This window comes from Ursus maritimus, unplaced genomic scaffold (assembly GCF_017311325.1).
Source record: "Ursus maritimus isolate PB19 unplaced genomic scaffold, ASM1731132v1 scaffold_32, whole genome shotgun sequence".
NCBI classification, from domain to species: domain Eukaryota; kingdom Metazoa; phylum Chordata; class Mammalia; order Carnivora; family Ursidae; genus Ursus; species Ursus maritimus.
The window spans coordinates 23,856,116-23,926,793 of NW_024425786.1; the positions used below are offsets into that span (position 1 = coordinate 23,856,116).

At 45.2% G+C, this 70,678-nt stretch overlaps 2 protein-coding genes and 1 non-coding gene across 4 annotated transcripts in view; 2 read left to right on the plus strand and 1 right to left on the minus strand.

Moving 5' to 3' along the window:
• The first annotated feature begins 15,863 nt into the window (after positions 1-15,863).
• On the plus strand, positions 15,864-53,858 carry KHDRBS1 (KH RNA binding domain containing, signal transduction associated 1). 2 transcript variants are annotated; one of them, XR_005831538.1, is made up of 11 exons: positions 15,864-16,380; positions 28,997-29,121; positions 29,944-30,060; positions 31,728-31,874; positions 34,519-34,652; positions 35,301-35,502; positions 36,045-36,112; positions 36,895-36,953; positions 39,629-39,821; positions 42,423-42,482; positions 53,171-53,858. XR_005831538.1 is itself a non-coding variant. In XM_040619172.1 (9 exons), exons 1-9 carry the CDS (start codon positions 15,999-16,001, stop codon positions 39,724-39,726), a joined length of 1,332 nt encoding a protein of 443 aa, XP_040475106.1. In that variant the 5' UTR covers positions 15,864-15,998; the 3' UTR covers positions 39,727-40,972. The 2 variants fall into 2 exon arrangements, 1 of the variants encoding a protein (XP_040475106.1); XM_040619172.1 differs by lacking the exons at positions 42,423-42,482; positions 53,171-53,858 and having other exon boundaries at positions 39,629-40,972.
• Positions 53,859-61,638: 7,780 nt separating this feature from the next.
• TMEM39B (transmembrane protein 39B) overlaps positions 61,639-70,678 on the plus strand; it is an 18,426-nt gene continuing 9,386 nt past the window's right edge. The window contains exons 1-5 of the mRNA XM_040619337.1: positions 61,639-61,791; positions 63,461-63,587; positions 64,109-64,354; positions 64,883-64,961; positions 65,266-65,420. Coding sequence (XP_040475271.1) covers positions 61,788-61,791; positions 63,461-63,587; positions 64,109-64,354; positions 64,883-64,961; positions 65,266-65,420 — 611 coding nt within the window. The 5' untranslated portion in view covers positions 61,639-61,787. The remainder of the gene's footprint in view (positions 61,792-63,460; positions 63,588-64,108; positions 64,355-64,882; positions 64,962-65,265; positions 65,421-70,678) is intronic.
• Positions 67,046-67,147, minus strand: LOC121099848. The gene has a single exon (XR_005831589.1). It is a non-coding gene; the product is annotated as a U6 spliceosomal RNA (small nuclear RNA).

The window sequence follows — 70,678 nt, forward strand, 5'->3', positions numbered from 1 at the left end:
GCTATGCCGGGAGTTGGCCACCAGCTCGGCATTCCAGCCACTGAAAATCACCCAGGAAGGAAGATACCAGCTTCGTACGAGTAATGACTTCTAGAGCTTCGGAACACTCGCTGGTCACCTATTGGGGACCAAGAAGAAATTTCCTTTAAGAAATTCTTGAGGGGCGCCTGGGTGGCGCAGTCGTTAAGCGTCTGCCTTCGGCTCAGTGCATGATCCTGGTGTTCTGGGATCGAGCCCCGCATGGGGCTCCTCCACTGGGAGCCTGCTTCTTCCTCTCCCACTCCCCCTGCTTCTGTTCCCTCTCTCACTGGCTGTCTCTCTCTCTGTCAAATAAATAAATAAAATCTAAAAAAAAAAAAAAAAGAAATTCTTAAAAGGCAAGAGAAGCCCACAGCTTCATTCATAGCGTACTTCAACTACTTTCTAGCTGTGTGACATTGGTCATGTCACTTAACGTCTCTGAACTTCATTTTCCCCATCTGTAAAATAGAATTAATTATACCTACTTCAAAAGGTGTCGTAAAATAAAGTGAATATATATAAACTACTTAGCACAGTACTCGGTGCCCAGGAAGTGCTCATGCAATGGTACACGTCCGTCTTATTAGCAGGCTGCCATCAGTGCACACTCCAGCACAGACGTGGTGATGAGGTGGAAATGGTGTGGCCTTTAGGACCATGCAGACCTGGTTCGAAATCCTAGTTCCATTACTGCCATTATGGGGCCTTGGGAGAGTTAATTGACTTCTGTGAGCTTCAGTCTCCCTCTCTAAGAAGACACTGATAACACTGGCCTTGTCAACAGGATTGAGTCGAGTCATCACCGAAGCCTGAGCGCATCCAAGGTGTGCAGGAAATTTTAGCTACATTGGTATAGACCCATCACTCTCTTTCCAGCAGCCTTCACCTTGTTGGGTAGTTTTTACTGGGAGACGAAAGCCTGCCAGTACTTCGGATAGCGTATTGATTTTCTCAAAGCCAGCGGTCTCTTTCCTGCTGTCATTCTTCTTGCCATCTGCCCTACTTGACCCTGGTGGTCACCTCTGACTTTTTTTTACTTCTTTAAGACCTCCTCCCTCTCCTTGATGGTTTTCTTGACTCTTTGATCCCCTGATATTTCTCTCTCTCTCTCTCTCTCTCTCTCCCTCCCTCTCTCTCAACCCTGCCTTCCCTCCCTCCCTCTCTCCCTCCTGCTTCCCAGGCTCTTCATCTCCCTAGGATTATTCCTGTCCTTTGCTCTCCACATTCTTCCTGCTCTGCCCTAGAGAAAGGCCACAACACTGTCACCAAAAGCGAGCTCAGTCTGTTCTTGCTTCTGATCTCAAAGTTATCATTATTCTCCTGGCCACCCACACATCCAATTCTAGATTCTGGTCTGTTTCCTTCCCTCTCTTTCTGAATCCAATCAATTGCCAAGCATGTCTATTTTTTTCTTCAAAACATTTCTCACATCCACCTCCTTCCTTCCCATCTCTCCTCATGTCACTCTAGACCAATATCAACCCAGGTTTGATCCAGGGTTGGCTAATTCCAATCCATCCTGAATATTGCAGTCGATGTAAAAAGATCGCTTTTTAAGCATGCCAGATATGATCCTTCCATCCCCTCCCATCTCCTTCAAAACCCTATTAAGGCTTATTCCTTGATAGATTTGAGGGCATTCAAGTCCTTCCATATCTGATTTTCTAGATTTGACTTTCCATTAGCCCCAATCCAGACTTTCCATCTCATGAATGCCTCACCCATGTCCAACCCCTCTTCTTTGCCCAAGTCTCCTGCCTGGAAAGTCGTTCTCTCCATTCCCTCCTCTATTCAAATTCAATCCGTCCTTTAAGGTCTGGCTCAAAACTCAACTCCTTCCTGAGGCCACCCCTGCGCACTCCTGCCCACAGTTATCACTTCTTTCCGGTTTCCTCTGCTAATGATCCGGCGGTGGGCACGGAGAGCCCCCTGTCTGAGGAGCTGGTCAAAGCCTGCTGGCACACGTGCCACCGTCTCCTTCACCTTGTTCCTGCGGGCAGAGTTGGGGTCTTCTACATCCTCCTGAACGACACAGCATAGTGTCACCGTGTCACAGTGATTTGGATCAGGACAGACTTGTGTTCCAATCCCAATCTGTTACTTTCCCACTGGTTGCTGGGCCTTAGCAGGCGACCTAACCTCTCTCCAAGTCTCACGTTCCTCAGCTGAAAAGCAGGTCAGAGTGGCCTCAGAGAGCTGTTGTGCGGATTAAATGATAATGTGTGCAAATGGCTTTGCACAGGGCCTGCCATCCCGTCTACATTCAATAAAAGGTAGAGATTATTCTAGTCCCTGGCACCCTGCGGTCCCAACATTACTTAGGCAGCCCTGCGCGTTTACACAGCCAAACAGTAATTCCACAGACTGCGGTATTTGACTTTAGGTAGATCTGCTTTCAAAACAGCTCTTTTCCAACTTTCCATTTTTATAAATTGCACCACTCTTCCAAGGCTCCGAGACTCAAATGTTGGCAGTGGACTCAGCTTTTCCTGCTCTTTCGTGGGCCAAACCTGTTGGCACTTAACCGCGGGCTGTCTCTAACTGTTCTGTCTTCACTCCCCATTGGGACTGTAAATGCTTTGAGAGCAGGAATTCTCTTATACTGCCTTGGTATCTACCATACCGGCGAAGCGCAGGGACCCAATATATATTTGTTTTCCGACAAGATGCTATCAATGAATGAATTTACAGAGACAGTTATGAAGGAGGTACTAAGACCATCTGAAACTAGGATAAGATATTCTGTGATTATGTCTTATTCTCTCCCCTTTCTCTACTCCATGAATTCCTCCTACTCATTCCTTTTTTTTTTTTTAAGATTTTGTTTTTTTAAGTAATCTCTATAGACAATGTGGGGCTCGAACCTACAACCCTGAGATCAAAAGTCACACGAGCTTCCTGCTGAGCCAGCTGGGTGCCCCCCTCCTACTTATACCTTAAGGTCCAAATCAATATCCTCCTCTCCGAGATCTGCCATAAGCGTTATTTCCTTTCTTTCTTTCACTTATGCTGCATATTTAATTGCATAGAGTTTTTACCAATTTTTTAATTTAATATTTAATTGAAAAAAATTAAAATGACATAGAAAGGTATTAAGTGATGATGAAATTTTTTCTCATATTCCCTCTTCCCAAAGGTAACAACTGGGAACACTTTGTTGGGTATCCCTCCAGGTCTTTTCCTATTGCGTTAAGAATTAATATCCTAGGGGCGCCTGGGTGGCACAGCGGTTAAGCGTCTGCCTTCGGCTCAGGGTGTGATCCCGGGCAGACGCTTAACCGCTGTGCCACCCAGGCGCCCCTAGAATTAATATCCTATCCTAAGACAGAATATGAAAATAATCTTTTTAAAACAATTGTGCTTCGGGCTCCTGGGTGGCTCAGTCAGTTAAGCGTCCAACTCTTGATTTCAGCTCAGGTCATGATCTTGGAGTAGTGGGGTTGGGCCCATATTGGGCTCTGGCTCAGTGGGGAGTCTGCTCCAGAGTCTCTCTTTCCTTCTACCCCTCCTTCCCCCCAAATAAAAATATAAATCTTTTAAAATAATTGTGTTTCTCTAAGATTTTGCATGCCCCCCAAATGGCCACTTTATGAGCCGGATAGGAGGGAGATTAAATTCAAGTTGTGAAATAAATCAGTAAACGTCCCATTTGTCCCCCAGCACTTTGACAACTCTATTCCAGTGTGCACCCAGCACACTTCACGGTCTGTGTGTGCCTCTGCGTCCCAGCTAGCTTGTACACTGGGGCAGCAACTGACATCAATTTTGATATTCCCAACACCTAATTTGCACATAGTAAGTACTCAATAAACATTTAGTGAAGAATGACTTAACTTTCATCTCCCATCGTTCTCAATGTTTTTTGGCTTGAGTTCTTTTTTTTAATAATAGATAACAGATTTACTTTGAAAATTTTGCATCTCACCTTTAAATGATTGATCTATCAGTCAGAGTCTCAGCAGGAAATGGAAATTCAGTTTCAGAGGATTCAAGAAACCTTAATGAAGGGACTATTCACGAGATGTGGGCACAGTTGAGGGAAACGAAAAAGGAGCTCAAGGGAACCAGAAGCTGGTAACAGCAGCAAGTTATTATCATGCTTGCTCAAAAAGACAAGGGGAAGGAAATGGAGTTTTGTGAACCCAGTGAGACCCTGAATCATGGAAGAGGGGCTGCTGACAGGAGCTGTTGCCTCAGAAGGAAGCAGTCACCGTCAGAAAATAAGAAAATGAAGCACAGAGCAGAGGGAAATCCCAAACTCTCTCTCGTCCTGCATGTCAATCTCTTGCCAATACCTCCCATTGGTAGAACCCAAGTGAGCAATGAGTCCAGCTGATACAGTCCATGGAGCTTAGCTTCCTGGGTCACAGGGCAAACGAGGACAGGGAATGGATCAGGGTGGGCAACACAGGAGAGGGACCAAGTCCATCAGTTACCAACTACCCAGTAATCAAGCGATGTCACCTCGGTTATTCCTCCATCAGAACCTAGATTGTAAAGTTAGCCACCACCAGTGTTCATCGTGCCAGATAGTAAGAAAGTGGGGGAGGAGGAGAAACAGGAGCTACAGATCCTGCCTCCGCAGGTGGCCAGGAGGCTAAGCAGTACTCACAGCTACCTCCTTCTATCATCTTTTCCCTGTTCCTTACTTCTGCAAGCATGTTGCCTGGGGGGGGGATCCTTTGCTTGGTGGAATGACATAAACCTCCCTTTCTACAGAATTCAAGCCCTTCATGTTCCTGTCTTTACTGCTTTGCTACAATTTTACATTGATGGTTATTAGGTATGGAAGAACTAGGAGGCACGCTAGTGAATCCCCTGGGAAAGGACAGAGTTCTCCTTGCCCCTGTTGGTAGCAGCAACTTAATTTCCATTTGATAATCAGGATCAATCACCCTAGCCAATATCGTAAAGCCATTGGTTGAAGAGCATGAGGAGCCCAAAATGACCAGAGGGAGAGTCTCAGCTTCCAATGTAATGGAACCATGTTAACGTCCCCGATGGAAGCATTCTTTGGGAAATAGGACCTCCAAACTCATTGAATCCAGAGTAGCAGGGACAAAGAGCAAAAGTTCTGTGGGTGAGTTATTAAGTATAAATGTGAGAAAACTCCCTCCCACTTCCACTCTGGACCCTTGGATTTTGGCCATGAGGAAGACGGCACCTTATACTGGTTGCTTGTTTAAGGCATATACCACTTCCTTTGACATCACCCTAACTTTGCACCTTGCTGTCTCCTAGATGGCACTCCCAGAAGTCACCTGGCTGTGATTTACTAAGCTATTTCTACACCATCCAGAATTTGTCTTACGGTATGACACCTGAATTGGAAGTTTTTGCTGGTGCCTTACCATCTCTGAATGAAAGGGATATTTTGGTTATATGAGAACACCTTGTATTTTTATCATCCAAACAAACAAAACCAAGAAAATAAAAAAACACTCTTGTTTATAATGATCTTAGATTCTATAGGCAGATCCCAGATAAGATACTTGGCCTCTGCCATGCTATTCGATTCCTAATTGTCACTCATATCTCAACTTCCATTGCCTCACCCCATCTACTGGAGAACGAGTCCACTGTACCTATATCAGCCATTTCACAGAGATGTTTTGTTTTTAAAGATTTTGTATATTGGGGGGCGCCTGGGTGGCGCAGTCGTTAGGCGTCTGCCTTCGGCTCAGGGCGTGATCTGGCGTTCTGGGATCGAGTCCCACGTGGGGCTCCCCGCTCAGCAGGAAGCCTGCTTCTCCCTCTCCCTCTGCCTGCTGCTCCCCCTGCTTGTGCTCTCTTTCTTGCTCGCTCTCTCTAATCTAAAGGGCATCCCAGGCACTGAGAGGCTTAGAGGGGAGTGAGAATTTAGTGAATTTGAGGACCCACAAGGAGTGCCACATGGCTGGATCTTAAAGGTATGTGTCCTGTAAAAAAGAAATCAGTCTTAAGGTTTGTTTTCTTTTTTTTTAAATATAAGCTTTTTGAATTTGTGTGGGAAAGGTATTTAAGATTTTTCAGCACAGAATGACATAGTTCAGGGGCCTGCCCAACTCTCAACTGCCTCTCCCTAATCTCCTCGGATCAGTCTTAATAATAATCTGTTGAGCTGTAACTTTGGACCTGATATTATGCCCAGTGTCGAAAAGCACAAAGTATACTGATTGAACACCTGTGTTCTCCCCTAATTAGGTGAGAAGGAGCAGTGGAGGGAAAAATCACTACTCTCTGAGTAATGGGAGCGACCTACTTGGGAAACTGCTCGAGACAACTTAGATCCTACAATCCGTGAGCCTACAGCCCTGGGGGACAGTGTGGTAAAGAGGCTTGAGGCCTGCTTTAAGCTTTTTTCTTTCTTTCTTTCTTTCTTTCTTTCTTTTTTTTTAACTAGGCTCCATGCCCAGTGTGGGGCTTGAACTCACAACCCCGAGATCAAGAGTCACATGCTCCACTGACTGAGCCAGCCAGGCGCCCCTGGTTTCATTGTCTTTCTAAAACTTATTCCAACCCTGTTAGTTTACTCGGTGATTATTGGCCTCCCCACTTTACAAAGTACCACAAAAGCAGGGACCTGTCTATCTTGTTCACCACTTACCTCAACACCCAGAACAATGCTTGGCAGCTATTAGGTAGGTATTTAATAAATATTTATTGAACAGATGAATGCATGCGTGCATAAAAGAAACAAGTGCTGTCCTTGAAGGAGCTGCTTCAACAAGGGTGCGTCTACCCTTGTTCTGACAGCCATCACTGCTCAAAAGTATTGGGGATGTCATCTTTTAGAACTGACTTCAGGATCACTTTAAAAGTTACCCAAGAAAATCAGATACACTACTCTGTCCTCACACCTAATTGTTTCTTTAAAAAATATTCCTCCCCGGGCACCTGGGTGGCTCAGTCTGTTGAACTTCTGCCTTTGGTTCAGGTCATGATCCCAGGGTCCTGGGATCAAGTCCCGCATCTGGCTCCTTGCTCAGTGGGGAGTCTGCTTCTCCCTCTGTCCCCTCCCCCTGGCTCATGCTCTCTCTCGAAAAATAAATAAAATCTTTTAAAAATATTTCTCCCCAACTTGACTTCTTTTCTTTTTTATTTTTTTTTTAAGATTTTATTTATTTATTTGACAGAGACAGCCAGCGAGAGAGGGAACACAAGCAGGGGAAGTGGGAGAGGAAGAAGCAGGCTCCCAGCAGAAGAGCCTGATGTGGGGCTCGATCCCAGAACCTGGGATCACGCCCTGAGCCGAAAGCAGACGCTTAACGACTGCACCATCCAGGCGCCCCTCTTTTCTTTTTTTAAGTAGGCTCCACTCCCAATGTGGGGCTTGAACTCATGACCCTGAGATCAACCTGAGAAACATGCTCTACTGACTGAGCCAGCCAGGTGCCCTTCCCCAACTCGATTTCTATCTTATTCACTGATTTTCGCTCTGAATTACTCGTTTCCCCAAATTAAATTCACCCTCAAGAATAAAAAGTTGTCACCTTTGATAACAGTCTGAAGAATGGACTTTAGGCTCTGAAGACAAATTTGAAAAGAGGAATTCACAACCTCTCATTTCAACGTGTAAGTTCTGGAATGCTGTGTTGATTTCAAACAATGCCCTTATTTTACAGTGAAACTCTTTACACTGGGACAATAGTATTTTCACCCCTGGATTGGATTTTCATTTTAGTTATTTGTGAAACAGTTCCATTTTAAAGATTTATTTATTATTTGAGAGAAAGAGAGAGCGCACTCAGCAGGAGCAAGTTGGGGAGGGGCAGGGGGAGAGGGAGAGAGTGAATTTCAAGCAGACTCCCCACTGAGCGAAGAGCACTATACGGGGCTCGACCCCAGGACCCTGAGACCACGACCTGAGCCAAAATCAAGAGTCACACAGTCAACCAACTCAGCCACTTAGACACCCCAAAACAGTTCCTTTTTAAAGAATTTATTTCTAGAAAAAAATCCAATGGTTTTTAGATTAAAAGGCAACCTAGGGTCTAAACAATTCGCTTTCTTTTCTTCTACAAAAATCACTCCAACCCAGTACTTCCCTATTCCTCAAACATCTCACACACCCCGGCCGATCCTTCCTGTTCTTTCTTCTGACTGGAATGGACCTTCCATGCTCCTACCCAAGCCCTAGCAAATTTGTATTCTTCTTCTTGGACCCAACTCAAAGGATTGCCTGTCAGAAATAATTCCATCATCCTCGGATCTCCCAAACCACCGAGGTATAAGCTCTGAGTCAGACGCCATGTCTCTCTTCTTCAAAATTATATCTCAGCACCTCGCACAGTATCTGGCACACGGTAGAGATTCATGCTGAAATATATTTATTGACTGAATGAGTGCTTCTCTAGTCCATTATCTAGCACATTAATATTTAGTTATTTATCTCTCTCCCCCCAAGACTGTTCTTTCTTCAATAGTAAGGACCATAGTCTTATTCATCTTTTATCTCTCTGTGACATGGACAGGGCAAAGGTGAGCCCAGAAGAAGTTAGCGTTTATCTTGCTAAAATTCCAAAGTTTTCATTCATTTACTCTCAGATCAGGTAGGATCGAAGTAGATTTCCTGTTTTGTTTTTGTCTTCTCTTTAGTCCAATAAAAGCTGCTGAGGGTGGAAGAGAGTCTCTAGGTTCTGAAGCTTATTCCCCTCCCCCACCCCAAGCCTGGGCCAGGTTGCCTGGGTCCAGATGTAGTGTCGCTTAGGCCTAGGTGTCTCCAACTCCCATGTGAACTCCCTTCTTTCCCTTGCTTCCTCAGTCCTTGGCCCTTCTCCACTCACTCCAGTCCATGGTTCCCTCTAGAAGTGGGTCACTAACTCAGTCTGGCTGGGCGCAAAAATGCCTGGGGAGTTAGAGGCAGTGCCCTCTAAAGGCAGAAACTAATTATTGCTTGAAGGAATAGGAACCAGGGTTCCTTGAACGTCTGGGGTTTCAAGAAAAACTAGAAATCCAGAAATTGTTTTTAAATGTGAACTCTCCCCAAGTTTAAGTACCAGCAACTCTTTCATTTTTTAAAAAACAAGGCAAGCCAATTAAAACATATGCACAGGTCAAATCTGGCCTGTGAGCCCCTGGTCTCCTTCTCTACTCTAGATCTGTGGCCAGGTCACCTCGCTGCTCCCCATGGGCATTCTATTCCCTTACTTGTGCTTAGACACAGGCTACCGCTGGGCCTCATCTCCTGCCATTTTCCGTGCACACTTCCCCTCCCCCAGTCTAGGTCATATGACATGACTTGACAAACCAGGGACCCATGCCAAAGTTTGTAATGCTTTAATGTACTCTGTGTGTGCTGTTCCTATTTCGATTAACTGAGCCAACAAATCTTTATTGATCAGATAATCCAGCCCAGCACTCTACTGGGTGCTGGAGACATAATCTTAAACACCACAGGCAAAGTTCCTGCCCTCATGGGGCTTACATTCAAGTGGCAGAGGTCGATGTTACTCAAACAATAATACAAAGTAAATTGAAAATGTGATAGGTTTCAGGAATAAGCCATGGAAACATATAACAACAAGAGCTAATCTCACCTCCTCTGGGGATCTGGGAAGGCTTCCCTGAAGAAGTGAAATTTTCAGGGCACCTGGCTGGCTCAGTCAGGAGGGCATGTGACTCTTGATGTTGGGGGTTGTGAGTTCGAGCCCCACATTGGGTGTAGAGATCACTTAAAAATAAACTCTTAGGGGCGCCTGCATGGCTCAGTCATTAAGCGTCTGCCTTTGGCTCAGGGCGTGATCCCGGAGTCCTGGGATCGAGCCCCACATCGGGCTCCTCCACTGGGAGCCTGCTTCTTCCTCTCCCACTCCCCCTGCTCCTGTTCCCTCTCTCACTGGCTGGCTGTCTCTCTCTGTCAATTAAATAAAAACAAAATCTTTTAAAAAAATAAAATAAATAAACTCTTAAAAAAGAAGTGACATTTTCATTTATCTGAAATTACAGTATACAGTGTCCAAGGAAAAGAGGCGGTGGGGAAGGGAGGGCCTGAGTTGGGAGTGGGAGAGCAGTGATCAGAATTTTAGGGTAAGGAACCAGAAAAGTATGCAGTCTGGAGGAGGCAGGAATCTGGCTTCTTTGAGGAACTGAAAAAGGCCAGGGCCGCTGCATACAGGAACTGAGGAGGAGAAAGTCCTGAGCTGGGGCAAGAAAGTCAGGCGGGGCTGGCCATGCAGGCAGGGCGAAGTCAGGCATGTTAAGAGTTCTGGTCTTTAATCCTGAGGGCAATGGGAAGTCACTGTAAAGGTTTTACAAGGTGTGTGTGTGTGAGAGAGAGAGAGAGAGAGAGCAAGAGAGAGAGAGAGACAGAGAGACAGAGAAAGAGAGACAGACAGGCAGGCAGACACAATCAAATCTGCCTTTTGAAAATATTATTCTGGCTTTTGGGTAGAGAATAGAGAAAGGATGCAGGAGTAGGAATAGAAGTAGGGGACGACGAAGATGAAGATGAAGATGAAGATGAAGATGAAGATAGAAGAAGAAGGAGGAGGAGGAGGAGGAGGAGGAGGAGGGGGAGGAGGGGGAGGAGAAGAAGGAAAGAAGAAGAAGTAGTAGTAGTAGGGGACCAGTCCAGAGGTGGCAGAAGTTCAAGTGAGTCATTCAGCACCTCAGATGGAGTCAGAGGTGGTGGAGATAGAGAAACATGGGCTTTACAACATTCATGCAGGGAACGGCAGGACTTAGTCATGGATTGTGTATGGTGAGGGTGAAGCAGTGGAGAGCAGTTAAAAATGACTCCCAGATTTCCAGCTGTGCAGTGAGTTAGGGGAGCTGTTCCCTAAGACAGGGAACACTGGAGGAGGAGCAGGTTGGTGGTGAAGGCAATGGAGAGAATGGGAGTTTATTTTGCAGATATTTACTTGGTCAACATACATTTATCGAATGCCTGCTCTGTTCCAGCCTCTGTCTTTACATACAAAGACAGAAATGTTTCCTGCCCATAAGCTGCTCACCTTCTGGTTGGGGGGAGACAGGCAGGGAAAAAAAAAAAAAGATGATTATAACCCAAGTATCATGTAGACCTCGTAAGCCTATGGACTCAAACAAAACCACATGAACACTAATCACCCTGAGTTCCTGTTGTTGGCCCGACAAAGTCCCCTTTAAGTATTTTGGGGACACCTCTAGGGACTTTTCACAAACGGCTGTCAGACAAAGCAGTGGGTTAAGTCACTGGGCGCACCAACACTGCTCTGACCCCCGCTATCACTACCAAAGGCACTTTCTGTGGGAATGCTAAGACCACCTTGGGACTAGAGTGAGGCAAGCAAGGAGCATGGCCTTGAGAGGGAATGCCTCCTTAAATTTTGTTGGCCCTTAAATTTTGCTCGAGGTGCTGGAGAAGGCCTGGGTCCTGGAAAAGGAGCTTCTCCCAAGCCCCAAGCTATGTTAAATCATCTGGGCCCCAAAGCAGCGCTGCTAGGGGCAGAAGTTTGAATTCTATCGGGGACACATGGAGTTACACAGCCAGACGGGGATGTAACAGGGGTGCAATTGGTTATCTAGATTTGGAACTCAGAAGTTTGGGCTAGAGATCTATATTCGAGAACATGGAAAATAGAGAATAGGCACAGGAACCAAGCTCTGCTGAACAACTAACATTCATTCATTCATTCATTCATTCATTCATTCATTCATTTTGAACAACATTTAAATGCCTTGCCCCCACTCCACCTGGCAACTTCTCAAAGATCCACCTTCCGTAACGCATGTCCCTGGTTGGCCGGGCCTCTTTCCCGCGCGTTCCTACAGCTCTTTGTAGTCCTCTACTATAGCACTTTCCAGTCTACACGGTAACTCTTGGTTTGTATATTTGTCTCCTCCACTCAGCCGAGAGCTCCTTGAGGCCATGGACTCCCTTATTCAATGTTCAAGCTCATGCTAAGACTAAAATTATGGGAGGATGGTACCCAGAATTGAGTGAGGAGAAGGGAGAAGAGACTGCCCCCTCCCCTGCTGCATGGCCCAGTCTTTCTGTACCATTTCTAGAATGACCCTGTAGATATGTGGATATTAGTGCACAAAAATGTTGTTCAGTGATGCTCATTGCATTGTGATTTGCCACACTGAAAAGGTGAATTGACCCTTACACATTTCCAAATATAGGCACCAGACCTACATCTCTATCAGAAGTGCACTGGTTAGAGGTAGCTGATGGAATGCTAGGCAGCCATGAAAAAATGAAGTAGATTCCCTGAGAAGGAAAAATGACCAGAATATTTCATTTAAAAACAGGTCCCAAACTGTTCGTATAGAATGCTGCAATTTGTGTTTAAAACAAAAAAGATAGATTTGCATATAGATGTATTAAAATGTCTAGAAAGCTACACAAGTAACCATAGTAACCATTGAGTAATGCTTTAGAGAGGGGCAGTCTAGTGCATGGGCAAGGTTTGGGGAGAATTTCACTTTATGCCTATCTTATCGTTGGATTTTTCTTAAAACTAGAAATATATATATATATAAAATATACACATACACATACATATATACACATATGATTTTATTTTTAAGTAACCTCTACACCCAACGTGGGGCTCGAACTCAACCCTGAGATCAAGAGTCACGTGCCCTAACGAGCCAACCAGGCGCCCCAAAAGTATATATTTTTATAGTAAAACAAAAGTCTCAGAAAAGAATTTAAAACATTGAATCTTGGTCTCCCTTTCTCCTTCTCCACCCTCCACATATTTGGCACCAAGTAAGTGTTTAAGACTGAACAGATGAATTACACTCTTGGAAGAGAAACTCTCCTGTTCAGAGCCGGAGCCCTTCTTCTCCCAGGAACTGGCCTCAAAGCACGAGAGGTAGACGAGGCTTGCGGATCCCCCCATTGGTAAGGTCACACAGGTCAGGCAGCTACAGGCAAACTTTCATCTTTCCCAGTCCACCCATTAGGGACTCACAGGAAAGCGAAAGTCTGCAATAAGGTACTCGATAAATGTGTGTAATAATAATAACAATGGTCGCCATCGCCTCTCAAGCACCTACTAATTACCAGCCCGGTGCGGAGTGCTTTAATCCTCACAGCCCAGAGGTAGGCATTGTTTCCTGATTTTATCAAAGAGGAGGAAGGAGAGGCTGAGTATGGGTAAGGAATGTGCTCAAGCATCCAGCAGGTAAGCAGAGCCAACTCCGTCTGAATCACTATGCTCTCAATTGTTCCTACATCCTACACCATAGTAACTGGATTATGGGAGGAAATAGGGTAAAAGTTACTTGTGTTTTTGGAAACTCCCCCGCCAAAACAAAGTCTAGTTATAATCAGTGAAAATGAGACAGATTAGAGAGCAGGCCTTTCAGATCCACAAGCAAGACGAAGTACCCCGAACTCTTCATTGGGCACCAGATGGCGTGATAATAATTTTGCTTATAAGTTCTACCATCAGGAGATTTACACTGATATTTGTTCACACCAATTCTGCAAGGTAAATGTCGTTACCTCCACTTTATAGAGGAGGAAACTAAGGCTCAGACAGGTTGTGCTTTTGCTAATGACATACGGCGAGGACAAGGCATTGCTGGGTTTGAATCTGTCTGCCTCACGCCAAAGCCAGTGCTTTCACAAGGCTTGTATACTGTTAATAATTTCTTCAGGTGAACCTGGAGCAGCAGGTGATACCGTGGTCAACACAAAATGAGCTCCAGACCTCTGGGCTTTCAGGACAGGAATTACTCTTCTAACCCCCAGGGAATTTCCCAGGGCCAGGCCCACCTCCACCCCAATGGAAGGCTGCCGCATCACTTATTTGGTAAGGACACCAGAGCGTCACAACCTGTTGCCTCAGAGATTACCTTTTGTGTGTCTCATCAGGAAGAAGAGCTCAAATCTCCCTTCAACCCCACCCTTGTCAAGTAAGTAAAGGTTTGGCAGCCATCCGGAAGGACTGGTGATTCTAGTCTAGAAACCCACAGCTCCTCCTCAGACACTTCTTTATCAAAGTTTTATTAGCCTCAGCTCAAGGTACCTCCATCTGGGCATCTCATTACAGAGCAAGGACACTTCAGCCATTTGTAACACCACTCCCACCCAAACAAGGTTTTCAAGGACAGCACAGAAAGGAGTTGCAAGAGAGCTATAAATCCACCTTGCCCCCTTTCCCCTCCTCCATGCATTTGCTCTCTCAACCCACCTATTTCTTCACACTCTCCAACTGGATTACTCTCGTTCCTTAAACGCATCTCTGACATTCTCATCTTGAATGCTCATTTATTCACACTTCCCTTTGCCTGGAACTCATTCTCCCCTGGCCGAAAACTATCTCCTGCCTTGAACTCCAATTGCACTTAATAGTCACCTATCTTTTGGCACTGGTCACATTACATTCTTCATTACGATTACTCAAAAAACATTTTTCCTCCTACTTATAAACTATCTATGTGACTTCAAAGTCAAGTACTGACAGTGGATATACGTGTGTGTGTATTATGTGATAATTTATGGAGATATTTGTGTTTATTCTCATTTCTGTGGGTAATTTCTTCCCCCCATCCCCAAGAAGGTAGCCAGGCCTTAAATGTTCCCTAGTTTGAAGGCTTCTACGTTTCGGATTCAAAAATCAACAGTTTCCAGCCACAGAGAAGACAATGTCCAGAAATGGTTTTGAAAACCATGGGCTTAGTAGGGGAACTGATTCCAAAGGAAAAGGAATGGGAGTGCTTTGAATGGGGGAAGTACAAATCTGTGGAGGGAAAGGTTAGAGAAAGCACCCGGTTTCTGAGAGTTTATGGGAGTAGAGACCTAGGCTCATTTGCATATAGCACCCCGGGATGAGGAGACTGCTGTGGGAGACTGTCCACTATATACCTTGGCTTTGAGAGCAGTGGTAAGGCTCTGTCTCTTTGAGCAAGCCCGGAATGATCCACGGTGAAGGGTCCAAAAGAGGCAGGGGGATTCGGTAGAAGGAGTCCTCCTACCGATACAACCATCACGGATTAAGGACCTGGCCTCTTCCTTACTTTTTTGCGCAAGAACCACTTAAGTCAGCAGAAAGCAGCAGTATATGTGAAGAGCTAAAATGCTTCGTCTTTGAAGACGACTTCTCAGACCAACAAGGCTAACCTTTTAGCACCTACTGTATTGGAAACCTTGGGATAAGGCTTTTGGGGTTCCCTGCTTCGGTCGGGCGCCCTTTCCCTCGCTAGATTTCAAGTCTCCAATCTAAACCTTCCCTCTTAGTTCAAGTCCTCCAACAGCCTTCAGTCTTCCCACTGACCCGTCCTTCCTCAATTTCTCCCTCCAAGCTTTCCTTCCCCATCTCCACCCCTCACCACGAGTCAGACTCTCCCTTAGTCGTGCCTTCTTCACCCCTAATTTCCCTCGTGCCCTGTCTCTTCCCCTTCCCTGTTCAGGCAGTCTCTCTCCTCTCTTCCTGCTCAGATCGTCCTCCCGCGACCCTCACTCGGGTCTCCGTTCATTTCCACACTTCAGTGACCACCCCCACCCCACCCCACGTCCACCCCCAACCCCATTGAGCACTGGCCCCCTCCGCGTCTCAGCCGTTGGCGGGGGCGTGGCCCCGCGAGTAACAGGTCTCCCGCCCCACACTCCGCGGGCCCGCGCGCAGACAAAGACATTCCACAGCCCCCGCCCCTCCGCGCGCTCGGCCAGAGGGGGAGGAGACACGTGTCCCGCTAGCGCCGAGTCACGTGGAAAAGAAAACGAAGCCCGCGGCCACTCGCGCACGCGCACAAGACTCTGGCCTGGCGGGCTCGGAGGGAAAAGGGGAGCGGGGAGGCGACTTCTTCGGGCTCCGCGGCGGTGCGCAGGCGCCGTGGCCCGACTGGAGACTTTGTTCTCCGCGGAGAGACCCAAGGGCGGTGCCGGTGGCTGGCTGCGCACGCGCGCCGCCTCATTTCCGGTGCTCTCTTTCGCTGGGTCGCTCGGGTCGGCTTCGGTCGCTGTCGCTCCCGCTCTCCCACCCCCGCCAACCGCCGCTCGGGCCTCTGCCGCTGCCGCGTCGCTTCCTCGATCCCTCGATCGCACATCCGCCCCAATGCAGCGCCGGGACGACCCCGCCGCGCGCATGAGCCGGTCCTCGGGCCGCAGCGGCTCCATGGACCCCTCCGGAGCCCACCCCTCAGTGCGTCAGGCGCCGTCTCGGCAGCCCCCTCTGCCTCACCGGTCCCGGGGAGGCGGCGGGGGATCCCGGGGGGGCGCCCGGGCCTCGCCCGCCACGCAGCCACCACCGCTGCTGCCGCCCTCGGCCACGGGTCCCGACGCGACAGTGGGCGGTCCAGCACCGACCCCGCTGCTGCCCCCCTCAGCCACTGCCTCTGTCAAGATGGAGCCGGAGAACAAGTACCTGCCCGAACTCATGGCCGAGAAGGACTCGCTCGACCCGTCCTTCACTCACGCCATGCAGCTACTGACGGCAGGTAAGCGGGCCTCCCGGGTCCCTCTGGGTCGCCTGGCCACCCGGGGGCATGGGCAGCAGTGGCTTTGTTCCGCCCGCTTCCCGCCCCCCGCCCCCTCGGGGTCAAGGCAGTCGGGAACTCCCCTTCTCTCATCCTCATCCTGGGGAGCCTGGATTCCACACTCCCATCCGGGCCCTCGGTGCGAGGGAGAATTTCTAGACTGCAGTGGAGGCCCGAAGGGGACTTGGCGATTTCTTAGCGCAAAGATCTTGATGGATAGCGCTGCGCTCCCCGCCCCTTTGCCGACCCTTCCCCCTCCCACTTCTTGCAGCTGCCCTGCGCTCCGAGTGTTCAGATTCTTCCAGAAATGAGCCTTTATCTCCCCCTACCCCCAAAGGGAAAGCTTTCTTCATTGCGGGTGGCGGTAGACGCCTCTACTGAGGGTATAGGGGGTGAAGACAGCCCGAGCCGGGGAGGGACCGTGGGAGGGAGGGCCGAGGTGAAATGGGGTGAGACTGGAGTGCCCTGTCCAGCGCGCCGCGGTAGTTGGGGCCGGGTAGGACTTAGCGGTAACAGGAGCTTAAGTTGCTCGGCGACGGGAGCAACCTGTGGGAATCGGAGCTTGAGGTTTTCCGAATCAGATTTCCGAATTCGGCAGATAAAATGATAATCGCTATAGAGCCGGAAGGTTGGACCCCTTTATTTTACAAGGTGTTGTTCATCAGAAGGGTAAAAATAATCTTAGGGACGGTGAAATGGGGTAGGAGGAGGTAAGGGGTGGTTTGCAGGACATTCCCCAAGATGGACAAAAACAGAAGTCGCAGGATGCTTGTACCTGAAAGGCTTGGTCTTCTAGTTTTATTTCTTTTTGCTTCAGTACTGAAATAGATTAGGAAAAGTAGTCTTTGTTCTCAGTCTGTGGACTAACGCTCCTTTCCTGCTCTGCACTGGCCAATCACCTAGTCGCTCTGATTTCTCCCTAAAGCCGTCTCTTTTGCCCTCACTTCTAGTTAAAACGTTATTTTAATAAGTATTTCTATGGAGAACTGAATTTTATAAGCAAGTAAAAAGTTGCAGCCTTCAACACTAGATGAGTAGTTGGACTCTTTGACAAGGTTGCTATAATGGACAGATCGTTATGAAAATACCATTTCCCTCCCCTTTGTTCTCTTATCTCCCTACATTGCGTAGGGGTCTTCACTTTTTAATGCAATAAACAAAGCTCGCTGTGGTCAAGAAAAAGGACATTTGGGTAAACTGCTTACATTTTCAATTGGGTGCTTTTCTGTTCTGTAACACAGATTGTTTCAAACATTACTGTTCGTAGTGTTCTTGAAGACCAGGATGCCTTCTTTTATCTTTGTATTTTTTATGTTGTCTTGCATATAGCAAACACCAGGTGTTTGAATCTAAAAGCAAGTACATGCAGACTTAGGAATGGCAGGCTAAATGCTAAAGGTTGACTTGGTAGTCTAATTTTTTATTTCCTCTAATCTTTAAGCAGGTCAGGTTAAATGAGTAAGAATAACAAACTTTAGAATTAAAGGTGTTAGCTTAGGTTTGAAATTCTGACCCTTAATTAGTTACCTACTCTTGGGGAAGTTTTCTGAACCTTTTCTGAACCTCAGTAACCTTATCTGGAAAGTGGGATTGTGAGTTGAGAGAATTAAATGTCATGAAAAGTACTAGCACCATTCCCTTTGGCCATAATCAGATAATAACTTATCACCACAGTTTTCTTCTAGTTGTAAATCCATGGTACTGAATAAGGTATGAAAACAAGGTATTTTTTGCCTTTCTGACCACACCAAGTGCCTAGTACAGTGTTTGTCTTTCAAGTAAAAGATGTTTCCTTAGAATAATCATCAAAAACTGTTGATCCTTAAAAGTTACTTATGCTCAGTCAGTAGAACATGTGACTCTTGATCTTGGGGTTGTAAGTTGGAACCCATGTGGGTGTAGAGATTACTGAAAAATAAAAATCTTTTTTAAAAAAGTTACTTAAAATTTTCACTCTTACTGCTTAAATTCTGTTACAAGAGAGTGCTCTTTAATATTTTTTAACTTGGGCTTTTTGGTGTTTTTTTAATGAACTAAAATTTTAATTGGAGAATTGGCTCATTGAGAAAACAGACTTGGAGTATATGGATGCTTCTTAGTGGGGTTAAGTTTTGATGTATATTGGACCTGGTTCTTAACGTATTTTTTAATGATCTGGAAAAGGGATTGTAGTGAAGTCAACCCACTGTGAGGAAGTGAGACTCTCAGAAGACAGAATAGTAGTATTTAAACTCTGATAAAGGGGTGCCTGGGTGGCTCAGTCAGTTAAGCATCTGCCTTCGGCTCAGGTCATGATCCCAGGGTCCTCGGATTGAGCCCTGAGTTGGGCTCCCTGCTCAGGGTTAGTCTGATTCTCCCTCTCCCTCTGCCCCTCCCCTCAGTTCGTAGCTCGCTTGCTCTCTAGCTCTGCTCTCTCTCTCTCAAATAAATAAAATCTTTAAAAAAAAAAAAAAAGCTCTGATAAGGATACGTGTAAGAAAAATACAGTTAACACTTACTGTGCCAGGCACTGGTCTGAGCACTTCACATCAAATATTTAGTCTTTGTGACAATATTATGAGGAAGTTACTTTTTTTTTTTTTTAAAGATTTAATTTATTTGACAGAGAGCGCACGCACAAGCAGAGAGAGCAGGAGGGAGAGGGAGAAGCAGACTCCCATTAGACCAGGGAGCCCGATGTAGGGCTTGATCCCACGACCCTGGGATCATGACCTGAGCTGAAGGCGGACGCTTAAGGACTGAGCCACCCAGGCGCGCCAATGAGCAAGTTACTCTTATCCTCATTTTTACAGATGAGGAAATCAAGGCACCCAGAGATTAAATAATTTGCCTCAGGAATAAAATTAGTAAGCAGCATAGCTAGGATTTGAAGTCAGTCTGAGTGTGGATCCATACACCTAACCTTCCCCACCCATCCCACCCCCTACTATATATAGTACCTACAACAAATTGTACTTCAAAAATATTTTGTACTACTTGGACAAAATATTGCAGTTTATTTGAATGCATTGGAGTGCTAGCTAACAGGTCAGTAAAGATAATAAGGCCAGAAGAAGGAGGAAACCCAGAGAGCAGAGCCTAGCTCTAACTGACTCTCTCAGGCACCTCTGCTCATTTCCCAAGAGAAGCCTCAAGACCCAGACCACTCGTCCTTCAGCAGCCTCATACCCCTTCCTGTTCCTTTCCTAGCCTTACTTTTTTTTTTTTTTTTAAAGATTTTATTTTTAAGTGATCTTTCCACCCAACGTGGGGCTCAAACTTAGAAAACTTGAGATCAGGACTCGTATGCTGTACTGACTGAGCCACCCAGATGCCCCCCAGCTTTATTTTATTTTGTACTTAATGAGCTTCTGCTGTATTATATATTGTAGTTACGTATGTATTTGTTAACCACTGCTCCTTCACAGCTAGAATGTCAGCTCTACCAGGGCAGGGATCTTTTGTCTGCTTTGTTCACTGCTGTATCTCCTGTTCCTCGGAAGAATGCCACACAGAGTGGACTCTTACTAAATATTTGATGAACGAATACTCATCTTCATTGCATGATGGAAAAACATCAACACAGTTCTGAGAGATTTACATTTCGAATATGGACATCTATGTTAGCCAAATTGATATTCAGCTATGATGACAATTAAATGCATTTGCAGATATGCAAGGACTCAGTGTACCCATGCTTGTTTTCTGAAACAAAAATAATTGATCTTGTGTTACATATTTATGTAATAAACATACAATGCTTGTATGTAGAGCAGTGTTCTTTTTCTACTTTGTACAATTAGGAAAATATAAGTTTGTGTAAATGACTCAGGAGTAAGTAAACATTTTGAATAGTTAACAATCCCCACAAGATCTTGAAAATATAAGAAATCCGTCTTTCAAAAGCACTCATCAGACATTTAAAGACAGTCTGTTGATTGGGGCGCCTGGGTAGCGCAGTCGTTGAGCGTCTGCCTTTGGCTCAGGGCGTGATCCCGGCGTTCTGGGATCGAGCCCCACATCGGGTTCCTCCGCTGGGAGCCTGCTTCTTCCTCTCCCACTCCCCTGCTGTGTTCCCTCTCTCGCTGGCTGTCTCTCTGTCACATAAATAAAAATAAAATCTTAAAAAAAAAAAAAATAAAGACAGTCTGTTGAAACTTCAAAATACTTAATTCCTTTATTTCTTTCACAATATAAAGAAATATCTATTTCATTTCATCTACAGGGCTAGCAAAACCTAATAAAATCAGAAAGTGGAATTAGTTACAAAGAATTCTAGACCAAATATAAATATAAATAGTAGGGTAAACAGGCAGAGGTTATCATTATTTGCAACAGTATTGTTGTTTACATAGGAAAGTGGTCCGGGATGCAGCTGATTACAAGATAGAGATGTACAAATCAGTAGGTTTCTGATACATGAGCAGTAGCCAGTTAGAAAAGAGAAAATCTCATTTTTAGAATAGTATCCAAAAAATTAAAAAAAGAATAGTATCAATTGCCTTGGGATAAGCAATAAAAATCAGTTCAAAATGTATGTGAATAATGATAAACAATAACATTAAATAATATTTAACCTTTGTGTAGAGCATGTAACATGGGCCATGAGGTATGCTACCTACTCAATCTTCCTGGCCGTTCTATGAGGAAGAATTTTTATCTCAGTACAGATGAGGAATATTGTGATCACATACTATCAACTTAAAATTTTACTAAAGGTGATAAAGGAAGATCTGAATGAAAAGAGAAATATGCCATGTCCTGGGGAAGTTGTGGGGGGTGTAGGGGGACTAGCATTGTAAAGGTGACAGAGAACTTTTAATAGTTGATTTTTTGCATTTCCCAAACTAATTCCAACTGGATTTATTTTTTTATTTTTTTTAAGAGATTTATTTATCTTAGAGCACGAGTGGGAGGGGGAAAGGGAGAAGGAGAGAGAATCTCAAGCAGACTCCACACTGAGCACGGAGCTGGTCTTGGGGATCGCTCACATGACCCCAATGTGACCTGAGCCCAAACCAAGAGCCAGACACTCAACCGACTGTGCTACCCAGGCACCGCAACTGGATTTATTTTTTTCTTTTTCTTTTTTTTTTTTTTAAAGATTTTATTTATTTATTCAACAGAGACAGCCAGCGAGAGAGGGAACACAGCAGGGGAGTGGGAGAGGAAGAAGCAGGCTCCTAGCAGAGGAGCCTGATGTGGGGCTCGATCCCAGAACGCTGGGATCACGCCCTGAGCCAAAGGCAGACGCTTAACCGCTGTGCCACCCAGGCGCCCCAAGGATTTATTTTTTTTAACCTGACATGCTGAATATAAAGTAGCTGAAAGAGGAAATGAAGATAAGTGAGAAAAAAATTTTGGAGACAGGAAAATAATGAAAATCTGCAATATTGACAGAAATTTAGTCAAACAATGGGGCACCTGGGTGGCTCAGTCGTTAAGCGTCTGCCTTCGGCTCAGGGCGTGATCCCGGCATTCTGGGATCGAGCCCCACATCAGGCTCCTCCGCTGGGAGCCTGCTTCTCCCTCTCCCACTCCCTCTGCTTGTGTTCCCTCTCTCGCTGGCTGTCTGTCTCTCTCTCTGTCAAATAAATAAAATCTTTAAAAACAAATTTAGTCAAACAAGACGTTTAGGGTTTGAGAGGATGAGAATTAGAAGGAACTCAAACATTGCTGGTGGAAGTGTGAACTGATACAACCACTCTGGATAACAGTTTTAACATTTCATCTGAAAGTTAACTTTCAAATTCCTTTAAAATTCAGCAACACCATTCCTAGGAATATGCCCAAAGAAACTTTTGTACATGAATGCCTCATTCATAAAATGGTGCACCTTGTTCACAAGATGGTGCACCTTGTTTCACCATTGATTGGAGACTGTGAGCCTTTCAAAATGAAATATTTATATAGCTGTGAAAATGAAAACTTACAGCTAGATGCAACAACATAGGGAAATCTTGGAAATCTAATGTTAGTCAGGAAAGCAAGTCCCATAAGGCTAGATACATACGGTACAATACTATTTTTATGGAACATAATACTAGTGAGATTAAGCAAAATATTGTTAGCATACATTTTTCTCTGATAAAGCAGTTTTTTACAAAACTAAACATATGTTTACCATACGACTCAGCAATTGCACTCTTGGGCATTTATCCCAGAAAAATTAAAACTTAGTTTCACACAAACGTGTGCATGAATGTTCATAGCAGCTTTATTCTTCATACCCCAAAACTGAAAACAAACCATATGCCTCCAATAGGTGAATAAACTAGTACATTCATACCATGGAATACTACTTAGCAATAAAAAGAAATGATAAATGCAACAACTTGGATGGATCTCAAGAGAATTATGCTGAGTAAAAAGATCCAGTCTCTAAAGGAAACATATTGTATAATTCCGTTAATTTAACATTCTTGAAAATACAAAATAATAGAGATGGAGAACAGATAAGTGGTTGCCAGTGATGAGGAACAGCTGGAGGGACGGGACTGTGGCTGCAAAAGGGTAGCATGAGGAATCCCTGTGATGGAACTGTTTGCACCTTGACTGTGGTGGTGCTCACATGACTGATGAAACTGCATAGAACTAAACACACAAGTGGGTGTAAAACTGATGAAATCCGAATAAAGCCAGTAGATTGTGTTAATGTTAATTTTCTGGTTATGATACTGTATTGTATATGTGCAAAGTGTTATGGAGAAGACTCGGTGAACGGTATATGAGATCTTTTATTTCTTTTTTTTAATTTTTTTTTTTAAGATTTTATTTATTTATGTGACAGAGAGACAGCCAGCGAGAAAGGGAACACAGCAGGGGAGAGGGAGAAGCAGGCTCCCAGCCGAGGAGCCCGATGTGGGACTTGATGCCGCAACGCCGGGATCACGCCCTGAGCCGAAGGCAGACGCCTAACGACTGCGCTACCCAGGCGCCCCTTTTTTAATTTTTTTTATTATGTTATGTTGAGATCTTGTATTTCTTACAACTGCATATAAATCTACAAGTATCTCAAAAAAAAAAAAAAACGGGGGGGTGTATGCCTGGGTGGCTCAGTTGGTTAAACATCTGCCTTTGGGTCAGGTCATGATCTTGGGGTCCTGGGATGGAGCCCCACTGCAGGTTCCCTGCTCAGTGGGGAGTCTGCTTGTTCCTTTCCCTCTGCCCCACTTGTATGCACTCTTGCTCTCTCTCAAATAAATAAAATCTTTAAAAAAGAAAAAAGAAGCTCTAAACTTTAAATTGTATCGTAAGAAAGAGATTCAAGAGACCATGGTCAATATGTCATAACAGGGTTTGCCACTATCCTGGAATGTGAGAATTGAGCCCCTTAGAGGGCTCTTTACTCAGACTTTGGGAGATTTTTCTGAACTAATACCTATTCTCTGTCAACACTGTCTGAGAAATATTGTGTTGGTATCTTTTCCTAGGGAGCTAATCAGCTTTCATCAGATTCTCAAAGGGGAAGATGACCCCAAAAAAGATTAAGAACCGATTGGTCTGTGCTCTTGTTTAAAACAGTTAAGTAATTTGATAAATAAAAAGAAAGGAGTTTCTTTATACAAAGATAGTAAACTTACTGGACTTGTGATTCCACAAGTGGGTACCAACAGAAAAGATATAGGGCAGAGAATTACAAATTTGGGGATGATAAAGTCATGAAGGTATAGGGCATAGAATTATAAACTTGGGAATGATAAAAGTCATGAACCATTGAGAGTGTTAATGGTACGTTTCTTTCATTCAGTAGACATTTATGGATGTCTGTTGTGTATGAGACATTATACTAAAAATGGCAGGTAGTCAGTTTAGTGATGGAAGGGGTCCAGAAATCATTAACAAGGGAAGGAGTAATGTGGTTAGAAGTATGAACCAAGTGCATTGAAAGTCGAGAGGAGGGCATGACCCCTGACCTTTTGGAGCAGAGATTCTCTGAATCTTGCCCTCTTAAAAACACTGTCTCTGGATGTCTTAGAAAATCTTGACCACCGTCTTGCTGCTTATGCAGCCCTTATCAAATGCTCAGTTAATGAAATGTTCGTGGTAATCTGTTTTTAGTTAAGCCAATCCAGTTGATAAAGTTTGTATATAATTTTTCCTAACTTTTCTAGTATTAACATTTTTGTGTTTATTAAATCTTTTTTTCTCTCTTTTTTTTTATTATGCTTTTTAAAAGTAAGAAGGGAGACTAAGAGAGGCTTAATGACTTGCTCAAGGTCACATACCAAGCATGTAGCATAAGTGGGAAACACAGTTCTGTCCAGCTTCAAAAGTCATGCTCTTTCCTCTGAGCTATGCATTTAAGAAACAATCCTTGGCAGTTCTTTCAGCCCATGGGTCCTATCCCTGTGCTTTAATAAAACCACCTTTTTGCACCAAAAAAAGAAAAAGAAACCTCATCCTTTAGAGCTTACAATCTGTGGTAAGACCTACCCAAAAAGGAACAGTTAAATTATAGTCAAAGATAGAGTAAAAGAAATGCCACAATATTAGTTGAATTTGCTTTGACTGGTGGAAGGAGGGACCTGGGTTTAAGTACCTGCTGTGTCACTAACTAGTTTTGTGGTCTTGGACAAGTTGCATAACTTTTCTGAGCCCAAGTTTTTGCACTTGTTAAATAGGGATAGTCCTGGTTATAAAGACAAAATGAAACACTAAGTACAAAATTCCTGACACATAGAGACACTGGATGAAATATGATTATTTATAAGCGTCTGGCTAGAAAACAAATGGGTCACCTCTCTGTGTTGTTTACACCTTAGCTTTCCTTTCTTTGGCTCTTGGGACATCCAAGGTCTCTGGAGGCCCAAGCAAAGATCACTTAAAGGAGTTAGTTTCAAAAAAGTTGTCTAGAAAGTACTTTTGCCTGAAGGTTAAACCATTTTTAGGAAGCTTCTCCTTGATTTTTTTTTTCTTCCCAATACAACCTACTCTAAGCTCTCCAAGAAGAAGGCGGCCAAGGAGAGAAAAACAGAATTGGGGGGGTGGGGGAAGCCAGACAAGATCAGGCTGCTGAACATCTGAAGCACCCACGGAGTCCTTTCATGGACTTGAACCACATGACAGTGTCTGAGGATATAAACCGTACGCAAAATTTTACAAAAGGAACTCTTCCTTGCTTAAATAAAGTTACCCCCCTTCAGAAACTCTTCATTGAGAGGCAGTAATAAAAGCATGAGGTTTAAAGTTAGAGAAAGGCTGGGTTTTAACCCTTATTCTGGTACTTTAACAGCTCTGTGATTTAGAAACTTTTCTTTGGGGGCGCCTGGGTGGCTCAGTCGTTAAGCGTCTGCCTTTAGCCCAGGGCGTGATTCCGGAATCCTGGGATTGAGTCCCGCATCAGGCTCCTCCACTGCGAGCCTTCTTCCTCTCCCACTCCCCCTGCTTGTGTTCCTTCTCTCGCTGGCTGCCTCTATCTCTGTCAAATAAATAAATAAAATCTTTAAAAAAAAAAAAGAAAAACTTTTCTTTGAGTGTGTTTCCTCATTTGTAAAATAGGGGTAGTACCAGCTACTTCACTGAGTTATTTTGTAGGATAAATAAGGTAATGTTTGTACGGTATTTGATACATAGTAGACATTGAATGAATATTCAGTCTTTTCCCTTCCAAACATGGAAGAGGAGCCCTCTTGAAGACTTAAAGTTGCCTCTTTGTGTTTTGCTTTCTAGGCTAAACTCCCATGATTCTTTTATCTTTTCAGTGCTCAGTTTTATTTAAATCATCCTTCTGGGGCTTCTCTAAACATATTTTAATATTCTTTTAAAATTTTTGAGATGAACTGGACAAAAGGATTCTGATTAAGATATGACTAGTGCAAAATATAACAGAAGGATCCACGTTACAGAAGGAAAGGCCTTAAATTTACAGGGTGCATTACATTGCATAAAAACAAACCTTTCTCCTGAGTTCAATTTTTGCAGCCCTCCTTCCTATAGGAGTACAACAGATTACCAGGCTTTGACTCTTATCTTCTTGCACTGGCCAAGTAAAGTTTCTGAAAAGTGCTATAAAATAGAGGGCCTAACTAGATGGTAGCAATTAGAACATACAAAGAGACATTTAAAATGAAGCATGTAATTTGTTCCACATTTTTAGAAGCTCTTTGGGATGTTTTCAGGTCACGAAGGTGGCATCTTTGTTCCTAGGATTTTTGAGGATTCAGTACCCGGTTTTTCAGCCTGGAAACTCAAGAAGAGATGTATTCAGAGATGGTAGGTTCAAAACTAGTGACTAGAAAAGGCTAATATTAGCAGTAAGTGGGAGGGCAGACTAGAGGTCAGGATATACCACCAGTAAAACAGCAAACAAATAAGAGTGTTGAATGAAGCATTTAGTCTGCTAATTTTAAGGTCAAATTTGTTCTCTCTTTCAAGCAATGAAACATAGGAATGTGAAGAGCACTGTCATCTACAGTTCTTCTCATAGGAGTAAAGGTTTAGTTAATATTTACAATATGGGATGGGGCGTCTGGCTGGCTCAGTCATTAAGCATCTGCCTTCGGCTCAGGTCACGATCTGGGGTCCTGGGATCGAGCCCTGAGTCGGGCTCCCTGCTCAGTGGGGAGTCTGCTTTTCCCTCTCGCTCTGCTGCCCTCTGTCTCTCTCTGTCAAATAAATAAAATATTTTTTTAAAAAGAATATTTATAATATGATTAGCAGTTTTAATTGTCAGAAAACAGGGGAGTGTGTGCTTTTGGCCATAAACAGTTCAGTTAGCTCACCATATCCTATAACATGTGAAATTAGGCTTTTTAATAAGCAGAAGCCTTCAGTTTGAAATTCTGAACTCTTTTGAAGTCTGTTAGAATCAAAGTGACTTTCCTTCATCTGTATACTTCACAGCCAGCCTTAGTCTAAACAGTTATTTTTAAAAACTGCTAAAGGTATGGGTTTGCACAATGTGTTTGAAGTATTATATCTTTTTTTTTTTACTATTTTATTTTTAAGTGATCACCACACCCAACATGGGTCTTGAACTCACATCCCCGAAATCAAGAGTCGCATGCTCCACCGACTGAGCCAGCCAGGTGCCCCTGAAGTCATGTATCTTTATACCTTAAACCAGTGGCTTTCAAAGTGTGATCCCTACATCAGCAAGATCAGTGTCACCCTGGTAACTTGCTAGAAATGCAGATTCCTAACACAGATCCCAGACTGGCGTTGGGGCCCAGCAATCTAGTTGAACAAGCCCTCCAGGTGATTCCAATGCATACTGAAGTTTGAGAACCCTTACCTTAAAATTACAGAAGATAGCGGGGTGCCTGGTTGGCTCAGTCGGTTGGGCATCCAGCTCTTGGTTACAGCTCAGTACATGATCTTGGTTTGAGATCAAGCCCACCTTGGGCTCCCTGATTAGCCGGGAGTCTGCTTGAGATTCTTTCCTTTTCCCTCTGCCCCCCTCCCCAGGGCATGCTCTCTTCCTCTCTCTCTCTCTCAAATAAAATCTTTTTTAAAAATTATAGAGTATAGAAACACAGTATGGGAATAGTATATAAGGAGAACATTCCGCGTTATTTAGAATGTTCCACTGACTTCGGGGAGTATAAATTTCTTTTTTTGACTGTTTTCAGTGGACCATATAACCTTTTAGTTGCTGTTCATTGCTTGCACACACTCTGCCCCATCTCTGTTCGTACTCCTGTCATAGCACTTAAGTGTACTTCATTGCCATCTTCATAGACTGCGAATGTCCGTGTCTAAACGTAGTGAAGATGGGGATTTTATCTGACTTGTTCTGCCGTATCTCCTATACTTTATAGGATAGATGCCTGGCCCTTAGTAAATCTTCCCTGGTGGTTAATGATCATACCCGTATCTCTCCCTTCATCTGCCTCTCCACAGGAAGCACTCAAATGCTTCCAATGAATGAATGAATGAAGTTCCCTAATTATAGGAAATCTTTTTGGATACTAAGGTTATATCCGATGAAACTGTCTTACCCTGTGAATTGAAAGTACCTTGGTGCATGTTTTCCTTCAGGAGGTTGACTGAATTTGGGCTAGGTAACGTTGACTGTATGGTAAGCTCTTCTAGGAAATGGGCTTTAATTAGTACGTGTACGTATGTTATTTTTTTCGGTCTGTATAGCAACCTCATGAGGTAGATATTGCTTCCATTTTACAGATGAGGAAACCAAAAATTAAAGCAATTAAGTAGCTTTCCAAAGTTCACACAACTCGTCTTTCAGAACTCTCAAGGACTGTCATCCAAAGCACTACTCTCACAATGGAATTTTAATGGTACTCTTCATTGTGTATTTAAATTACTGACCTTTGTTTCTTCATAAAGATACGACTTTATGCTTTCTTTTGCTTGATGCAGACTTTATTTTTAGTTCATTTATCCCCTTATCCCCATTTCTCTGCATTGGTTTTGTTAAATTTGCTTTTCTTGAGAAACATTTGAAAGGCTCTGAGGTGGAGGCTTCAGGTGGGGATGGAAGAGCAAACTGCTTTCATGAGAAGCAGCCTTTCAGTTTCCCAGTTGGCTTCACACGTCTGAACTGTTTGGTCTTATATTCCACTATTGCTTTAGGCAGGCTTGGTAATTTGCCTCTAGTTACCAGAACAAACTAAATCGTGTTTGTCTTATCCAGAAATTGAGAAGATTCAGAAAGGAGATTCAAAAAAGGACGATGAGGAGAATTACTTGGATTTATTTTCTCATAAGAACATGAAGCTGAAGGAGCGGGTACTGATACCTGTCAAGCAGTATCCCAAGGTAAGGCGTAACATGCCTCACTCCCTTCGTGGTCTTTGTAGCTGTGAGAGCCATGGGCTGAAATAAAGACTTCGGGAAACTGTGATGCATCAGGTCCTTGAGCCCGTGAAGCTTCTCTTCCAGACTTGCAGTACTTGTTTCTGGCAGTTGAAACATCTAAGTCCATAACGAACAGCATACCTAGAACTAGGAAGGAAATAGAATCAACTTTTTATTACCAAAAAGAGTTTCTTTCTCAAATGTTTGTTCAGGCTCCAAGTTTAAAGAAAAAAATTGAAGAGTTGCTCTCTGTCAAAAGATTGATGTGGTGGGAAAAAAGATTGATGCAAAATCTAAATACAGGAAATGTAACACAAATCCTTGGCTAGATGAAGTTAATATTCTTTCTTAGTGTTTTACTTTTAAATAAATCCTTTCTTGTTTTTCTCCTCCTCCTCTTTTCCTTTTTTCAAAGGAAAGAAATTAGTTCTATTTAGTTTACCTAACAAGTACTGCAAAAGAATGCCATGTGTCTGTTCTGAGGTCACTGCCTTAAAAATATTTATATGTGTTCAAGTACTAAGGGTTGCAGTGTGATGATGTGGAAGGAGCACCAGACTGTATCAGGAAACCCAAGTTCAAGTCTAGGAACTGCTACTTTCTACTTGTATAGTCTTAGACTATTCACTTTTTTCAGTCTATCCTCAGCATATCCTTCAGTAAAATGGGAATGGTAATACACTCCCTATTTTACAGGGTTGTTGAAGATCAAATGAGATATTGCATGTGGAAATGTTTTATAGGAACATGTGTATTGAGAAATCTATTTTTATTTCCTGTCAGTTCAATTTTGTGGGGAAGATCCTTGGGCCACAAGGGAATACAATCAAAAGACTGCAAGAGGAGACAGGTGCAAAGATCTCTGTGCTGGGCAAGGGCTCAATGAGAGACAAAGCCAAGGTAAGCTCATATCAGTGAGGCAAGAAGACAATGCGTTCTGGAAGCCAGCACTTGTAAGTGTACAGAATGTGAATCCCTTAAATTTGTGTTGGCTGCAAGAGATTATAGACCAGGTTAACTCACTTGTTTGGCAACACTGGAAGAGCCTAGGCGTGCCCTGGTGATTGTTTTCTTTTCCTTATTTTTGACTGCATAGTAATGGAGGCAGCAGTAGCAACTTTCACATTTGTAGGCTTGTCCATGAAAACTTGGAAGAGAGCTGGATATACTAAAACTTATCCAGACTAAAGACACTAAAATGTGAATAGCCTATTCCCTTTCCAGTAACACAGAAAAGTGAGAACAGTAATGTTGTGAGTGCAGGTGAGTCTGAGGATTAGTTGTCTGGGTTTTTTAGAGCCAGCTGGAACGTAAAGAACACTAAAAGAAAGTATTTCAAAAGGAACCATGAGTAATCCTGACAACAGAACCTAATGCTGATTTTTTTTTCCATGTCATAGTCCCAGGGGCTTTGTATATTCTTTATAAGTATCAAAAAATTTCCTATCAAAACAGAATCGCCTTGGGGCGCCTGGGTAGCGCAGTCGTTCAGCGTCTGCCTTCGGCTCAGGGCGTGATCCCGGCATTCTGGGATCGAGTCCCACATCGGGCTCCTCCGCTGGGAGCCTGCTTCTTCCTCTCCCACTCCCTCTGCTTGTGTTACCTCTCTAGCTGGCTGTCTCTCTCTGTCAAGTAAATAAATAAAATCTTAAAAAACAAAAACACAAAACAGAATAGTCTTAACCTTCTAGGGTCAGCTTTTTAGATGAGACATACCAGGTACTGCCTAAAAACTTCGTCATTCAGGGCTCTTTTTATGCAGCCTATATTGCTGAACATTGTTTTCTCAGAGCCTCTTCGTTTGTCCACTCACATTTCTCACTAGCTGAATACACTTTGGACTGAAGTATGTTATTCTACCTAATGCGATTTACATGAGATTTTCTTCACTCTGTCCTGATTTTTTTCCTACTTTAGAACTCCCCAGACCATATAAGCAAATAAGAAGAGCTGGTGCTGGGACACCTGGCTGGCTCAGTCAGTAGAGCATGGGACTTTTGGTCTCGGGGTCATGAGTTTGAGCCCCACAATGGGGACAGAGATTACTTAATAAATTAAAAAAGTTTAGGGGCTCCTGGGTGGCTCAGAAGCATCTGACTCTTGGTTTTGGCTCAGGAGAGATAGAGCCCTGCTTCAGGCTCCCTTTGCTCCCCCATAAATAAATAAGCTTGCTTATTTATTTATTTATTTATTTAAAGTTAAAAAGAAGAAGAAGAAAAAGACCTGGTACTTAACAGACTACCTGGGATTTAAAAGCAAATGCTTGGCAGTGAATGAATGCATGCATGCTTGGCAAGCAGCTGATAATCTGAATGAAGACTGGATTTAAGTTTCTCTCTTCCACACCTTCTAATAAGAGCTGCAGTGAATACACCAAGAATTTGAGACAGCGGTTAACTTTTAGTAGCAGACTGATTACAGGTTTAGCAGGTTGTGTGAATTACTATTCTCCAGACCTTGTTTTGCTTTCTTCTTAAACTTTATTGTTTTTCTTAGGTGTTTAGGTTATTTCTTGCTGTCTCTTTGGACATCCATGTGATGTGATGTTTTTCTGCATTTTTCCATAGGAGGAAGAGCTGCGCAAAGGTGGAGACCCCAAATATGCCCACTTGAATATGGATCTGCATGTCTTCATTGAAGTCTTTGGACCCCCATGTGAGGCTTATGCTCTTATGGCCCATGCTATGGAGGAAGTCAAGAAGTTCCTAGTACCAGTAAGGAAATCCACATCCTGTATCTTTGAGCAAGAGAGAACTGGGATCTTGTGCTGTTGCTAATAAGGCAGGGGTTCTTAACCACGGTCTCTGCATAACCTAAAATTGCATACCAAATTCTGTATGTTCATTTTTCTGAGGTGATGTGTTCCTTGTACCTAGTTCTCAAAGCACTATGCCCCAAAGCCACTCTCCCCTTACTTGTCTAATGTGGTTTTAGTTATATACCAGGATCTGTTGTTAGTATCCTAGGTCCACAGTGTGTCTGACATTTTAACATCTGGTTAACAAAGATTTAATGGAGTCTTCACTGAGCTAAGTGTGTTGGTGCTAGTGTGGAATGAGGAGGTTATGATAAGAAAATGGCTAAGATGGTCGTAAATCCCCTGTACTCAAGGGTTTGTGTTCTAGACTCTAGAGTGTGTAGAAGATAACAGTAAGGGGGTTCTAGCATCCAATGTTAATAGATTAAATTTTGACTTGGATGCATTCAGGGCTTTCTCTCCTGGAGGAATTTCTTACATAGAGTTTGATTTTGAAAGAGTCATGATTGTTATAGGCTTGACTGTTGATGATATTAAACAAATTGGTGTGCAGTTCCTTTCAGAGTATAACTGAGGCCCATGAAGAGTTGGGACAGAGCAGTTTACCTGTGTTGCTTATTACCATCTGGTCAGAGGGTCCATTCTTTGAATAAGTAGAAAATGGTGTGATTTTTGCTCAGCAAGACCAGGTAGTTGTCAGAGTTAACATACTACAGTTGAATATTTAATAACCAAGGATGAATCTGGAACCTTAGGAAGCATCAGAAATACTCATAACTAGAATTGAGTAAGCATCCTGTTTTCATCACTAAAACTAAGAGGAGGTGAGATGCAGTTCTTGGTTTTCTTGTGTACACAGAATGAGGCGTTGGAACTACATGTGGTGTCAGAGGATGTGAGAATTGGTAGAGCAAAAATTTATAGGCAGTGTGTACCTATAATGCAGAACTCTAAGAATTCCAACACTGTCTCAGATGCTTTGTTTCCAAGTACCTCGTCTTCGTTAGAATGTTCAAATGTGAAACAGCCAATTTAAAATATCCTAGAGAAGACCTCAGAGCTGGTAAATTTTCCCTTGAGGGAGTTCTTTTTACTCTTTTTGTGTTCTGTTGAAGCATCCTGAGCCACCTGGTTTCTGAAGGACTGTAGGGGAATGCCCATCTCCTCTTTGTCCTTAGTCTCAGCGTATTTCTCAAAAGGGATAGCTTTACAAGGCTTGCATGTAAGTGGATCTTCTAAAAAGATGCCTGCCAGGCATATCTGGGTTTCTTCAGTGTTGGTATAGCATTTGGAAGAATCTAGGCAAAGGGGCTGTCATTGGTCACTTGATTCTCCAGGGTGGGTCTCAAGCAGCAGTCATGTGAGGTAGGAGGGGAAGAGTTGGAGGGGGGGCATCTCTGTGGTGACTAGAATCTTCTATTCTTGAAGCTCTATCCAGCTGGGATATGTAAAAAAGCATGGAGTATTAAAACTGAATGGCTCTCATCAGGAAATATGTGAAAAGATTTGCAAATGGCATTTGACTCAATTCTTCCCTCCTGTGAAGAAGAAAAAAGTGAGCCTGTTTTTGCGTCCATGACCAGAGCCTCCGTTTTCCCCTTAGAACCATTAACTGTACCAGAGAGGCTTCCTGGTACAGTAGGAAGAGCACTGGACTGGGACCTTTATCCGCGCCATCTTGGACAAGTTATTATTTCACTTTTCTGAGCCTCAGGTTCCTTGTTCATCCCAAACATTTGTTAAGTATCTGGTAGGTGCCTAATACTCTGCTTGGGTCTGAAGTTACAAAAAATGGCTCCTTTCTCACAATCTAGTGAGAAAGACAATTCTAGAATGACGTGGTAAGTGCTTGGGTAGAGAAAATTACACGGTGCTCTGGAAAAAGAGGAGGGAGTGGGGGTGGCATCAAAGACAGTTTTTCAAAAGAGGTAATATTTTAGATTAAGTCTTGTAAGAGTGAGTTAGTCTCTTAGGTGGACAAAAAAGGCAATGTAGTCTAATGATTCAAAGCCTAGATTTTGGAGAGAGGTAATTCTGAGTTCACGTCAAGTCTGCCGCTTACTAGCTGTATGTCCTTATGCTGGTGGCTTTATATGCCCTGATTCTGTTTCCCAGCTGTAAAATGGGAAGACCTGTCTGCTTACTTCAGGGTTATCTTGAAGATTCAACTGCAAAATCTATAGAGAGCTTATTATAAAGTGCCCAGTGTGTAGAGCTTAATTAACATTAGTGACTTTTACTGATCTAGGAGGAGGAAGCCGTTGGCAAGTATGGGTGTATAAGTGTGCCGGGTTCTGAGCTACAGGTTGTTCTGCATGGCTTGAAAGGAGGTTATCCACGCAGAGTGCGTGGAAGTGATCGGAGAACTAGGTAGGGACTAATTTTGAAGAGCTTCAGCTGAATAATGAGGGGTCTGCCATCAGGACTTTCCTCGAAGAGGGGACAGGTAGGGTGCCATTTGACTTCAGAAAATGCATGACCTGAGACTTCATCCGGGCATTCAGAGCTGGTCTTAGTATCCAAGGCTTATGTGGGCTGGACAGCTTCTCAGCAGAAGGTGGAGATGTGGCCCAGTGGTCCTTATTATCTTTCATTTGCAGGATATGATGGATGATATCTGCCAGGAGCAGTTTCTAGAGCTCTCCTACTTGAATGGAGTACCAGAGCCCTCTCGCGGACGTGGGGTGCCAGTGAGAGGCCGAGGAGCTGCACCTCCTCCTCCACCTGTTCCCAGGTAAAAATAATGGAGACAACTAGAAACAGGGTGTAAATTTGGCCAGTACCATTTCTCTCTTAATGGTGCTCTTACTTCCAGCTTGGAAGGGGGCCTTAGGATTTGTACCATCAAGAGTGGAATAAGTAGGTCTTAGGTATTTTGGCCATAGTCCGGTGCAGCAGTCCTGTTGAAACTTTTGGTCTTTTAATTTTGGACAGTTCTAGCATTTTTTTTTTCTTATGATATGTTAGTCACCATGCAGTACATCCTTAGTTTTTGATGTAGTGTTCCATGATTCATTGTTTGCGTATAACACCCAGTGTAGTTCTAGCATTTTAAAATGGTCTCTGGCTTTAGGATTTTCTCTTTTGTGATTGGCCTTTATGGAATGTTCAGACTTTCCAAAGTAGTCCCCTAATGAAGCATTCACAGGTCCACTGTGGAACCTGGGGAGTCTCCAGTATGGGTCCTTTACCCACCCATATATTCCTCTGTGGGTTTTTTGCGAATTTTGTTTGTTTGTTTGTTTTTTCCTCTGTGTTGTAATAATAGTCTACTTAAGGCATTGTGAAATCTGTCTAGCTCCAGAATTTGCAAACAAATCTGAACATGAAAGTATTATCTATGTATTAAAAGCACCGTTTAGAATAAATTTTCTTTTTGCAGGGGCCGTGGTGTTGGACCACCTCGGGGGGCTTTGGTGCGTGGTACACCAGTGAGAGGAGCCATCACCAGAGGTGCCACTGTGACTCGAGGAGTGCCACCCCCACCTACGGTGAGGGGTGCTCCAGCGCCAAGAGCACGGACAGCAGGCATCCAGAGAATACCTTTGCCTCCACCCCCTGCACCAGAAACATATGAAGAATATGTAAGAAGTTTGAACAGTGTGCCATTTCCCAATACCTAGAAGGTTGCCCAGGGAAATTGAGTGATAGGGCATTGGCCCTTGATGTAGGTGGCAGGGACTGCCAATAAGATCTGGAGTCTGGTCTCTTCTCTTGCAGCAAATGTTAAACTATGAGAAGATTTTTCCATTTTAAGCATAGTTTACTATGTGTGAGTAGATTAAACAGGAAATAGGCTGTGCCTTGATAAATATAGAGTGTTTTAGTAAGGGGTCTTTTTGCTAGTACTCCTGATAATGCTCAAGTTCAGCATTTTACCTTGCTTCCTGCCCACAATTTGAAGGGTGGTTTGGTTTGGTTTGGTTTGGTTGGTGGTTCAGTTTTGTTTCATTTAAAAAAACAAAACAAAACCTGTTCTCTGTCAGCTATTCCCCAGTGGGTGTTAATTTTGAAGGGGGAAATTCTGCATTCTGTTACTCTAGAAGCCTACTGTCCTCCCATGGGATGTAATTACCTGCCCTACTCTGTGTGATTCTGACTTTGTTTTTCATTTGATTTGTTCTAGGGATATGATGACACATATGCAGAACAGAGTTATGAAGGCTACGAAGGCTATTACAGCCAGAGCCAAGGGTAAGTCAGGCAATAGAAGTGCTGTTTTGTGTCCTAGGGATGGATGGAGGGAGTTGGAGCAACCGAGAGATTTAGGTAGCACACATCTAAGGAGCAGTATGGCTCCCCTTTGGAGGGCAGCTCCTTCGCTCTCCACATCTGTAAGGCGCACAGAGCTGTAAGCTTAGGTAACTGTGAATCTTAATTTATAGTGTAGAATCTGGGAATAGCAGATGAGAAATTCCTGAGCTGCGACCACATGGAAATGAAGGGAAAATGCCTTTAAATTGTTTTGATGTATTCTTGCCACATTAAAGGTGCATAAAAGTTCAAAAAGAAGCTAGAATCCTACTACCATAACTTAGGTTACTTTCTGCGCTTGCCTTAAGTAATGTTTTTGTGTATATGTATTTTGTCTGCGATTGATTGAAAAAGTATTTCATAATTCTACAGTGGGGACAGAACAGCATGTTTGATTATTCTCTTCCAGTGAGCCCTATAAGTGTGTGTGTGTGTGTGTGTGTGTGTGTGTGTGTACACTATGATTAAGATGGTCAGTTTTGGATTGTGCTTTTTCAATTTAAATTATGTGGTATCCATTTTTCTTTGCTGTGGTTGTAATTTTTTTTTTGTTTAAGTATGTAGCACATATGTGTTTTGGAAATACTTTCTGGTTTAGAGATGGGGCAAAATGGGCATTTTCCTGTCTTACACGTGTAGAAAAATGCCTGAAATGTGGGAGCAAGGGGAAATGGAAATAGAGTTACTCTGTAGCTCTCTAACACTCTGTCTTTGGCTTTCAGGGACTCAGAATATTATGACTATGGACATGGGGAGGTTCAAGATTCTTATGAAGCTTATGGTATGTCTTTATTTCCATGGTGGGCAGAGTGTGCAAGTAAGCGCCTGCAGGAGTGCTAGTGACCGGATTATTGGGGGTTGCCAGTCACACACCCAAAGAGGAGCCTCTAGAAAGCCAAGATGTTGGTAGATGTGACAATAGCCATCCCGCTCTTATTGAAATTGTGTGGTGTGCCATAGAAAGAGGAGATCTTAAGGTGAGACAGAGTTACTCTTGGAAGGCTAAGCAGATGTCTTAAACTAGGGCTCAGGTCCAGCTTGGCCTGGTTGGAGCAGCAAACTTTTAAGCCGATGTTGATCTTTTTCTACTTTAGACCAGGAGAGATTGCCAGGCCTAGGTCATGTTGCAGGTCCTTTGCTGCTGGTGCAAAGAACTTCATCATATCCAATTTTATTCTCCAGCCCCACTCCATTTTTTTTTTAAGATTTCATTTATTTGTTTTGAGAGAGAGCGAGAGGGAGAAGCAGACTCCTCACTGAGCAGGGAGCCCAATGCAGGGCTCAATCCCAGGACCCCAGGATCATGACCTGAGCTGAAGGCAGATGCCTAACCAACTGAGCCACCCAGGCGCCCCACCCCACTTCATTTTTAAGAACAATTTTGGATCTCACTGAAAAGAGTCTCAATGTAGAGGAAATGTTAGCTGAAAGGGAACGAGATGGCAAGTAGCTGGCCAAAAGTAGGTTGGGTGCAAGAATAGTCCCTGTCACTCTCAGATCTGAAGCGGTAGGGGCTGGAACCAGTTCAGGGCAGTACTGGCACCAAGCTCCTTACTGGCGTGGAGACATCTCAACTCAGTCCTTGATTCCAAGAGAGCTACAGAGGCTGGAATGGCAGCAGAACCCAGCTGTCTTCCCTGAGGTTTAGTTGAAAACACATTGCTCAGGAGTGTCCGCAAGAGCCAATTATGGCCCCGTGTTAATGGGCCCCAGAGGGAGTGCCATGAGGCAGTGGGTGCAGAGAGAGCAGCCTTTTAAATGCAAGGTATTTTCGGCATACCTGAGGGAATTCCAGAGTCCTCGGCCAGGGGCTCAGCAATGGACACTTCATCTTAAGACACTAGTTCACAGTCTCCCCTTACCCCTAGCGGAAAAGAGGGAGTAGGGAGCTTCTCAGAGCTCCCACAGACAGACGAGCTGAGCTTAACTCCTCAGCACAGTATGTAGCAGCCAGTCAGCTGTTTGCCCAGGGAAACAGTTTTTACCAATTCTAGCAAAATGGTACTGGACAGTTGCCGTCAGTAACACTGCTCTGCTCTGCTCGTAGGCCACTATTTAGAAGGGCAGTGGGATTGCCCCAGGGTATTTCCCTCCCATCGGTGAGGCAGCACAATGGGGCCTCTGTATGTGTTTGACTAAATTACGTTTCTGTTTGGCCAGAGAAGAGACTAGACTGAAAGAGGCAGGCTGCCTCTTTTGCTCCTGGTGTGATGTTGCCATCGTTAATCTGTTATGATTTCTGCCTTTATAAACAGAATTACAAAAATAAACTGTCTTGTTAGTACCAGAAGCCACTTGGAAAGTGATGGATGTACCTATTATACTAAGGGTATAAACAGGCTCAGCTAGGGTTCCCTGGGACTTCAGGTCCACATAGAGGTTTCGTAGACCTGTAGTGATGGAGGCTCATATTTGTGAATGCAGGCAGCTGGAGAAATGCATCAGGGACGAACTGGCGTGGGTAAAGTATGGGGGCGAGTGGGAAGTACAAGCTCATAAACTCAACTCCTTTTCATAAGCGGTCAGCTATGGAAGTAAGCGATCATTTCCCTCAGGCTTTTCCCTGTAACAAAGGAAAGCCATTTGAGGATGTCAACCGTGTTGTCTGGCTCTGTGGACTATTGCATGAGAAAGGAAACAATGAATTCTCCGTATCAGTGCTATAAACACATTTTGATGGTACTTCCCTCTGTCAGAACAGTGGACCAGCTCTGCTGGTGGGGAGGCCTCGTGAAATGTGGCTCTTGCTTGCTTCTCCCAGGGAGCCAGAGGTCACTTCTCTTTTTTCTTTTTTCTTTCTTTTTTTTTTTTTTTTAAAGATTTTATTAATTTATTTGACAGGCAGCGAGAGAGGGAACACAAGCAGGGGGATGGGAGAGGGAGTAGCAGGCTCTCCGCTGAGCAGGGAGCCCCTCATGACCTGAGCCGAAGGTAGACGCTTAACAACTGAGCCACCCAGGCGCCCCAGAGGACACTTTTCACCAGGGAAACCTGACTTGCTGTTGGAAAGGGAGCTACCTGTTTCCAGTCTGAAAGACTTCCCAAAGTGGCCACATTACCTGAGGCTTTCTGTCCAGTTCCTTTGGGAACAGGAAAAAGGGCATTGCAGACCTGCTAAGATTCATTTCCTCACGGTCTCAGGCAAGGCGTTGGGTTTATCCAGGTTTGGGGGCTGGAGCACAGATCATGTTGCTTGTGGAGAACCTCTATGCTAAAGATGACTCTAGGCCTTTTCTGAGCTGTTTCCTTCTGTCTGTCCACACAAAATTGCCCTACAGCTGGGAAGTTAAGCTGTTCAGGAGGGCCAAGCAGAGTGAAAAGCAAGGACCACTGGGACGTGGCAAGACACTGGAAGCAAAGCAGTGTTTTTGGTGATCTTTACCATATGACCTATTCCTGCTCATCCCAGAATGCCAGTGGCACGTGGTTTATAAACTGTTCTTGCTTTCCCCACAGGCCAAGACGACTGGAATGGGACCAGGCCATCGCTGAAGGCCCCTCCAGCTAGGCCGGTGAAGGGAGCGTACAGAGAGCACCCATATGGACGTTATTAAAAACAAACATGAGGGGAAAATATCAGTTATGAGCAAAGTTGTTACTGATTTCTTGTATCTCCCAGGATTCCTGTTGCTTTACCCACAACAGACAAGTAATTGTCTAAGTGTTTTTCTTCGTGGTCCCCTTCTTCTCCCCACCTTACTCCATTCTTAACTCTGCATTCTGGCTTCTGTATGTAGTATTTTAAAATGAGTTAAAATAGATTTAGGAATATCGAATTAATTTTTTAAGTGTGTAGATGCTTTTTTCTTTGTTGTTTAAATATAAACAGAAATGTACCTTTTATAATAAAAAAAAAGAAGTTGAGTAAAAAAAAAACCACAAACCTGTTAGTTTCAAAAGTGACATTGCTTGCTTAAAGGTTCTGAAGTTTAAGGCTTGTTAACTTTCTCTTAGTTTTGATTTGAGGCATCCCGTAAAGTTGTAGTTGCAGAATCCCAAACTAGGCTACATTTCAAAATTCAGGGCTGTTTAAGATTTAAAATCACAAACGTTAACGGCAGTAGGTGCCACCATGTAAAAGTGAGCTCAGATGTCTCTAAAAATGTTTCCTTTAAAAGCACATGGCGGTTGAATCTTAAGGTTAAATTTTAATATGAAAGATCCTCATGAATTAAATAGTTGATGCAATTTTTAACGTTAATTGATTTAAAACAACAACAACAAAATTAGGTTTGTAAAACTGACTTTTTCATTATGTGGGTTTTGAAATCTAGCCCCAGGCATACAGTGTTGAGAGATACTTCGTGGGGAGTAGGTTTTGAAGAGGTTGATTCGGGGAGAGGGGCTGGCCACCTGGATTGAATTTGATGCAGAGCTTTTTAGCCACGAAAAATCTTTCAGTGATAGTACTAATAATTAAAATTTCAGTATTTAAAAAGACAAAGTGTTTTGTCCATCTGAGGTTCTGCACTCCATGAAAAGCTCACTTGGACACTGGAACCAAAAGCTGATGATTTTTTTAAGTTGACGGTTGTCAATATTGAACTGTTCCCAAGGTAGTTAGTCAAGTATGTCTCAACACTAGCGTGATATAAAAAGGGACACTGCAGCTGAATGAAAAAGGAGTCAAAATCCACTTTGTACATAAGTTAAAGTCCTAATTGGATTTGTACCGTCCTCCCATTTTGTTCTTGGAAGATTAAATGCTACATGTGTAAGTCTGCCTAAATAGGTAGCTTAAACTTATGTCAAAATGTCTGCAGCAGTTTGTCAATAAAGTTTAGTCCTTTTTTAATCAAAGTAAATGTGATGAATTGTCATTTTTTTGGGTGGACAATAAAATAGTTTTCTCTTTCAAATAAACTTAAATTAACTCTAAAGTTAATGGGCTTGTTAAAAGTTGGAGACATTCTTAAAAGTGGTGGGGGGGATTTTATTTTAAGTTTACCAAAAAAAAAGTTTATCGAGTTGTTAAGTTTTAGTTTAAAAATAACCAAAGCTTTTTCACCCCCTGGAAGTTGTTGACAGCAGTTTTATCCCATCCTATCACAAGCTCTAATTTCTGGAGAGAAAAACCCAACTGAGCCGAAACTTGGATTGGTTTCCATACCTAGGCCTCAGTGTTTAAAGTGCCAGCCACCCTCGCCTGCACCTCCGTAGAGCCCCTAGGTGGCCCTAAGCGTGACACCAAATAATCTCCGTGAGCTTGGAAAGGGACAGCACCTGCCTTTAGACACGACAATTCAGCAAACCCTGGGTGCCCGTAAGGGTTTCCCTTGTAATCCCAGAAATGCTGTTAACAAATCAGCTGGGCTGGGGCAGGATCTGGCATGATAGGCTGGCTCTGAACTCCCTCCTGAGAGACCAAGAGAGGAAATGATGGAATTGGTTGGCCCTGTTTCCACTCCTCTGTTAATTCTCGGGGTTCTCATGCCTTCCCTAAGGGGGCCACCTAAACTGCTCGGGGGTGAAAAATCCTCTTGTATGAAGTGCCAAGCTGCCTGCAGCAGTGCATGATGGACATTTTTTTTCTTTTTAAAACACACCAACAAAAAAATGTATTTGTAGATTGTGATAAAGTGTAAATAACTGAATTTTCAACCATGGTTTGAAGTCAGCTTTCAGGGCATTATGTCTTGTTTTGATGAAAAGAGATCACTCTATACCCCCCTTTTTAAAGGAAAATTATCGCAAGAGAATCAGGATGTGTAAAGCTAACATGCATCGCAAAAAACCAAAGGTAACCTAAATGTCTGATTTTAATAGCACATATTTCTCTTTTACATAAACTGTGACAGCAACTTGCATAAACAATTCTTTAGCTGTTAATTTTAATGTTAAAACTTTGCAAAACTTGTTTAATAAAAATAGCTGTAAAAAGAAAGACCATATGCTGCCGCATAAATTAGCCATAACTCTTAATAATCCTGCCCATCACAAGTGAACTGTAATGTAACCTGGGCACAAAGTCTGACATCTTAAATGACACATTGTAAAATTTCAATGACTGTAGATTAGACCTGCTGCTCCCCAAAGTCAAGCTTTCTGCTCAGCTATTTAAAATGTACAAGGATGAGCCCCTCTAGGTCCCCATATTGATATTCACAATGAAATGTTACTCAAAGTTTCTTTAAAGTTGCATGTTTCTCTCCTGTAATGTGTAAACTGCATGCAGGATCTCTATCTTTTATTTTGTATGTCTTTAAAACTTCCTCTTCAAAAGGCTGATCTCTTACTTCTCCGTTTTCAGGTGACTGAAAACTCCCGAGGCATTTCCTGGAGTAGAATGGGTAGTGAAGAGCCATGTCAGGTATGTTAAGGTGGCTTTCTATTAAGGACGTGGGACTTTTATCCTACCTATAAAATAGTTTTGCCAGGAGGTGGCCTGGGACGTGATCTGGGGGGAAATCTTTCTCTCGTGTCATGTGTACCATATTTACAACACGGCCATATTTTTCTGTTGGTTTACAGTCCATGTTGAATTTACTTGTGATGATTGTAGTATCAGCTTGTATCTGTTGAATCCCACCCTATCCTGTCAATAACCTAATGGGACAGGGTTTCATTTGGAGTTCACTGGCTGTCAGCAGCAAAGTGACCAGCTAATGTAAATGAAAGGGGATTGATTAGAAGGGTGTTAGGGGCTCACAGATTTAGTGTGAAGGCTAGAAAATCTGGCATGGGAACCAGATTGGCTGCAGAGAACTGGGACAGCAGTGATAGACCACAGGAATGTTCTTGAAGCCAGGACTAGCTGTTTAGGTGCTGTTGCTAGAATGAGTGAATTCTAGCCCTGTTGGCTTTCTTTTTCCCTTGAGATTCGAGTTAGGGAGGGAATGTCAGGCTGTATTAGCTTAAGTCACGTGTTCATACTTTACCAGGATGTGGTAAGAAAAGACTAACTCCTCAAAAGGAGGTCAGGGTGTTATTAGGAAAAGGGAATGGATACTGGGCAGGCAAACAACAATTGTCCAGTATTATTTGTGTATTTCAGAAGTGACTGAGCCTTAATGAGGTTAAGTGACTTCCCGGGGTCAGGTAATTAGTATGGTTGGTTAGTAATCGAGCCCAAGTTTGTTGACAGAACCTGACATCTTTACTCTCCATATTATATTGCTTTTAATCTCAGGAAGGGGTATTGCTCACCCTGAGGAGACCCTCAGAAAGGGATAGTGTGGCATGGTAGAAAGAGCATGAGACCTAACAGTTGAATCAACAAGCTGTCTTTGTTTAGTGGCCTAAAACCACTTATTTCGACATCTAGGAGGGAAGACAGTGATAATGTACACCTTACAGTGGTCAGCAAACTGAATGAGTTGTACTAGATAAAGGGCCAACCAATTCGGTGTCCTATACATAGTAAATATTAGTGTTCGTTCTCTGAAAAAGTTAGCCTCCCGATTCGGGTAGGCCGCGGCTCTGACAGCTGAGCAAGCCTTCTGCTGATTGAAGCCATCCAGGAACTAGCTGGATGATTTTTCCCTCTGCCCCTGAGTGAGTTGTTAGGGTTAGCAGGGCACCGAAGGGAATCGACCACACTGGGGAGAGGCCAAAGGCATGTACAGCCTTTGTCAGTGAAATTTGCCTTATTGGAGATCGTGTCTTCCCAACCTGCCTCTCCCAGGAGCCTCTGAGATCTGGAGACTTTAGGGAGGACCGTGTGTATTGAGCATGGTTCTGGGCACCGAGGAAATCCTGAGTTTGATACTGATTACATGAATGGCAAAGCAATTTTAGAGCCAAGTCCCTGAATGCAGAGAATGAGTTCCAACTCTTCCTAGGGCAGTCTTAAGAGCAGAATTTGGGGGTGCTGCTTTCCTCATTAAGCCTGTAATTTGCACCTGGAAAAACAGGTTTTATTGTTGGCAGACCCAGGTCTGCCGGTGGTCTGCTTTTTCTGAATGTGGAGCTTAGTCGGTTGGTCTCAGTGTTCTCTATAGCTTTCTGTCACTACCTGTGAATGTTTATTACAGTCCCGTAAGCTTTAGAGCCAGGCAAGATTGGGGACCTGTCCTGACTCTGCCTCATCATAGCCTTGGTCTTTGTTTTGACAAAACCAAGCCCTTAATCCCTCTCTGGGCTTCATTTTTTATCATCAAATGAAGTTGATAATAGTAGCTAACATTACTGTGATAATATCCTAAGCAGTTAATAAGGACGATCTCATTTGGTCTTCTCTACCTTTCTCTCTCAATTAATACAAAACTCGTGTAACTTCAGATTTACCGTTTTAACCATTTTAAAGTGTACAGTTTGGTGGCTTTTAGGATATTGACGGTGCTGTGCAACCATCATCACTATTTAATTCCAGAAAATTCGCATTACCCCAAAAAGAAATCCTATACCTATTAGCAGTCACTCCTAATTCCCCTCCCCCCCCAGCCCCTGGCAACCACTAACCTACTTTCTGTTTCTGTGGAATTGTATAATATGTGCTTTTGTGATAGACTTCTTTCATTTTGCATAAACTTTTCAAGGATCGTCCCTGTTGTAGCACGTATCAGTACTTTGTACTAGTGATAGGAAGCATATTACTTCCGAAAGCAACCCATTTCGTTTAAGACAGCTCCAAGTATTAGAAGTTATCCCTCATTTTGAATGAGTCACTCTGGTGACTTACACTGTTCTACCTTGGACCCCTGAAGGAATATCCTGTCAGGCATTTGAAGTTCACTTTCATTCATGTTTCTTTTCCAGCTCCAGGAATTTTTTTGTTAGACTTGCTGGATCTGATCTTCCAGAAAAACCAGAAATTTGGATTTTACATACCAGCAGTTGTTTAATGTATGCTCAGATCAGCATTAGTCCCTGTAAAACCTCTGTGGCAAGCCAAATGCTGCCTGGAGGCAGCCTGCCAGCTTGCAGCCTCTGGTTAGCTTCTGTTAATACAAATTAAAAGACGTGTTAGGATTACTGAGATACAATCATATCCGTACGACTCACCCGTTTAAAGTGTACAGTTCAGGGGCACCTGGGTGGCTCAGTGGGTTAAGCGTCTGTCTTCCGCTCAGCTCATGATCCTGGCGTCCTGGGATCGAGCTGCATGTTCTCGGGCTCCCTGCTGAGCAGGGAGCCTGCTTCTCCCTCTCCCTCTGCCCTCCTCCCTCACCCCCCACTTGTGCTTGCTTGCTCTCTTGTGCTCTCTCTCAAATAAATAAATAAATCTTTTTAAAAAATAAATAAAAGTGTACAAGTCAGTGGTTTTTAGTAGATACAAAATTGTACGGTCATCACCACCATCAATTTGAGAACATGTTTATCACCCCCAGAAAAGAATTCCTGTGCCCTTTAGCCATCTCCCCCAGTCCACTTACCTTCTCCTGCCCTGATCAGCCACTCCTGGGCTTCCTACCTCTGTTGACTCGCCTGTTCTGGACATTTCGTATAAACGGAATCATACAATTTATGGGATCTTTTTTGACTGGCCTCTGTCACTTAGCATCATGTCTCCAAGTTCCATCCACGTTGTAACATGTATCAGCACCTCATTCCTTCTGTCGTCAATTACTGTTTCATTGTATGTGTTTTTCAGCGTTATTTGTCCATTCACCCACTGATGGACATCTGGGTTGTTTCTGCTTTTTGGCTGTGATGAAAAATGCTGTTACGAGCAATCTCGTGTACAGGTTTTTGTGTGGCCATATGTTTTCCGTTTCTTGGACATGCATCTAGGAGAGGAATTGCTGGGTCAGACAGCAGCTCAGTGCTCAACTGTGGGAGGGACTGCCAGACTCTTACGTAGAGGCTGCACCATTCCCGCCAGTAATGTATGAGGCTTCTCATTTCTCCATATCCCCACCGACACTCGCCATGCTCTGCTTTGTTTCCTGTAGCCATCCTGCTGGGTGTGACATGGTGTCTCACGGTGGTTTTGATTTGCGCTTCCCTAGTGACTAACGTTGTCAAGCTTCTTCTCATGTGCTGATCCATTGTTTGTGTATCTTCTGTGGAAAAATGTTTATTTAAATGTCAATATTTTAATTGAATTGTCTTTTTATTATTAATTGTAAATTCTTTACGGTCTGGTGCGAGACCCTTGTCAGATAGGTGATTTGCATGTATTTTGTTCCCATTCCATGGGTTATCTTTTTATTTTCTTTGAGACACAAAAGTTCCATTTTGATGAAGTGTCAGTTTATTTTCTTTTGTTGTTCGTGCTTTTGCTGTCTTAGATAAGAAGCCCTGAAATTTATACCTGTCTCCCTCTAAGACTTTAATTATTTAAATTCTTACATTTAGGTCTGTGGCCCATTTTGCATTAATTTTTGCATATGGTGTGAGGTCGGAGTTTCATATTCATTCTTTTGCATGTGGCTATCCCGTTGTCCCAGCATCATTTATTAAAAAGACTGTTTTGGGGGTGCCTGGGTGGTTCAGCTAGTTGGACATCTGACTTAATTTCAGCTTGGGTCATGATCCTGGGGGACATGGGATCAAGCCCCTACGTTGGGCTCCACGCTTGGCAGGGAGTCTGCTTGAGTTTCTCTCCCTCTGCCCCTCCCCCTGCTCTCATGGGTGCACATATGCACGTGCACGTCCTCTCTCTCCCTGTCTCTCTCTCTGCCCCTCTCCCTCTCTCTCTCTTTAAAATAAATAAATAAATTAAAAAAAAAAAACTAACTTTAAAAAGACTGTTTTTTCCCCATGAAATGAACTTGGCGCTTTCGTCCATATTGGCACACTAATTGGCCACAGAGGTATAGATTAATACAATTTCTGGCATGTAGTAGCTGCTCAATGGTAAGGAATAGCTGACTGAATTATTTTGGCACCACTAAAGCTAGTGGTAAGTGATGGGGCTAGGATTTGGTCCCATGCCTGGGTATCTCCAAACCACGTCTTTACCCTGTGCTTATACTGCAGGCTGCTAAGGTGGAGATGAGGCCTGCTGTTCTAGCTGCCATGCCTGGCCATATATGGTTCCTCAGAAGCTTCAAGGCTGAGCTCCACATGCCATTTTCCCCACCATCGACGTCCATTGCTCCTCTCCATCTCCCTCCAGGATTTCTGTGGAATCTCTGGGGTGCTCCTGGCAAGGACTGTCACTGCTAAGGGAACAGCCTCACCCTCTCTTACCTAGGGATATAGTAGTTATTCAGGAAGCCTCAGGGTTTGTCCCCTCTTGCTTTCTCCCCCACCACTACCCACCCCCTGCCCCAAGCGAAGCATGAAGGTCAGGCTGCATCAGCAGCTGCTAGGGTTTTCTGGCCACTAAGGATAAAACCGATTCAGACTGTGTTGTATTTCGGGAACAGCAGCAGAGTCGGGACCAAAAAACCTTGCCCGTGCATGTGCAGAGTTCTGTACCATGTGAATAGGGGGATAGAAGTGTGGTAGTGGATGCTTTGCTCAGGGTTTTGAGACTTAAGTATTCCCTGCCTGGTGTCAAACGCCGAAGCTCTGTGTCCCTCCAGGCTTTGCCCAGAGATCATACTGGAATTGGAATGCACAAGGCAGAACACGGGCTCCCTCTTTCTCGATATGTTCTGTGCTTTATATGAACCCGTACGAGCTGCTGTTTGCTGGCAGTGTTACTGTTAAGTAGTCATTTCAGTTGTTCCTCCATCTATTCCCATTCGTTGATCTCGACCCCACTCTGTAAAAGGAGGAGGAAGTGACAGGGAAAAACAGGCAGCTCTGCCTGGCTAAGGGAGGAGAGAACTGAATTTGCAGGCCTGTTGTGTGTCCCTATTTTTGTAAAGAAGGCAACTGGTACTCAGAGAGGTGAAGTAATTTGCCACAGTTGCATAGCAGGTTGTGGGGAGTGCCTGTTACCATTTTTGTGTACTGAAGTCCGTCCTCTATGCTGAAAGCATGCTGCCTCTGTAAGATAGCATATTTCCTCGACACTGAGGCCGTTTATTGTAAGATGTATCAAGTACTGCAAAGAAAGAAGAAATACTGCCAATTAAACCAACACAGTAGTTTGTTTTCAGATCAAGTATAAAACGCATCCTGATTTCGGGGATGTTAAAATCTGAAAAATACGAGTTTTAACTACTGTTGCAGTTTGTCAGTTCTCACATTGATTCTTCACTACGTGCACTCTCTTCTCCACTTGTAAAGTAGCTATTGTCCCGTTTTTACATGATGATGAAACTGAGGCCCAGAAATTAAACAACTTACCCAAGGTCAGGCCTCTGTTAGGTAGCGGAGCTGGGAGTTAAGCTCAGGCAGTCTGACTTCAGAGTCTGTGATCAGCCTCGACTACAGGATTCTGCTGGAGTTTAGAGGGAGTCTTACCGGTCAGCCAGGACCATCTCGGGGAGCCTGTACAGCCCTTCTCTATCCTGGAAGGAGGCTGCTTCTGCAGGAATATTCTTGCTAGTGCAGTGAACACCTGCTGAGGCCACTTAGGTCTTTATTCTGGCTGTTCTGGGCCGTGGGTCTCCATCGGTTCATAGTGTCTGGCTTCCACTAATGGGAGAGGGTCCGTCTTCAACAGTACAGTAGCGTGTGGCTGTGCTCTGTTGCTGAACTGAATACCAAGGAGCCTGGGGGAGCTGTCTGAGAAGGTTCAGGAAGCACCAGGCAGACAGATTAGCATAGCACCTTATTATGGCTTTAAACAGACTAATGTCAACTCTGCTGCCTCCACGGTTAGTTTCACTAGCTCACCTAAGGGTGAGCTACCCTCCCCAAGACTCAGTTTCATCATCTGTAAAATGGGGGATTATCATTTATTTTATAACATTGTTGTAAAGATTGAGTGAATTCATGCAAAACATTCAACATGACCTGTAGTAAGCACCCAATAAATGTTAGCTATAAATAGAGACTGGAAGACAGATGAGTGCCCATTTTGAAAAGCTAAATGTTAGGCAAAGTAGTTGGACTTGATCCTGAAGTTTAGGGAGCTGTTGAAGGCCTTGCACATGCGAGTGACTTGGACGCATTGTATTTGCCATAGTGCCGGCAAGGTAGGGACGGAGGGAGGAAGCGGAAGAGCAGAGCCTTCTGTAAACTGGCACCACTCCTCATGAGAGAGCGACGGGGATAGTCTCCCCTCACCCTGCCTGCCTTCTGCTCTCTTGCTTGAAGGCCTTTTGGTTCTCAGCTTTTTCAGAAAGAATAATCCTCTCTCCTCTCAGAGACTTGGGCTATTTGAGGGTAGGACCTTAGGCCTTCGTCATATGTTAAGGGAGATTTCCCACCTCCTGTCCCTTTAACCCACCTGGCGAATTGGAGACCAGAACGTGGAGTCTCCTCTAATAGAAACATAGCTCCTAAGAAATTGTTCAACTCGGCTTTGCTTCCCCTGAATGCATGAAGTCTCTGCCTCCATTTTAAGCTCTTAATTCTGTGCTAATTCCATTGGAATTATCATATGCAGATGCAGTGACCCATTTAATTTCAGACAGACAACCCTGTGAAGCGGAGATTATCCTGGGAAACTGACGAGTCCGGGTTAGGATGACCACAGGGCCCAAGAGCTGGAGTTCAGACCCAAGTCTCTGCTCTCACTTAACTGCCTCCCGGTCTCTTCTCTATACCTGCAGCGGCCACCCGAAGATCAGCTTACCCTGAAGGTGGTTCCCAGCATCCCTGTAGGATGGTACCCCTTTCTGCATTTCCAGATTCCTGAAATTAAGAGAAATGGATCTTTCTAAGCCCTCCCGTTCTCTCTCCAGAACCTTCATGTACCTCTTGCTCTCTGGATTAATAGTCGTTACATGTTTAAAGCTAGCAAGCATCTGATGAATATTTAATAGCCTGAGCAGACACACTGGATACAGCTGTCTGAGATGGCAGCTGCTGGGGGGAAGGGGAGGAAGTGCACTGCCCCGCCTAACTACTTGTTCTTTTGTTCCCTGAGCTAGCCCTTGTAGGCCCCTTAGGAGCAAAGGCCTACGGTGGGCACTGTACCCTAGTCCTGTCGGGGCCTGATTGCTCCCTGGGCTTCCAAGGGGGCTGCCTTCAGGCAGCAGACCAGACCTTTTTTAGGGGGTAATGAGGAGCAGTTAAGTTCACTGACCTCTAACGTCAGTTTTCTGGGGTGCCTGGGTGGCTCAGTCGGTTAGGCGTCCAACTCTTGTTTCGGCTTGGGTCATGATCTTGGGGTCATGAGATCGAGCCCCATGTTGGGCTCCAAGCTCAGCAGGGAGTCTGCTTGAGATTTTCTCCCTCTCCTTTTCCCCCTCCCCCTCCAAATAAATAAGTAAATTCTTCAAAAAAATAAATAAGTAAATAAATGAAATCCAATTTTCTAACCCCTGGGCTGAAAATCTTCTACTCTGTAACCTGTTCTAGCACTGGGGCTGAGGACATGTTCTCATCCAGTGTTCTGCCAACCGTAGCCCTCTATCCTAGGAGGAGGGAGACTTGTATCTGGAAGGGACTTGAATTTCATAACCATGCTGCTGGCATTTAGCTTCCTGACATTCCTTGACTACAAATGCAGTGGCTGGCAGGAGGTATACTGCTGTGGTGAGTGCCTTTGGCTGCTGTTGCTGGCGGGAGGTGGGCAGGTAGGAGTTCTCGGATGGGAACACAAGCTATCCTAGTGCTTCTCCCCACCTGGACCTAGGGAGCTTGTCGCTTCAAGGAGCCCTTGTCAGTTCCAGGGCAAACTTGGGGAGGGTATGGGGACTCCTGAAAAAAGACAACTCATTTGAGAGGTTTCCAGGCAGAGTATGAGGCACAGCCAGGCTGTCAGCCCCGATCAGTCACTTAAGTAGAACACATTGCCAGACTGGGAGACTACTGTTCTTAAAACTGCATTAAGATGCCTGAATTAGCTGTTCCCTTGTCAACCGCTGGAGCCCACTTAGTTCACCTCACTCTCTTCTTCCCAGACACTGTGGTGTGAGAACTTGAGATAGAAGAGTTTGTTTTCAGGGAGAGCTAATTCCTCCCAGGGGCTTTTGGCTCCTGCAGCCTTCATGCTTCCCATTCACGGCCCAGCTTTAGGTACAGAACAGGTGCTCCCCATTTCTTAGGCTCTATGAGGTGGGGGTTCAGAAACAAGCTCTACATCTGCCTTTGAGAAAGAAATACCTTGTGCTCTGATAGGCTTCTTCATAAGCTCCTCTCCAGAGGTCAATATAAATGCCCCCTTTCATTCATTTTATTTTTTTTAAAGATTTATTTATTTGAGAGAGAGTGAGCAGGGGGAGGGGTAGAGGGAGAGAGAGAATCGTCAAGCAGACCCCCTATTGAGCACAAAGCCCGACACAGGGCTTGATCCCATGACCCTGAGATCATTACCTGAGACAAAATCAAGAATCAGCCACTCGGGGCGCCTGGGTGGCTCAGTCGTTAAGCGTCTGCCTTCGGCTCAGGTTGTGATCCTAGCGTTCTGGGATCGAGCCCCGCATCAGGCTCCTCCGCTGGGAGCCTGCTTCTTCTCCCACTCCCTCTGCTTCCGTTCCCTCTCTCGCTGGCTGTCTCTCTCTCTCTGTCAAATAAATAAAGTCTTAAAAAAAAAAATACTTAAAAAGAAAAAAAGAATCAGCCACTCAACCAACTGAGCCATCCAGGCACTCCAATTTTATTAAACACGTTGGCTAATATACATTGGAACACCTACTATGTCCTAGACACTGGAGATTGAGTAGCAAATAAGGTAAAATTGGTCCCTGACTTCATGGAGCTTATATTTGAGGAAACAGACACTAAACAGTTGTTAGTCTCAAAAATAACCTACATCACTTCAGTTGTGGTAAGTGCTATGAAAGAAAGGAACAGGGTTCTAGGAGAACAGACAACCAGGCAGCCTAGCCTAGCTCAGGGGTTCTCTTTGAGGAAACGATGTTTAAGCCGACATCTAAAGGAAGAGTTGGCTGGACAGGGCTTGTGAGATGGTTTGGGGCAAGGACACAAAGCACATTCTAGGCAGAGGGTGGGACTGAGGCAGGTTCAAGGTGAGGTGGGAACCTGGTCCTTATTGTAAGGTCAACACTGAAGACCACTGAATCCAGAAGCGAGGTGTGGGGAACAACATTATGAAATTTAAACTTCACTGCCCCTGAGTGGAAAATGGATTATGGATTCTGAGGCCCTGTTAGCAGACTTTGTGTTAGTGCAGACAAGAAATGAGGAGGACCTGCAGTAGATGGGTGACACCCGTGAAAATGCGGAGAAGTGAATGGACCCAAGGCCTTCTCAGCTACGATAAACATAATCTGGTGCCCGATGAGATGTGGGAGAAGAGGACATGATTAAGGAGGGCTGGAACAGCCAGCAGAATAGGGGTGTCGTATTTTAAAAGAGTGGGAGCACTGCTACCGACTTTGGTGTGTGTGTCAGGCTTTAGGTGGGTGTCTCCTGCAGATAACCCTGAGTATTTGGGGCAGGGGTGCACCCCTCAGAAGGCCAGAGGAGATGCCCACCTGGGCCGAGGACTGAGGTGCTAATAATAGCTATAAGAAGATGACTGTTTCCTCATTCTCTTTCCTCCAAAGGCTTTATTTTTTTAAAGATTTTATTTATTTACTGGAGAGAGAGAACACAAGTCGCAGGGGGCGGGGGCGGGCAGAGGGAGAGGGAAAAGCAGACTCCCCACTGAGCAGGGAGCCCAATGCGGGGCTTGGTCCCAGGACCCCTGGACCATGGCCTGAGCCAAAGGTAGGCACTTAACCGACTGAGCCACCCAGGCACCCCTCCTCCAAAGGCTTTAAAAGCTCTTTGTTAATCTTAATGTGTTTCCCATCTCTGGGAGAGCAGAAATCGTTCTCCCCTTCCTACAGCTGGAGGCCCCAGTGGCTTAGTTGATTCTGCCCTGGATGCTCTCAGCTCAGGGGTGGCTAAGGATGGGAGGTCTGTGAAGTGAGAGCCCATTCTCATTGCCCAAGCAACAACAAAAAGACAACTCTTAGGCTGTGGACTTCTGTTGCCTACCCATCTGTGCACCTAGAAACCTGTACGTCGGAATGAAATAATGAGAGTTGTGCTAGGGGATGGGGAGATTGTAAGGGGGGGCACCCTGGCCAGATGGGAGGCTAGGAAGCCCCCCAATAGGGTAGCTTCATGTCTAATTTTCTACCTGTGTCTTTGCAGCGATCAGAGGACCCCGGAAACCAGGAGAGCTGCCTGCTGTGTGGAGGCTGGCCTGAGGGCATTTGCTGAGCACAGAAACCCTGGAGGGATCAGCAGTCTTTCCCACTCCACCTCTTGATCTGTCTGATTTGCACACAGAAAGCCAGCCAGGATCCCCTAAGAGAGTCTCTAGGCCCAGAACGGAGTCCTCAGGGCTGCAGGGGGCTGTGATGCTAACAATTAAACCCGCTCAGGACTTCAAAGGGTCGAAGGGGACTAACAGTATCCCAAGCACGGCCTCCTAGATCTGAGTAAACCGGCACCTCCCACTGCGTCACTCCCATTTTGCCTGCTTCCCCTTAGCCTCCAGCAGAACGGGCTGGAACACACTGCCTCCACCTCTTACTTCCCGCTCTGCCACACCCGCGTTGTGGGGGCCAGCCCGGGGGCCCTTGGGCACCTCCAGAGGGCTCCCAGGACAAGGCTGCTTGGCACCTCTGTTAGAGGCAGAGGAAAGCCAAGTGAGAAGGTTTATTTACTTTGAACAAGTTATTTAACCTCTGAGCCTGTTTTTCTCTTCATTGTTGATGACTAACCTTGTCCAAAAGGCTCTTGAATGGGTAGGGCTTTTCCGACTTCGCCTCTGTACTATATCCCTCCCCCAACAAATACCTGGCACTGAGGAGCTCAATAAAAGATTTGGTCACGTGAAGAATGGTCCCACTCTGGTAGCTTCTGTCACCTTTGGGAAAGAGCCAAAGGCCCCTTGTCTAGCTCCTTTTCTTCTTCCCACTATATTGAGCTAGCTGTTTGTCCTAATGTGTTCTCTCGAAGGATTGGAAAGTCAGCCTTTGATAGACTTCTAGTTTCCTGTGGCCTATGTCAAGGCTGATTTCATACTGAGCTTCCTGAGAGGTTAGGGATCTCTAATATTATACTCTTCCTTTAATAAAATAACTCTTCTGGTCATTTATCCTAACAAGGGAACCAGGAGAAGGACTGAGTTTGGAAAAAGAGACTGTCTGCATTTTAACAGTGCCTGGGGCATTCCAATGAGCTTGGCTGCATTCTTGGCAGGAAAAGGATATTGAAATCAGTTGATTTACTTTGGGCAAGTTATGAAATATCTGAGCCCATTTTTTATCCTCATTATTGATTATTATAAATAATAGCTAATAATTTATTAAGTGCTTAGTATATACCAGGCACTATGTCAAGCGTTTATATGCACGATTTCAACTCAATCCTCCAATCCATGATACTCATTTCACAGACGAGGAAACGGAAGCTCAAGGAGGATAAATAACTTGTATAAGGCTAAAAAGAAGCAGCTGTCAGACTTCACCTGTGCGTACCTCTCACCACCACAAGTTCCTTGAAACAAGAAAGCATTTGTGCTTGTGTGAGAGATGTGTGTATGGTGACAAACCTTATCCAGGTTTGCCCAAGACAGAGAAGGTTCCTGGGATGTCAGACTCTCAGTGCCCAAACCAGGAGCGTCCCGGGCAAACAGAGATGGTTTGTCACCTTGTTTGCATTGAGACTCCTGGTCCAGAGCTGGCCGCGGAGGCTGCATCTTCCTTGGCTTCTTGGTCTCTTGGGCCTCACCTTGTGTCCCTTTATCTAGCATTTGAGGACTTGCTTCAGACCGGCAGGCAGGGAGGAGTTTGGCCCGGGGAGTTAGGGATTCGGATGGCATCTGAATGATAAACGGAGGCACAGAGCCTGGGGCACTATCTGGAAAGCCAGCAGTAGTATCCTAGGCAGCCACACCCTCCGCTCCCAGACGCGGGTATCTACTCAGGAGCCACGGAATTCCAGTAAAGCTCGCAGAGCTAAAGCCAAATCCTACATTCAAATCCTGGCTCATCACTTGTGTATTTTTCTGGGCCTGTTTCCTTGTAAAAGTAGGATAATAATCCTTGTCCACTCAGTGGGATCTGAGAAACAAATGAAATGGGTGTGAAACACCTAACACGAGGTCTCCCTATAATACTGCTCAACACTGAAGTTTCCTTCCTCCTTTTTTTCCAGCTTGTGTGTCTTACCCAAGTCCTGTCCACCTGTCACGTCTGTCACATACAGCCTCCTCCCTCCTCCTGTTACCGCTTGCAGCCCTAGGGATCTTCCTTTGAGAGCCCTGACCCAGTGGCCTTGGCCCACCCACCCAGCTGCCCTGCATGTCAGTCACCTCCCCTGCAAGCAGAGAAGGGATGACATCACCCCCCCCCCCATCTGAAGCTCTGAACTGTTTTGAGCCATAAATATTTTAGCTGGGCCTTTCTCTGGCTGTTGCCAGGGTGATGGGCTCTCAGGGGACTGGGGTGGGAGTGCGGAGGCAGGGCTGGCAGCCTGGGGCCCAGCGGCAGAGCCGACTCTGGAGGGGCGGGTATGAAGTCTGGCCGGGAGCCAGCAGCTCTCACTGCCGCAGATCTGAAGGCTGTTGCTCTGCCTGCCTGCCTTCCCTTTCCCGGGCCCCCAGAGTCGCTCCTACTGCTTCCAGGCCCAGCTCTGCCCTTTAGCGCTCCAGGATCTTGGCTCATATTGCCAAGGGTCTCTGCACCTCCATTTTAACATCCATATCAGAGAAGTCCCTGCTTCACTCAGTGCCGGTAAGTGGAGAAGACAAAGCAAAGGAGGTTTTACAAAAATCCTATGAAATACTGGGTTAGTTGTGACTGGAGAAGCTAGGCCCTGTAACCCTTTCTAATAGACCTAACGGCTGGAGTCCCCGGGCAACGTGGATGGCACTCTAAGGACTGTCAGAGAGGGCCCTGCCTCTCCCGCCCCTTCCTCAGGCTGCAGCCCCGGCACCTTTTCTACGGGTCCCAGGTCTAGCTGGACCACCTGGCCTGGCACAGGGTGTTCTAGCAAGGAGCTGGGCCCAGCGACGTATGAGCAGAGTTGATGAAAGCCTTTTTTGCTTGAGATGCAGAAACTCAGACCCCCCAGAGTAGATCTGGCCCTCATCCTCTACACCCCGTCCTAGACGTCTTACATCTGGCCAGCTGCTAAATGCTAGGTTGTGGCAGCATGCCTCACCTCTGCTTGGGATGGGTCTAATAAAAGAGCCAGAGAGGGGGCATCTGGGTCCATGCCCCACTCATACAATTAAGAAGCTCTGGATTGGGTCCAGGATTCCACATGCCCTGCCCAACCCGGCCCACCACAATTTTCCTGTGGAGCTCGGATTTCTTTGTATCGAGCTCCCTCTGGTGGTTGAGATGTGCATTGCAGGGAAATAAGATCTCCAAAGTGAAGCTATTGCAGGCCACCCTGAGAGGTGGGATGATTTGCTTTATGCCAAGGAGAGGAGAATCCTTGTCCCCAACTCCTAATGACAATCATTCCATTTCTTTTTTTTTAAGAGTTTGTTTTTATTTATTTGACAGCACAAGCAGGGGGAGCAGGCAGAGGGAGAGGGAGAAGCAGGTTCACGGAAGCAGGGAGCCTGAGGCAGGGCTCGATCCGAGGACCTCCGGATCATGACCTGAGCCAAAGACAGACGCTTAACGACTGAGCCACCCAGGCGCCCCACTTTTTGTTTTATTTTGAGAGACAGAGAGAGTGTGGGGGATGGGGGCGGAGGGAGAGGGAAAGAAAGAGTCCCAAACAGGCTCCACACCCAGTGCAGAGCCCAACTCAGGGTTTGATCTCACGACCTGAGATCACGGCCTGAGCCGAAAACAAGAGTTGGACGCGTGACTGACTGAGCCACCGAGATGCCCCTCATTCCATTTCTTATGTAGGCTATTTCTCCCACCTGTTTGCTTGTCATTAATCACAATTCAATGACAGGAATCATCCTAATTTTACCAAGGAAACAGGCTTAGAAACGTATAATCAAGTCCAAACTCTTCACTGTATGTAGCATTCAAGAACTTCACCCATTTTTCCAACCCCATCTTCAATTACTCTCAAGATGAAATGGACTCGCTCTTCTGGAACATCGCTTGCCCCTGGGCTTTTGCTCGTGCTGTTCTCTGTATCTTCATTGCCCACTCCATCCCCGCCCAAGCACAGGACCTACCCAAATCCTGTTCGCTTTTGAACACCTGAACAAGAAATACAGTATTTTCTAAAGCTTGCACTTATTATCTTTGTAATAATCAAATACTATAAAACATGGGAAGACAACTGTCTGGATGAGTACAGGTGGGCGGGTGGCCCTGAGATGGGGAAAGTTAGACGGGGAGACTAACACATACGTGGACGTGAGAATGGCTCAGGAAATGAGAAGAACATGAAGACACGTGGATTCTCTGTTGGCTCTTGTAATAAAAACCAGGTGTAAGAATTCTTGCTGGCAGAAGAAAGAGCAAACCCCTGGGAAGCTGGGACAGAGCTACGGATGACACTTCTTCAAAGTCTTCAATCTTAAATTCACATTCATTTTCTTTGTACTTCATAATAGATCTGTGTTATAATTAGAGTAACTAAAACTTAAATAGCACTTCCTGTGCGCCAGGCACTGTTCTAAGTACTTTCCACAGACGAATCTTCACCATAATCTCCTAAGACAGGTACTAATACTACCCTCTCTTGACACTGAGAAAACTGAGGCACAGGGAGGTTAAGGAACTCCCTAAGGTCATGAGGCTTAGAAGTGGCAGAGCCAGGATTTGATCCTAAGACTGGCGCAGAGAAGGGGCTCTGAATAACGACACCTGAACATTGAAAATATTGCCTCACATTTTCATGAATAAAACTGACTCCAGAAAACAGTACTGTGTTTTATCCTGTGGTGTCAGCACCCCCACTGGATGCCACTAGAGGTCTGTAGAATCCAGATAGAAAACTACTGGTCTATGGGGCGCCTGGGTGGCACAGCGGTTAAGCATCTGCCTTCGGCTCAGGGCGTGATCCCGGCGTTATGGGATCGAGCCCCACATCAGGCTCCTCCGCTATGAGCCTGCTTCTTCCTCTCCCACTCCCCCTGCTTGTGTTCCCTCTCTCGCTGGCTGTCTCTATCTCTGTCGAATAAATAAAATCTTAAAAAAAAAAAAAAAAGAAAACTACTGGTCTAGAGGACAGAATCGCCAGCCGTGGCCCCAGAACAACACGACCAAGGAAGAGATCCCAACTCCTGACACCCAATGACACAGGGCTGGCCCAGAGCCAGTGGCATTTCCTCAAAAATCCAGACTCCTGGGAGAGCCAATAGAGAGCCAGTTAATTAGGAAATGAAGATGCAAAGAAAGGAAGCAAGGGCTTCAAGGTCGCAAAACAGCTGAGACACGTGGCCGCAGATGTGGAAAACAAGATCTTCACCAACATCCTGCCATCTTGGGTTCTCTTCCCCACGGACCCTGTAGAAGGCAGATGTGAAAAGACTAGGACCCTAGACACCTCCGCTGGATACTGGGATAGAGGTGCACATTGTTCTGGATTATTTCAGTTGTAGCTGCCAGACACCAAACACAAACTGGCTTTTTGTCCGGGAGCGCCTGGGTGGCTCAGTCAGTTAAGGGTCCCACTCTTGATTTCAGTTCAGGTCATGGTCTCAGGGTCATGGGATTGAGCCCAGCGTCGACTCCATGCTCAGCTGTGAGTCTGCTTAGGATTCTCTCTCTCCCTCTCCCTCTGCCCCCCTCCCCCCCAAAAAATAAGTAAATAATTTTTAAGTCCATAGAGGATTCAGGTATGGCTGGATCCAGCGGTTCAAATGATGCTATCAAGACAGTGTCTACTGATTTTTTTACTTTTCTGTATTTCCTTCATTGTCTAAGTTCTACCTTCCTGAAAGGTGGCAACATAGCCACCACAAGCTCCAAGTTTATATCGTGCTTGCTTAGCCATCCCGGTGGGGAGGAAATTATTTCCCAATTATTCCAGCGAAGGTCCTAGGATTGCATTGCATCTCCTTTGGCCTGACTAGTGTCACTAATCCCTCCTCCTCCCCAAAACCAGTCACTGCAGCCTGGAGTGGCAGGGATGGAATGCTTTGATTCGCCAGGCCAGGGTTATCTGCCCACACTGGAACTGCAGAGTAAGGCAGCCCCGCCAGACCACATGGACTGAGACAGTGGGAGGAAGGGCAGTGTGTTCTAACCAGAAGGAAGAATGGATGTTGGGAGGGCAAAATCAATAGTCAACCTGTTCGAGGTGGGCAGGACCACAGATAATGGGTTACATGCACAGCAGTCCATTTGGGCGGCTTTACCCTCTTACACCGGGTCACTGGGTTGTATGAATGTCCTCAAATCAATTAAGCAAACATTTCCTGAGTATTTGCCATGTACAAGGTCCAGCACCCTTCCACATAATAGACGGACAGCAAGACCACATAACAGATAGACAGCAAGACGTGCCCCTGCCACCAGCGCCCATAAGGCAATTACCAGACCCGAGTTCTTACTTCCTCCCATAGGAGCATAACAGGCAAACTCTTACTCTTCTCTCAGAAACCAGCTCTGATGTCATCTTTCATGAAGACTTCTCTTGACTCCCTCCCCTGTCAGAGTTGGTCACCCTCCAACCGCCTCTGGACTTGGTATATACGGTTACTCTTATCACACCGTGCCATAATGTATTGATTCTCCTCCTTGTCTCTCCCAATGATGTGGCACCTCGGTATCCATAGTGCCTGCTATTGCTCAGAAATGTTTGTCAACCTGAGTTAAAATGAGTTCCCAGGAATGGCCCGGCTTCAGTGTTTTATGGACTATTCCTGAAACCACTGAGGTTTCCTTCCCAATTGACTTTCCTTTTAAGAGCAGTTTGCCTCTACCGGATTCAGCTGAACTAATACACACTGGAATGCCTGTCATATGCCGCCTAGTTCGGGGCTTTGGCAATTCAGAAATTAACAAGATACCTTTCAAGTTCAGTACTCTAAAGAGGGCAGGACCAGCTCTTCTAGGCAGAATTTCCTTGGCTGGAAAAAGAAATCTCAGCCCTGGGTTCTACTCTACTTTGTGAGCTGGTCATTCTTCCTCTCTGGGCCTCTTTTCCCCCCAGAACGGAAGGCCTGACTTGGTGTGGAGTCTATAATTTAATAGATGTGCACGTGTGGACTTAAACCCCACATTTCCATTTGCCTGGGCTACAAACCTTGGAGTAATACTCGATCTTCTCTTTGTTCCACACCTATCCAATCTGTCCCCAAATCCCCTTGACTTCACCTTCAAACCCAGAATCCAGCATATCTCCCTCCCTCAATCTGGTACAAACCATCAACATCTCTTGCTAAAATCATTGCCATATTCTCTGTCTGGTCTCCCTGTTTCCATCCTTGTTCCCTTACAGCCTATTCTTACACAGCAGCCAGAGTGATTCTTTAAAAATGTAAGTTCAAACCCTCCAACGCTGCTCAGCTCATTCAGAGTAAGGAGGAGCCCTATGCGGTCTGTCCCTTCTCGCGTCCCACTCTCGTGTCTATTCCAGCCAAGCCACACTAACCTCCTTGGTGTTTCTTAAACACACTGGCCATGTTCAGACCTGATGGCCCTTCCACTGATTTTTCCCTCTGCCTGGAATACTCCTTTTCTTTGGATATCTGTTATGACTGACTCACTCATTTCCTTCAAGTGCTTGGTCAAATGTCACCTTCTCAGTGAAGCCTACTCTGACTGTCCCGTTTAAAATTGCAACCTCCCTTCCCCCTTTCCTGTTTACCTCCACAACAATTATTCCCTTCCAACATATTACAGAATTTACTTATTTTATGTCCATCTCCTCCCACTTAACCGTAAGCTCTGTATCTATTAATTAAATATCTACTAATTCATTCAATTAATTGAGTACTGATGTCTATTATGTGCCAAGCACTGTGCTAAGCCATGGAGCTACCAGGTGACTAAGACAGTTTATAGGTCTTGCAAGGGAAGAAGTCCTAACAGCTGGTAGTTACTAGTAGCTCATCTATTGAGAGCTTCGTCTGTGTTAAGTTCTTGCCATACATCCTGATAATAATGACGGCTAACATTTGTTAAAACAGATCCTGTGCTACGTGAGTTATCTCGTTCAATCCTCACCAATACCTATAAGGTGAATATTACCAGCCTCACTGTAAAAAGCAAGAAACAAGATTTCAAGGCTCAGAAGGAGCAGAATCAGGATTTGAACAGGAGAAAGATTTAGGAGTTAGGGTCAGCCAAACGAGGTGAACGACTGGTTGTGGGAGGAGTCGAGGGGAAGAGGGAAATGACTCCCAGGTTTTGACTAGGGTGCACCAGAGAAAAATAAGGGCGAAGACAAAGACGAAAGCCCAATTTGGGACGCGCTGAGTTTGAGGCGCCTGCGGGCCACTCCTGGATACAGTCCATCTCGGGCAGAAGCCGAGAGGCGGTTCCGGCCCCCTCCCTCGGGCCTGAAGAGATGCTGGGAGAAGGCCCACACGGGAGGAGCAGGAGGTGACTTCCCTCCCTCTGGGGTCTCGAAGCAGCAGCTGCAGGAAGAGCGTAGGGACCGCGAGACAAAGAGCGCGCAGCCACCGCCTTTGTCCGCGCGGCCCCTTTAAGAAGCGCGCCCCCAGCTTCCAGCCCGCCTTGTATGCAAATTTGGCGGCCCGGCGGGAGCGCGCGGCTGATACCCGGGGACTGGGCTGCGGCGGTTAGTCCTCTCCCGGCCGCCGTCGCCTCCGACATATTGCCCGCAGGAGCTGCGGCGGCGGAGCGGAGAGCGCCGGGGGGAGGAGATGGGTGAGCGGAACGGCTCCGGCTCGGCCGGGGAACGGGCGGGCGTGGGGGTCGGGATGGCCAAGATGCTGACTGCTCCCCCACGCGGACAGGATCCCGGCGAGGGAAGGGGGAGGGGATGCGGGGCACAGAGGGACCCCGCCCCCTCCTGTCGCTTTACGGGGTGGGGCCTCGCTTGTGGGGGCGGGGCATTGGCGCGGGGGGCGGGACTTCTAAAATGGAGAGGGCCCGTGGGGCTTCGGCTTTGGTGGGACCGGCTCACCTGGGCTAGAAGTGGGGCCAGGGCTTAGCGGTGGGCGGGGCCTTGGTGCTAGGGCGGAGCTCTTGGGCTGTTGGCGCTTGAGCGGGGGCGAACTTTCTGGGCCGTAGGGGCTTGGCACTGCGGGCGATGGGGCGGGAAGGAGACCTTGCAGACCAAGGGAGCCCATTCTGGAGCGGGGCTTCTGGGCTAAGAGAGCTTTTATTGGCTTGTGGGCGGGTTTTCTGGGCTGACAACAGTGTGTAGGCGGGGCTTCTGGGCCCAGGGGCTTTATGTGGGTGTAGAGCTTCTAAAGAGAGGAGAGTAGGTGTGGGCAGAGCTTTTGGACTGAGGGTGCATGCGTGGGATGTTTAAGCCAGGTATAATAGGGTATAATAGTATATGAACAGGGCTTCTGGGTTGGGGGCTGGTTGGGTGCGGAGCTCCTAGACAAGTCCTTTTTGGAGACATGTGAGAAAAGCTTCTGAGCTGGGAAGCTAGGGCAAAGGATGTGTGTGTGTGTAGGCTGTGTTGCCGTGAGGAGGTTTGAACAAGGCTGTAACTTTGATTAGGACTGGGGTGGTGCTTGGGAGCTTTGTGTAGGAGCTTTGTGCAGGATGGTGCCTGGGAGCTTGGGCTAGACTGCTAAGCCAAGAGAAGTAGGTTTGGGGCCCACAACCGCAGCATTCTCCCAGAGCCCACCTCCTTGACCCTATGCTCAGGCTCTGCTCCTGACCATAAGACACCTATTGAGCTGGATCTCAGACTGGAGGAGAAGGCTTGAAGAATCGTAAGCCCAGAGAGACTTGTAGAGTCTGAACGAAGCAGTGTACGCCAGACCTAAGAGCGCAAGCCTCAGACCCCAAACTACCTGTGACACAGTGTAAACTCAGTTTCCTAGTCTGTGGAAGACCTACTTTGCCAGGTTCATTCACTCATCAACATACGCTTACAGGGCACTTACTTTATGCTGGACCCTGGTGGAAGGGAGGGATACAACAGTAAAAAAGACATATAAGGGTAATGACCTCACTGACTTTCTGTTCTAGTGAGACAGACAATAAATGTATTAACAAATGAATAAAATAAATCCCAAGAGTGAATTATTGTGGGAAAAAAGTAGAAATGAGAGTTACGGTTGCAGGTACTTTAAAAATGGCAGTCAGGGAAGGGCTTTGCGGTTAGGATACAGAAAGTGCAAGAGGTAGCAACAAGTTTGGTTTGCTTAAGGAGAGAAAGGACAGGAAGGCTGAGGCATAGAGGCCAGGCAGAGAATGGTAGGAGATGAGGCTGAGCGGTAGGCAGGGGCCAGATCAGAGGTCTCTGTGATTAGTGATAAAATGAGACACCAGGTGACCAGTAGCCAGTATCATTGCTGTTACCCTTGACCTATGCCCTCCGGCTTGAGGATCTACCTTATGTTGAGTCCCACAGGAGGACGAAGAGGTCCCAACAGGACATCCTACTGTCGAAATCCTCTGTGTGAGCCGGGATCCTCAGGGGCCTCTGGTGGGGGCCACACTTCCAGTGCATCGGTCACCAGTGTCCGTTCTCGCACCAGGTAAACCACCTCTCTTTCCCCTCACTGCGGGCTCCCGGGGGCAAGAGGAACAAAGCTGTGTTTCACTGGGCTCGGGCTCTAGGATTTGATACCCCAGATGTCAGATGGGGGTTTGAGTACAGAGAGCAGCAAAAAAAAAAAAGGCTTCAGAGGTGGTGGTCACTTGGGCAGATGCAGTGGGTTGTAGGGTAATAAGCCCAAAGGCCTGGATTCCAGTTACAGTCCTGCTCCTGATTTTCCGGTGGCTTGAACAAGTTGTCTCCCCTCTTTGGGCCTCCTTTTCCTCATCTGTCAAATGGATCTAATAATTCTTACCTTCTTGGGGAATGTTGGGAAACCCAAATAAGATGAGGGATAGGAAAAGGCTCTCTGTTGGCTCCTTTGACGGGCAGGATTAGGAGGACTCCAGCCTCGCCCATGAGCTGCTTTTCTGATCTAACCCCACCACCCTGTGTCCTGGAAGCCCTTCTTGGTGGGGTTCTCCGGTCAGCTCCTGATGTTTTTCCCTCCCCACTTCCCAGGAGCAGTTCTGGGACGGGCCTCTCCAGCCCCCCGCTTGCCACCCAGACGGTTGTGCCCCTCCAGCACTGCAAGATCCCCGAGCTGCCAGTCCAGGCCAGCATTCTGTTTGAGCTGCAGCTCTTCTTCTGCCAGCTCATAGCCCTCTTCGTCCACTACATCAACATCTACAAGACAGTGTGGTGGTATCCGCCCTCCCACCCACCTTCCCACACCTCCCTGGTAGGTGCCCAGCTAGGACCAGCTCTGTGTGTGTGTGTGTGTGTATGTGTGTGCGCTGACATTTGGTTTCAGTTTAACACAGCTTACCAAGTGCCCTGTACACTTGGCCTCTCACTGGGCATGGAGAGTGTAGAAGGAACAGGAAGCGAATGATTCCCGAACGCTCGCCCCTAGTTGCTCAGTACCATATGAGGCACTTGAAAGGTAGCAGAGATAAATCTGACAGATGATGCCTAAAGGAGCGTAGAATCTTAAGTGCTGTGGGGGAGAAGAGCCACAGGCGTACATGAGTATTTCAGGAGTGGAAAGATCTCCATGCCGAAAGAGAGGTGCAGGGACAGGGGCACGGGTGATCAGAGCAAGAGGGCTCACACACCACTCTCTTGTCTCCAGGGACTGTCCCACTTCCCTCCTCTGGGTCCTGTTCTGCTCCTCTAGGTAATTTCCTGGCCTGACTCAGCTGGAGGCCTGTGAAGGTCAGAGAGTGGGGACAGTCCCTGTGGAAAGGACTGAGCAGGGGGAGGTGGGGATGAAAAAAGCCCGTATATGGGCAGGCGGCTGATCGACTTCAACTTGCTGATGGTGACCACCATCGTTCTGGGCCGCCGCTTCATTGGGTCCATCGTGAAGGAGGTGATTGGGTCCCAGAGGCTGGCCGGGGACTTTGGGACTCCCCTTTCCCCTGGGGGTACCAAGGAAACATGCCAAGCCCTTCAAGCCTAAGGCAGTTCCTTGGGGCTCCCTTTGAACTTGGTTGAAGAACATTACATCCCATCAGTCTTGGAGTTTCCGGGGCATCGAGGAAAAGGATTCACCTTGCCAGGTTCTGCCCCACGTTTCCGTGGGTGGGATCACAGGCCATGCTGGGTGGGATGTGGGCACAGCCCCGGTGGCCTCCACCCAAGGCCCCATCCCGTCCTATCTCGCCCTGACCCAGGCCTCTCAGAGGGGGAAGGTCTCCCTCTTTCGCTCCGTCCTGCTGTTCCTCACCCGCTTCACCGTTCTCACGGCAACAGGCTGGAGCCTGTGCCGCTCCCTCATCCACCTCTTCAGGACCTACTCCCTCCTGAACCTCCTGTTCCTCTGCTATCCGTGAGTACCCCTCACTTCACCCCTCCCTGCCTAGCACCCGGCTCCGGACCTCTGCCCTGAGCGTGGCTGGGTCAGGAGGTGCCCAGACCCGGGAGACTCACGCGGGGCAGCAGCAGTATCCTCTCACATTGTCTGACAGCATCCCCCTGGGAACAAGATGATTAGCTTGCTTTTGCAGGAGCGGAAACTGAGATAGCAGGCATGATTCACCCTAGGTGCCGCCATCGGGGAGGTCCGAATGGGACTCAGATCTGAGTGTGTACGCCAAAGGAACATTCCTGGTGGGGACGCATGGGCTTTGTCTCCCTCTCCTTTCCTCTCCTCTCTGGTTCTTTCTCTTTCTCTGTCTTTTTTGGTATCTTAGCGTTTATGTAATCTCTCGGTGCCTCCCCCAGGTGTGTGTGCGTGCAAGCACCTGCGTGTGTGCATGTTTCTGTGTGGGTGTCTGTGCATGAAACGTGTGTGTGCGCACGTGTGTGTATCTGCACGTGCATGTGTGTGTCAGTCTTTGTGTCCCTTTGCTCACTCACTCCATCTCACCAGAGCCCACATTGTTGGGGATCAGAAGATAGTGTCTGGGAGGAGCCCAGGACTGCCCCCTTCTGGCCTAGAACTGGGGAGAATTTGGCAAGACGTCCCTTCTGGCTGTTTCTGGGGCAGGCTCCCGGCTGTCTGGGCATTTACAGTCATTTCCCAACCCCGGGGCTTTCTGGTTCATGAATTTCCTCAGGCTGGGCCAGTTCTCTGTCGTGGGAAGCTTCAGAGCCAGCTGCTCATCCCTCTCTACCCTGCATATGAGCAAAAGGGCGCTGTCATGGGAGAAGCCCCATCACACTTGTTTCAGTTATAATTCGTTTTTAATTATAAGAGTGACACATGTGTCATATAAAAACATTAAACTTTACAGAAGCTTTTACTGTAGAAAATGAAAGTCCTCTATAATATTAGTCCTCCAGAAAACCATTATTTGCAGCATACCCTCCCCAATATTTTTTCAAGCATACACACATACATTTGTTTTTAACAAAAAAGGGATTAATCTATGCATGATGCCATACAGTTTACTACATTTTTCACATAATCCCATAACTTGGGTATTTTTCCACGGCAAAACATAAAGGTCGGCCTCATTTTTTTAATGGCCTCATAGTATCCCATTATATAGATTTTTCACAGTTGTGTTTATCTTCTATTGGTGGCCTTTCGAGGTATTCCTAGCTTTTCCCTATTGAAGACAATGAGGTAGGGAACCTTCTTTTGCATACATCTTTGCCCACTTGTCCAATAGTTCTGTACAGCAGATTCCCAAAGTAGCATTACTGTACCGAAAGATGCAGTCCATGTATATTTCTGATAGATATTAACAGATGGCCCTCCAGGGGTCGTACTGGTTAGAGTTGCCTTAATTTTTTCCCGTTGTTTCTATCCAGTGAATCCATCCTGCTCGGATACAGGTATCCCCCAGTATTCATATTTTGCTTTATTTTTTATTCTTTCATGTGTAAATTTTTATTAATATAAGGCAGGCGTATCGTAACAAAGCAATCCAGGAGTGGTAAAAAGCTTATGACGAAAACCAACCCCATTTTTCAGCTTTTTATTTATTTATTTATTTATTTATTTATTTATTTATTTTCGATTTTATTTATTTATGTGACAGAGAGACAGCCATGCTAATCTTCTCTGTATCGTTCCAATTTTAGTATATGTGCCGCCGAAGCGAGCACCCATTTTTCAGCTTTTTAGTCCCACTTCTCCAAAGCAATCTCTACTGTTTCTGGCTTTCATGTTTTTTGAGTTACCCCCATAATTCTAATATCTTTGTAACTTTATTCCTTTTAAAAACATGTGATTGATTTTATAAGTTGGATAATAGGTTTACAAAGTTAAAATTCAAAACGTATAAATATGTGTAAAATGTATACATTTAAAATGTGTAAAGAATATAGAATGAAAAAGTCTCTCCTTGGCTCCTGTCTGTTAGCTGCCCAGTTTCCCTTCCAAGAGGCAACTACCAATATTTCTGGTTTCTTGCATATCCTGGAAATAAGTGTTTTATGCATATACAAGCATATCACACACACGCTTGCACACATACATTGATTCCCTTCAATGACAGATGAAGATTTACTTAGTTCACCCTTCCATCCATACTATTCCCAGTATTTTATAAGTGTTATTGTTATTCTTTATTGATTATCTTTTCCAACAATGTCAGTATGCCTGTATTTTTTAGTTCATCAACAATGGTATCTTAGTCCCTTTTATGTCGATGGTAATATTAGGAACTCTACCCATCCACTTTTCCTCCCCCCTTCCTCCTCTCACTTCCTGGCAGCTAAACTCTTATAATGTTAAGCTTGACATTCACATTCTCCTATATAACGACATTTAAGTCTTCCATTCTTTGTCCAAGGTTAATTCTAAAACCTAAAAAGCAGTAAGTAGTCTTGATGTTATGAGTATGAAAATATCGTTCACTTCAGGGCCAAGTAGATGATATTCCTTCTCTATAGTTACTAAATTATAATCTTGGGCCTCTTAAAAAAAGGAAGTTCCTCATGTCAAAGTCAAATGGTTTCTCTTTTCTTACATTCCATCATTTGCTTAAAATCATGTCACATTTTAGTCTGTTTCATATTTAGATTGTAACTTTCTTATACAGCCTTTTTTTTTCTTGGAGTTCTAATTGCCTTTCTTTTTTCTTGTTGACAAAAGAATGATGGGCCTTCAACATATCCTCAAGTTTATCCAGCCTCTCAGTCATGCTACCTGTTGCCTGGAGTCCATTTTTCCCCCTAAAGACATCCCTCCTGGAGCCCTCCATCCTCCTGCTCCAGTCTGGAGTGGTTGTTCTTTAGGCCTGCTGTACAGCTCTCAGCCTGGGACTTCCCTTCGCTGCCCTCCTGGGTTGGATCCACTGTTTCCTGGATCCCATGTCTTCCTCTTTCTTGGTTTTCTCCCTTATTTTGCTGGAGTGCATTATCAGGTAATTTCCTTAACAATGGGTATGTGGGAGGTATATACATTCTGAGGCCTTGCATGTCTAAAAATGTCTTTATTCTGCCCTCATACTTGATTGATGGTTCAGCTAAATGTAGATTTCTAAGTTCAAATTCATATTCTCTCAGAAGTTTGAAGATACTACTCCATTGTCGCTAGCATCCCATACTTCTAATGAGAAGTCTGATGCCAGTTTGATTCCAACTACTTTGTAGATGACTTGTTTTTCCTTTCTGAAAACTTTTAGAGATATCCTGTTTATCTTTTGATTATTGAACTTTCACAAGGAGGTGTCTGGTGTGGGACTTTGTCTTTCATCTTATCAGTACTCTAGGGCTCTTAACCTGGAGATTTGGGTATTTCTTCAGATCAGGAAAATGTTCTCCTATGATTTCTTTGATAATATCTTCCCTTCTATTTTTTTTTCTATTCTCTGTGGGACTTCTGTTCATCAGGTGGTAGACCTCATAGATTGATCATGTGTTTATTCTCTTATATTTTCTCTCATATTTTTCATCTCTCTCCCTTTCTCCCTCCCCTTCCCCCCATCTTTCTTTTTCTCTGTCTCTATCTCTCTCTCTCCCCCCTCTGTCCCTGTCCTCTCTCTCTTTTTACTTTGCCTTTAGGGAGATTTCCTCAACTTTATCTTTCAGCTTTTTTATTGAGTTTTTCAGCAATCATATTTTTCCTCTCTAAGCCTTTCTTATTTTCTGATTGTTCTTTTCTCATAGCATTCTGTTCTTGTTTTAAAAATCTTTTCTGTTCCCTCAATTTTGTCTTTCCACTGGGGTTGGTTTTTTGTTTCATGCTGCTGGTTTTCTAAGCATAGTTCGTTGTTTCGTCGTCTTTACACTGACAAACAAAGGACTGAATAGGTTGGAGCGCACTTCCTCTCGCTCTGCCATTCCATATGTGAGTGGGAGGCTTGAGCAGGAATTCTAAGGACATGAGCAGGACACACTGGCCGACTTTGCTTCAGGAGGAGGGAGTGTGGTGCTAGTTGTCAGGTTGTGGGCCCCCATAAACCAGAAGCCAGAGTGAGGGGTTACTCTAGGGTGCCCCCATTATAGACCACAATTCTCCCTAGACAGTTTATTCAATTTTTTTTACAGAAGAATCCTTCAGGGTGGGTTGAATATGAGATAAGAGAATAAAGGGACTGACTTCTACAAATAAATGCAGATCTTTGTTTAATCCCAATTGTTCAGTTCTGCTGCCTGATTCTGCCCTTTATCAGCTGTGCCTACTTCAGGTCAAAGTCTCTCTTGGGTCATTGGGCAGATAAGCTCCTACCCCCAGTGCAGCCCTCTCACAGCATATTCTAGACCTACGCCATCCAGTTCAGTAACTTCTAGCCACCTGTGGTTATTGACCATTTGAGAGAGGCTATTTTGGATTGAGGTGTGTTGTAAGTGTGAAATAAACTTCAGATTCTGAAGACTCAGTATAAAAAAAGAAAGTAGGGGCACCTGGGTGGCTCAGTCAGTTAAGCATCCGACTCTTGGTTTTGGCTCAGGTCATGATCTCAGGGTTGGGAGATCGAGCCCTGTGTGGGGCTCTGCGCTCAGCGGGGAGTCTGCTTGAGATTCTCTGCCTCGCCCTCTCCCTCTGCCCCTCCCCCTACTCACGCGCACTCCTGTGCATGCTCGTTCTCTCTCTCTAAAATAAATAAAATCTTTTAAAAAGAGAAAGTAAAAATCTCATTTGTAAGTAATGATTATATGTTGAAATGATAATGTTTTGCATATATTGGGTTAAGTGAAATAGAGTGTTAAAATTAACTTCGTATTTTTTTTCCATGTGGCTACCAGAAAATTTCGAAGTACATATGTGATTCTCATTATATTTCTGTTGGGCAGCACTGCTCTAGATGATGGCTTCCTTCCTCATCTGTCAACATGTTTCCATCTGCTTTCTAAATTTGTCAAAATCACTTGTGAACTGATAAACCCCACTCCCATTCTTTTTGCTGATATGAACTTATTTTCTACGTTTATACTGTCACGCCTTGAGTGGAGAAGATGAGAGGGAATCTGCCATCTTGCCTGGGAAGGAGCTTCTAATTTGTGACCTGTGGAGCAGTCATTTGTTGTTACCAAATAATTTAATTCTATCTGCAGTCCTTCTTAGAGGCAAAACCAGGGAGATTCTTAAGGACTTGGCCTTAGGTTTGGGTCTGAATCCCTTGTGTGTTCCTGTAGGTGCCCCCCTCCTTCATTCCCACAAGGTGTCCAGAAGAGTGTTTTGGGAATCCC

Coding starts and splice junctions, on each gene's coding strand:
- KHDRBS1 (XM_040619172.1), top strand. CDS start 15,999: ATGCAGCGCCGGGACGACCCCGCCGCGCGCATGAGCCGGTCCTCGGGC. Junction 31,875..34,518: donor TCAAGAAGTTCCTAGTACCA/GTAAGGAAATCC, acceptor TTTCATTTGCAG/GATATGATGGATGATATCTG. Junction 35,503..36,044: donor CAGAAACATATGAAGAATAT/GTAAGAAGTTTG, acceptor GATTTGTTCTAG/GGATATGATGACACATATGC.